Source organism: Aplidium turbinatum, chromosome 1 (assembly GCF_918807975.1).
Source record: "Aplidium turbinatum chromosome 1, kaAplTurb1.1, whole genome shotgun sequence".
Taxonomy (NCBI): domain Eukaryota; kingdom Metazoa; phylum Chordata; class Ascidiacea; order Aplousobranchia; family Polyclinidae; genus Aplidium; species Aplidium turbinatum.
Genome location: NC_137472.1, coordinates 7,451,250 through 7,523,338, shown reverse-complemented (window position 1 = coordinate 7,523,338; position 72,089 = coordinate 7,451,250). Strand labels below are relative to the sequence as shown.

The 72,089-nt window shown below is 39.4% G+C and overlaps 1 protein-coding gene across 2 annotated transcripts; it reads left to right on the top strand.

The window, feature by feature from the left end:
• Positions 1 to 45,971: 45,971 nt before the first annotated feature.
• On the top strand, positions 45,972 to 69,210 carry LOC145784435 (SCO-spondin-like). 2 transcript variants are annotated; one of them, XM_082596251.1, is made up of 28 exons: positions 45,972 to 46,099; positions 46,585 to 46,665; positions 48,061 to 48,191; positions 48,827 to 48,918; positions 49,726 to 49,801; positions 50,677 to 50,768; positions 51,562 to 51,633; positions 52,615 to 52,684; positions 52,986 to 53,062; positions 53,270 to 53,342; positions 53,644 to 53,723; positions 54,239 to 54,314; positions 54,570 to 54,652; positions 55,198 to 55,221; positions 55,965 to 56,043; positions 56,317 to 56,441; positions 56,930 to 57,265; positions 57,594 to 57,691; positions 59,385 to 59,542; positions 59,856 to 59,941; positions 60,128 to 60,220; positions 60,600 to 60,706; positions 60,893 to 61,053; positions 64,141 to 64,226; positions 64,592 to 64,768; positions 65,552 to 65,687; positions 65,923 to 66,069; positions 66,157 to 69,210. In XM_082596251.1, exons 1-28 carry the CDS (start codon positions 46,097 to 46,099, stop codon positions 66,341 to 66,343), a joined length of 3,006 nt encoding a protein of 1,001 aa, XP_082452377.1. In that variant the 5' UTR covers positions 45,972 to 46,096; the 3' UTR covers positions 66,344 to 69,210. The 2 variants fall into 2 exon arrangements, with proteins under 2 accessions (XP_082452377.1, XP_082452386.1); XM_082596260.1 differs by lacking the exons at positions 45,972 to 46,099; positions 46,585 to 46,665; positions 48,061 to 48,191; positions 48,827 to 48,918; positions 49,726 to 49,801 and having other exon boundaries at positions 50,675 to 50,768; positions 51,562 to 51,643; positions 66,157 to 69,209.
• The last annotated feature ends 2,879 nt before the right edge of the window (positions 69,211 to 72,089 follow it).

Genomic DNA, 72,089 nt, shown 5'->3' with positions numbered 1-72,089 from the left:
CTTCAACAATCGGAAACTTCACTCTGTCAATCTCAGTGACCGGGCCTGCGTCAGGGATTCAAAGCCACTACAAGTAGTATGCGAAACTGCCAAGATTAAGCTCTGCAAGAAGCTTTCCGAGTCCGAGGATAAAGATTCAATCAATCAATCAATATTCAAAAATGCATAATTTCACAGCGTAAAGGTGGATTCACACTGGTGTCGCTTTTACGTCGTAAACTACTTTTTGACGTCACCACGAAGCCAGACACAGTGCATCGACTTTTCACTCTGTGCCTTTTTTCTCGTTCTGCCTGTGTGCTGCTTCGAAGACAGCACATCCAAGGATGCCAGAGCTTGTTTTTTCCACCTAGATCTGGGTTTTTTTGACCACATCTGGGTTTTAAGTTTTTTTATTTCAAATTGAGGTAAATCTAGGTTTTTTTGGTTTTTAACTTTGTACAGAGCTTGCACAGTATTAACCCTTTGCTTTTCAACGTTTTTTTGGAAGTTAACTGCTCAAGGGGGGGCCGTTTTTGGATCAAATTCAATCAGCTGTTACGTGTTATCCGCTGATGCTATTTGAACAGAAGTTGCACTGGTGTGAAAGCAAATCATTTGTATATAAGTTTGAAAAGTCATTATTTTAAAATTTTATATGTTAAACTTGATATTTCAATTTTTGCAAAGGTACCCAAAAACGACAATTTTGATTTAACTTGCCGCTATTTAATTACCGTGCTAATCCGATTTCATGCAAACTTCTGAATAACAAAGAGCTCGATCGAACGCACGAAGTGTGTGTGCGGTGTGCCGAATCATTGCATTGATTAGAATTTACGACTTGCGAGCAAATCTTATTGTAAGCTACTCACTGATTCTAAAATAGTTACAATCAAAGTAACATTGTTACACGAATTTGAAAAAAAAACAAAACTGCGTTTGTTGTCTTACATTTTTATCCTAAACTAATGCATTCCCAAACTCATGGCTAGCTTCTAGTTTTATGGAACCAAATTTCTCATAAGTAACACCTTAGCCTGCTTGAATAGCTGTTTACATCTTCGTTTGTGTATTTAGGTCTACAATTGAGTTTGTAGTATGAATATTTTTAGTAGAGAGAAGACAGTTGAACAAGTTGTTGAAATTATCTGAAATTTCTAAGTTCAAATTAGGTGCTTTTGAAATTGTGGATTTGTGTCAAGTCGCATCACAAATATCATGCAGGCCACATCATAAGTCATTTCGCTTACGGGTGTTTATAAACATGACTCATAAATTACATCCACAAAAAATACAGCATTTATATCAACAAAGCTAAGTTCGAAGCTCACTTTTTATTGAAGATTGTGTCAATCAATTCGAAATAATGCAACAGCGAATTGCCGCCAGCGTCGAAATAATGCAACAGCGAATTGAGGAACGTGCGTAAACAAAGGAAATGTGAAATAACCCACAGTCAGCAAATCTACATAAATTTAACGTTTACAAATGTTGAATCAATGTAAAAGGACTGGATTGCTGACTGGGTCCTTATTGTTTGAAGCACTAAAAATACGCGTAATATCGACAACATCAGCAAGGCAGTGATTATGTTTCTGGCCAAAAAAAAAAAAATAACTTTTGACTTCAAAGATAAAAATGATTATAACGAAGCTTCAAAGTTTGTCGTAAAACATTTTACAGAGATACAATAAACATAATCATTTTGTGCCAGATTGTGAGAAGACTTCCTAGATTCTTTCCAACCATTTGCATGATTGCAAATTATTTTCTATAACTCTATATTGCTAAAAAATGGCTTCTTTGTTGAAACAACGTGGCTACAATTCTATAAGAAATTCTTAGGCCTACTACATTGAAGTAATGAAATTTTTTTTGTGATTTTGCTGATGACGTTTTACAATATCCGAGAAGTAAAAAATAATAATGATGAATTATTTTATAAAACCGTGGTTTGCAAGTGCTTCACAAAAAATTGTTGAGGGAAAATTTACTATTAGACGTAAAACGTTTGTAAAAGAAAATTGTCGGTTTACGTATTTATAATGTTTATTGCGCTGTTATCGAATTATAAACTGCCTGTATTGTCTACCTTTGTGGTTGCCGGCCAGCTTAGAGCAGCATGCAAACCATGCGTTTTTGGTATTTGCATCGTGTTATGATTCTCGAAAATCTCCCACAAGGTCTTTATTTTTATCGTGATATTTTTGTGCCTTGTCTGTCCTGAACTTGAAGTCATTGTGCAGCACAATCCACATCGGTTTTTAGACTCAGTCTTCATTGAAAATCTTTTGTGTGGTGCATCATTTCAAGTAGTGTCTTCCCCTAAACTGTTACACAAATCGCCCAGAACCAGAACCATCGTGTTATCTTACAGCAGTTGAGAGCCCGTTATTGTATGTGTGGAATTATTACTGTAGATGTCTGACTAAATTCATGCCAAAGTTGAGCAAATTCTGCTTTCGGGATCCTTGCCGTTATTTACGGTATTTTTTGTTGATAAGTTTGGGCAGCATTTTTCCAAGATAAATGAAGACATCGGTATTGTTCGTCACTTAGATTTAGTTTTCTCAGCATTGTTTATTCATTCTTTGATCCACTAGTTTGTCCCACTTTTGGTATAATCGGATCGTTTATAGCCTAAATGGCGGGTCTTCACAATAGCCGGCCTCTTATACATTGGCGCAACGTATTCAGATGTTGAATCAATGATGAAGAAAGCTGATTTGTTGTTTGTCTTATGTGACGCCTAACTTTATGCCTCGTCTACAGTACAAAATATTTTGTAATGTACATTGTGTACATTGTACATTTTGTTTGTAGGCCTACATTACAAAATATTTTGTAATGTAGATGAAGCATTATCATCTTTATTTTGCGCTCTTTGGAACAAAACACAGTGCACTGTGAAACAAAAATACAGGACATAACAACAAGTAGGCGACATAAATCAATGAAGGGACGCCATCGAGTTAGCTGCTACGTGTAAATGAAGCCTATCTCATAATTTTGAGTATCTCACAATTACTGTTTGCAAAAACGCTATTTCTCCGGCTTCTCCCAAAAGCATTTGCAGTGATACATTTCCTCAATTGCAAGTTTTGTCAATGAGAGCATTTCCATAGAACGTTTATTTCGAAACCAAGTTTTCGTGTCTTTATCCAAGAGAAGATTTCTTATTGTAACGTTTTTTATTCGTCAATGAATATTATCTGCTTGAAACAACTGTTTTGAATAGTTTGTGGCCTCCATAGTCTACTATTTTGATCGTGGATTGCTATTCTTCTTTGTAGAGCTGATAACGCAAAAAACGTTTGCTATTATTGTTTCTAATTAACAGCTTTGCGATCACTGGCTTTTCTTTGTAGCATAAGAAATAACGCGCTTTGTATTATTGAGGTCAAACCAAACAAAAGAAAGCAAGAGAATGCTTCTCTCTGCTCGCGCATATCGATGCACGAAGCAATTATGAGCTTATGGCTTGTCATCGCAATGTAATCCATTTCACGCTTTGCTGGAAGTTAGCTAGAAATAGCAAAAATTCACCAAAATCTTGAATTTACAAGAAAACTACACAACTTTTAGCATCAAATTTAATATCATCAGATCCGCCTGGCAATTTTAGGAAAAGTCAAGAAAAACCAAGTGCATGGCGTTACTGTGCTTCAAATAATTAAAGGAAATATGAGGGGGGGGGCCAAATCCGGCCTCCCTTTGAGGAGCAAAGTGTTAAAGCACTGGGATCTTCGATAAATGGTCCACACTGCAACACAAAAATGATAAGGTACACCGGTAATGTTTTTTTGCATCAGCTACTGCAGTCAGTGAGGTACAGAATGCTGAAAAAATGATCCAACTTTATGAAAATGTGGATGACTAAAAATTGGAGTAGGCCTAGTAGCCTACAACTATTTGTGTTACTGAACATTTATTTATTGTGAATTTGAGTTAGTCTTTTCAACAGTATGTTCAAATGAAAAAGGCAAAGCAGGGTTTGTTGCTAAGAACCAAGTTACCGTAGTTGTACACCAAACTGTAAGCAGTAAGCAGGCATGATGATTCTCCTCAGCCGCAGTCTACAACTCACACAGCAAAAAGTTTAGTTCAAAAGTCAAAACTAACCTTAATGGCTAGCCTATACACTCATACATCTAGTCAGTTTTAGAAATTTTGGTTAAACACAGACTAAACCTTGCTAGCTAGACGCTTTTTTGAGTACTTTCGTCCTAGTAAGGAAACTCATAACTATAATACCAGAGGTGCTAAGAAAGATATGCTTTTCAAACCAAGAATGCGTACAAAGCTTGGTCAACGCTCAATTAAATTTCTTGGAACAAACACTTGGAACAAATTACCGGAACAGCTAAGAAAATTTCAAACAATTAGTATGTTTTCTAAAAAATTAAAACTGCACTTAATGTCTGAGTATAAGTAACTGATAGCCTATAGTACCATCAAACTGCTTCTACTTATGCTCACCGTATCTCGCTAATTACTGTATATTTGCTTTTGTCTTACCAGTATGCTGTGTTGTATGTATATTGTATATGCCATTTTGTATTTTTGCATCATTTCTAGTAGTTCTGTTTTTTTTTTGTTTTTTTTGTATATCGCACTGCTAAATTTCGTATGTGTATTGTTTTTTTATGTTGTATATAATATATATCTATCAATCAAATCAATCAATATATCAATCAATCAATATTTGCGTTCAACTTCGACACCGTTCCATTTTAAATAAGCCATGACACCACTCGGGTGAGGCAGACTCGATGACCAGTTCGGTCCTTCTGTCACTCCCATCGTCATCAGCAAACAACCTAGCTCACATTGTAATCTTGTATTGTTTTGTTTTTTCGCATGTGCTGATGATGCAAAATAAAAGAACTTCTTCTTACCATAAAGGTAATTTTGAACCAAAATCTTTGCCGTGAGCCCATATAGGCCTACCAAGCTCTTGTTTTTGTATATAGTTATATTACACATATAGTAACTGGTCATATTGACTGATTGATTGAATCTTTATCCTCGGACTGGGAAAGCTTCTTGCAGAGCTTAATCCTGGCAGTTTCGCATACTTGTGGAGGCTTTGAATCACTGACGCAGGCCCGGTCGCGAATTTTTTTTCCCACGAGATTTCTGTCTCATTTGCATATTTTGGTAAAAGTTTGTATTAAAACCGTGTGAATGCAACGTTTTCTCGTTGGCACGGTTGGTTCAGTGGTTTCATCCTCTGCCTAGTGATCGTGAGAACGAGGGTTCGACGCCCGTCGAAATCAAACTTTTTTTTTTCTTTAAATTAATTTCTGCGGTGCACAAGAGCTTTTCAAAAAAGTAGGGTTAGGGAAAGCTTATATTTTATTATCATTGCAGAATTTCATTGGCAAATAGTTATTTCGCAATCTGAATCAACCAATCTCTCAAAACACTTTCGGAAAATCTTACTTTTAGAGTGACTAGAATCAATGAGACAGAAATCTCTTGGGAAAAAAATTTTCGCGGCCCGGTCACCGAGATTGACAGAGTGAAGTTTCCGATTGTTGAAGTGTTGTTGCCAGGGAATTATTCCATCCAATAGATGCCGCTGAATGGAGAGCAGTCCTTAACGTGTGTTGCTCAAGCGCACACCCCGAGAGTCGAACCAGCGCCGCTATTGATCTTGAAGTTTCTTCGTTCCAGAAGTCACGCGCTAACCAATTGAGCTATTGTATACCGTCAATTATTTAACATGTTACTATTTGTAGCTTTCTGAGGCTTCTGTGTAATGCTTTAAAATGGTACTGAAAGCACACGCAGGTTTTTTTAACAGCTTTACTACATATTTTCTGGACCTGGGTTTTTTTTGCCTCATCTGGGTTTTTTTTAGCACACAATCTAAGTTTATTGGAAATTTGTCGCTGGCATCCCTGAGCACATCGCTTTGCAATTCATTTGCACAGGCAATTCAAGAAACATGCGGATCTACGACGTCACACTCGACGCCTCTACGACGTTCTGCTTGTGTGCTGTTTCGAAACGGTAGGCACTTTAACAAGCAGATTTCTAATACAATTTTGGATTTCTAATAAACCACGAACCAATCAGAAACTACGCTGTTCATGACGTCATCAAGGTTGCGTTTAGAAAGAATAAAGGAAAAACGTAAATTCTAACTAAATTAAATCATCGCAATGTCATCGGTTGACTAGGCGCATTAGGCTAGGGCGGTGATAGTCATTACATTGACGTGGGTTTGATTCCCACCTCTGCTATAGCTCTTTTTTCTTCTGTAATTACCAAACAAAGTTCAAAGTAATAGTTAATTCTCTGGCAGAATGCTGGAATGTTTCACAATAACAGATAACGTAGCATCTCATTGGTTTGTGGTTTAGTAGAAATCTGTTTATTAGAAATTTCTTATTAGAGTTTCCAAATATAATTTACACTTATAACAGTAAGCAATTCTGTGAACAGAGAACATAAAATACATTTTGGGCAGAAGAAACGCTAAGATATTGAGAAATTTTTGTGAAAACTTTTATGGGAGTGCTGCAGCACCGCAGCACACACTAGCGAGCCGCCCCTGGTGTAAGCTACAAGTGACAAATCACTGTGTAGTGGGTAGCCTACCGAGTCCTGCTGCAATAACTACAAAATACTCACAGGCACATGGCGGTACGACGTAATCCAGCGCACGTGACTCTCTGTACCTAGGCTACAATGCACTGGCACTAAGGCAATAACCATAACGCAAAACTAACGTTACGGTACTGAACTGTATCAATTTTAAAAAGCGATCACTAAACATAGAGTCTAACTAGTATATTTCGAGGGAAGGTGCGAGATGGTGCTCACACTGGCCTGAATTTCACCTTGCTATTAAAACATTTTCTAACTAACCCCATTTACCATTTTGGAACTAACCCCGTTAGCATATGCCAGCATATGCCCTTCTGCCCAAACCCTAAATATCTAGGGGTAGTCCTGGACAGGTCGCTCACTTACCGTTGTTCCAGACAATTGTTCACCTAATCAAACGTCATATAAAAACCGTCAGGTCTACTGAATCTTACGTCATGGAAATTCCTAAAACATGAGCCAAAATTGCACCATCGTTCGTAAGACTTGTGTCAAACCTGTTTAAACCTGTTTGGGCCTGTTTCAGTTTGAAACCTGTTTAAACATGAAATATTGCGTCACACGAACTGCTGACGTGCCTTTGAGTTATCACAAATTTTTCTGATTCATTCGTAAAATTGTTTGTTGGAAGTCAGTCGCAAGTTTAACTGTTTGCTTGGTGCTTGCTAGCTGGACAAATTCTCCGTCTTTTATCTAAGTAATCTGTTCTGTAGTGACAAGTTTTAGTGGTGTACGGCGTTGCATCTAATTTCGACAGCCAGGTGGCTAATTTTACAGGAATACACTTTGAATAGACGTTTCGAGGAGTGTTTCTATTTCGGTCATTACATGCAGACGAAAGGATCCGGGAACTTTGTTACAATTTTCCCACGAAGAGATTATGGTTTACCGCTGTGACCAACCGTCAACATTTGGAGTCACTACGCAAAAAGATCTCAACACGCACAGCTTTGCTAAGGCGCCTGGCCGGCTCAGGCTGGGGAGCCGGAGTTGATACCTTGCGCATTGCCACCATCGCGCTAGTTCATGCTCCAGCAGAATACTGTGCACCTGTCTGGAGCCGCAGTGCCCACTGCCATCTAATCGACACTGCCATAAACGACGCCCTGCGTATCGTGACAGGATGCCTGCGACCTACACCATCGGAAAATCTCCCTGTCTTTGCAGGCATCCAACCAGCTGAGCTTCGTCGCGAAGAAGCCATCCTGTCTCTATCTCGTCGCGCTACGAACCCCAACCACTTGCTCTATTCAAGTCTCTATGAGTCTGTGAACGAGAAACCTCGGCGACTGAAATCGAGACACCCATTTGTACGTGCCGCACAACTCCTGATGAAAACTGCTGAAGACCAATCCATCAGTGCGGCTACCCGGGCGGACCACCAATGGAGCTCGGAGTGGAAGAAGAACTCCTCAAGACTCCAAAGTTTCATCTCCGACACCAGCCACCACCCAGCCGGATTGCATTTGCCAAGGAAAGCCTGGGTGCGGCTCAACCGCCTGCGTACTGGCGTCGGACTATTCCGCTTTAACATGCACAAATGGGGGGTGGCTCCATCCGCGATCTGTGGGTGTGGCATGGAGGAACAAACCGTAGACCGCACCATCTGTAACTGCGCCATCTGCCATGCGCCAAATGGTGTGTGTGGTCTGCGCGAATTGGATGACGAATCAATTCAATGGCTGCTCGACACCTGCCCAAATATCTAGACCGCGTCGCCGCCACTGCCCATGGGTGGTAAAAGGCAGAGCCCCTTGACCCCTGGAGTAGCGAAGAAGGTTCAAACGAAGAAGAAGAAGAAGCATATGGTAAACAATTTTCCTAAAGTATTGAAGCATATTGGCGATTTGACTAAAATTTGTTTATTTTTAGTGTTGATAGAACACCTTACATCTAACACACACCAAAAAATTTCTGCCTATCTTTAACGACATCGACGGATAAAATGTTTCCCAAAATACCAAAGGTTTTAGCCTACTTCTAAAATTAGACGTAGCCTATACAATTTGGATGACTGCTAAAACGTAATAATTGGTAATCTCTTATTGTTTTTTATTCTATAATGTTTAAATTCATCTTTGTTATAGACCTGCCGTAGCCTATTATACGAACACCTTCTGATAACTTAAATCTAATTGTATGGAGATAGGCTAGTTTAATGGAGTTGGATAGTCAAATTATAGTTAGAATATCCATCAGGCAGACAGAATTTCATTAGACAGCCAATTAACATTTAAAATCTCAACAAAACTACCACTAAGACCTAAAATAAATAAAACCACAACACAACAGACAACAGGAAGCAGCAAAGTGACATATTAGTTTTTGAGCTGATCCCCTTATTTTTGACATGCCATTAAGTGTGTTTGCCGAGATGCAGCCGCGTGCTATGTAGGGGGTCGAACCCACGTCCTTTCCAACGTAGCGCAGACATTCTCAACACTCAACCGAAGAAAGGATAGACTAACGAAAGTGGGTCGCGGTATACAAAGGATTGGAAACCACTTTAAAAAAAACTGGTCTGCAGCTACGCCTCGAGAACTAGCTGATTTTTTTATTTTTGTTTTTTACTTTTTACCACTTTTGATCGTTTTTTACTTTTTCGTATTTAAACTTTCGTTGTAGATTTGCTCAAGCGTGTGAAAAACTGTGCTGTCTGCTTGTTGCCAAATCGAAATCGGACATGCAAACCGATGTTGCCAGATAGTGAATATTTCATCGGGAAATTTCAGGGTTGCGTGGGCCAAAATTTAAATTTGGGAACTTCCAGAGTTCAAAAACATGGAAAAAGTTAAAAGACTTGTTTGAAATTAAAAAGTTAAATTTGTTTTATAAATTAATTTAAAATTCGCGAAAACACTGATTAAAAATGAAGGTAAGAATTATTTTTAAAATTTTTATTTTACTGACCCTGGAAACACTGAAGCAGAAAGTCCCTCCACAGTCCACTCCTGACCTCTAGCACCATTGCGAAAAAACAGCTGATGTTAACTATGGTACTTTTCACTGCTGGTTTACAACATTGTCGTTTTTAATTGCAAAATTTATGAAATTTGGCGTTTTTTAGTGCGTTTGGCATGTTGGCATTTTTTAGAAGTTGATTTTTAGCATTTTAAATTGAAATTAACTCGTTTCATCTATTTGCAGTATGGTACTGGTAGGTCTAAACCACCACCGTCATTCTGGCAGAATAATTTTTCCGCTTTCCGCCTAAAAAAGTCATCCGTGAATAAGTGCGAGGTATACAATGCGACACGAGGTAGGCTACTTTCGACAAATCTCAAATAAAACTATAATCCGCAACATATGCCACTTAAATTTTACATGCATCGGATTCAGTATTGAATTACCTTTCCAGGGGTGTGCACCAATAGGTGGGCATTTGGTAGGAACTGCCAGCAGAACGGTTCAAAGATTGAGGATATATTTACGATAGACATAAAATAATACGATTTTTGCATAATTGACACCTCTCCAATAAACCTCAAATAAAACTATAATCCGCAACATATGCCACTTAAATTTTACATGCATCGGATTCAGTATTGAATTACCTTTCCAGGGGTGTGCACCAATAGGTGGGCATTTGGTAGGAACTCCCAGCAGAACGGTTCAAAGATGGAAGATATATTGACGATAATCAAGAGAATAATGCAATTTTTGCATAATTGACACCTGTCTAATAAAGCTCAAATAAAACTATAATCCGCAACATATGCCACTTACATTTTACATGCATCGGATTCAGTATTGAATTACCTTTCCAGGGGTGTGCACCAATAGGCGGGCATTTGGTAGGAACTCCCAGCAGAACGGTTCAAAGATGGAGGATATATTGACGATAATCAAGAGAATAATGCAATTTTTGCATAATTGACACCTCTCTAATAAAGCTCAAATAAAACTATAATCCGCAACATATGCCACTTAAATTTTACATGCATCGGATTCAGTATTGAATTACCTTTCCAGGGGTGTGCACCAATAGGTGGGCATTTGGTAGGAACTCCCAGCAGAACGGTTCAAAGATGGAGGATATATTGACGATAATCAAGAGAATAATGCAATTTTTGCATAATTGACACCTGTCTAATAAAGCTCAAATAAAACTATAATCCGCAACATATGCCACTTAAATTTTACATGCATCGGATTCAGTATTGAATTACCTTTCCAGGGGTGTGCACCAATAGGTGGGCATTTGGTAGGAACTCCCAGCAGAACGGTTCAAAGATTGAAAATATACTTACGATAGACATTAAAATAATGCGATTTTTGCATAATTGACACCTCTCTAATAAAGCTCAAATAAAACTATAATCCGCAACATATGCCACTTAAATTTTACATGCATCGGATTCAGTATTGAATTACCTTTCCAGGGGTGTGCACCAATAGGTGGGCATTTGGTAGGAACTCCCAGCAGAACGGTTCAAAGATGGAGGATATATTGACGATAATCAAGAGAATAATGCAATTTTTGCACAATTGACACCTCTCTAATAAAGCTCAAATAAAACTATAATCCGCAACATATGCCACTTAAATTTTACATGCATCGGATTCAGTATTGAATTACCTTTCCAGGGGTGTGCACCAATAGGTGGGCATTTGGTAGGAACTCCCAGCAGAACGGTTCAAAGATTGAGAATATATTTACGATAGACATTAAAATAATACGATTTTTGCACAATTGACACCTCTCCAATAAAGCTCAAATAAAACTATAATCCGCAACATATGCCACGTAAATTTTACATGCATCGGATTCAGTATTGAATTTCCTTTCCAGGGGTGTGCACCAATAGGTGGGCATTTGGTAGGAACTTCCAGCAGAACGGTTCAAAGATTGAGAATATATTTACGATAGACATTAAAGTAATACAATTTTTGCACAATTGACAACTCTCCAATAAAGCTCAAATAAAACTATAATCCGCAACATATGCCACTTAAATTTTACATGCATCGGATTCAGTATTGAATTACCTTTCCAGGGGTGTGCACCAATAGGTGGGCATTTGGTAGGAACTCCCAACAGAACGGTTCAAAGATGGAGGATATATTGACGATAATCAAGAGAATAATGCAATTTTTGCATAATTGACACCTCTCTAATAAAGCTCAAATAAAACTATAATCCGCAACATATGCCACTTAAATTTTACATGCATCGGATTCAGTATTGAATTACCTTTCCAGGGGTGTTCACCAATAGGTGGGCATTTGGTAGGAACTCCCAGCAGAACGGTTCAAAGATGGAGGATATATTGACGATAATCAAGAGAATTATGCAATTTTTGCATAATTGACACCTATCTAATAAAGCTCAAATAAAACTATAATCCGCAACATATGCCACTTAAATTTTACATGCATCGGATTCAGTATTGAATTACCTTTCCAGGGGTGTGCACCAATAGGTGGGCATTTGGTAGGAACTCCCAGCAGAACGGTTCAAAGATGGAGGATATATTGACGATAATCAAGAGAATAATGCAATTTTTGCATAATTGACACCTCTCTAATAAAGCTCAAATAAAACTATAATCCGCAACATATGCCACTTAAATTTTACATGCATCGGATTCAGTATTGAATTACCTTTCCAGGGGTGTGCACCAATAGGTGGGCATTTGGTAGGAACTTTCAGCAGAACGGTTCAAAGATGGAGGATATATTGACGATAATCAAGACAATAATGCAATTTTTGCATAATTGACACCTCTCCAATAAAGCTCAAATAAAACTATAATCCGCAACATATGCCACTTAAATTTTACTTGCATCGGATTCAGTATTGAATTACCTTTCCAGGGGTGTGCACCAATAGGTGGGCATTTGGTAGGAACTCCCAGCAGAACGGTTCAAAGATGGAGGATATATTGACGATAATCAAGAGAATAATGCAATTTTTGCATAATTGACACCTGTCTAATAAAGCTCAAATAAAACTATAATCCGCAACATATGCCACTTAAATTTTACATGCATCGGATTCAGTATTGAATTACCTTTCCAAGGGTGTGCACCAATAGGTGGGCATTTGGTAGAAACTCCCAGCAGAACGGTTGAAAGATTGAGAATATACTTACGATAGACATTAAAATAATGCGATTTTTGCATAATTGACACCTCTCTAATAAAGCTCAAATAAAACTATAATCCGCAACATATGCCACTTAAATTTTACATGCATCGGATTCAGTATTGAATTACCTTTCCAGGGGTGTGCACCAATAGGTGGGCATTTGGTAGGAACTCCCAGCAGAACGGTTCAAAGATGGAGGATATATTGACGATAATCAAGAGAATAATGCAATTTTTGCACAATTGACACCTCTCTAATAAAGCTCAAATAAAACTATAATCCGCAACATATGCCACTTAAATTTTACATGCATCGGATTCAGTATTGAATTACCTTTCCAGGGGTGTGCACCAATAGGTGGGCATTTGGTAGGAACTCCCAGCAGAACGGTTCAAAGATTGAGAATATATTTACGATAGACATTAAAATAATACGATTTTTGCATAATTGACACCTCTCCAATAAAGCTCAAATAAAACTATAATCCGCAACATATGCCACTTAAATTTTACATGCATCGGATTCAGTATTGAATTGCCTTTCCAGGGGTGTGCACCAATAGGTGGGCATTTGGTAGGAACTCCCAGCAGAACGGTTCAAAGATTGAGAATATATTTACGATAGACATTAAAGTAATACAATTTTTGCACAATTGACAACTCTCCAATAAAGCTCAAATAAAACTATAATCCGCAACATATGCCACTTAAATTTTACATGCATCGGATTCAGTATTGAATTACCTTTCCAGGGGTGTGCACCAATAGGTGGGCATTTGGTAGGAACTTTCAGCAGAACGGTTCAAAGATGGAAGATATATTGACGATAATCAAGAGAATAATGCAATTTTTGCATAATTGACACCTCTCCAATAAACCTCAAATAAAACTATAATCCGCAACATATGCCACTTAAATTTTACATGCATCGGATTCAGTATTGAATTACCTTTCCAGGGGTGTTCACCAATAGGTGGGCATTTGGTAGGAACTCTCAGCAGAACGGTTCAAAGATGGAGGACATATTGACGATAATCAAGAAAATTATGCAATTTTTGCATAATTGACACCTATCTAATAAAGCTCAAATAAAACTATAATCCGCAACATATGCCACTTAAATTTTACATGCATCGGATTCAGTATTGAATTACCTTTCCAGGGGTGTGCACCAATAGGTGGGCATTTGGTAGGAACTCCCAGCAGAACGGTTCAAAAATGGAGGATATATTGACGATAATCAAGAGAATAATGCAATTTTTGCACAATTGACACCTCTCTAATAAAGCTCAAATAAAACTATAATCCGCAACATATGCCACTTAAATTTTACATGCATCGGATTCAGTATTGAATTACCTTTCCAGGGGTGTGCACCAATAGGTGGGCATTTGGTAGGAACTTTCAGCAGAACGGTTCAAAGATGGAAGATATATTGACGATAATCAAGAGAATAATGCAATTTTTGCATAATTGACACCTCTCCAATAAACCTCAAATAAAACTATAATCCGCAACATATGCCACTTAAATTTTACTTGCATCGGATTCAGTATTGAATTACCTTTCCAGGGGTGTGCACCAATAGGTGGGCATTTGGTAGGAACTCCCAGCAGAACGGTTCAAAGATGGAGGATATATTGACGATAATCAAGAGAATAATGCAATTTTTGCATAATTGACACCTGTCTAATAAAGCTCAAATAAAACTATAATCCGCAACATATGCCACTTAAATTTTACATGCATCGGATTCAGTATTGAATTACCTTTCCAGGGGTGTGCACCAATAGGTGGGCATTTGGTAGGAACTCCCAGCAGAACGGTTCAAAGATTGAGAATATATTTACGATAGACATTAAAATAATACGATTTTTGCACAATTGACACCTCTCCAATAAAGCTCAAATAAAACTATAATCCGCAACATATGCCACGTAAATTTTACATGCATCGGATTCAGTATTGAATTTCCTTTCCAGGGGTGTGCACCAATAGGTGGGCATTTGGGAGGAACTTCCAGCAGAACGATTCAAAGATTGAGAATATATTTACGATAGACATTAAAGTAATACAATTTTTGCACAATTGACACCTCTCCAATAAAGCTCAAATAAAACTATAATCCGCAACATATGCCACTTAAATTTTACATGCATCGGATTCAGTATTGAATTCCCTTTCCAGGGGTGTGCACCAATAGGTGGGCATTTGGTAGGAACTCCCAACAGAACGGTTCAAAGATGGAGGATATATTGACGATAATCAAGAGAATAATGCAATTTTTGCATAATTGACACCTCTCTAATAAAGCTCAAATAAAACTATAATCCGCAACATATGCCACTTAAATTTTACATGCATCGAATTCAGTATTGAATTACCTTTCCAGGGGTGTTCACCAATAGGTGGGCATTTGGTAGGAACTCCCAGCAGAACGGTTCAAAGATGGAGGATATATTGACGATAATCAAGAGAATTATGCAATTTTTGCATAATTGACACCTATCTAATAAAGCTCAAATAAAACTATAATCCGCAACATATGCCACTTAAATTTTACATGCATCGGATTCAGTATTGAATTACCTTTCCAGGGGTGTGCACCAATAGGTGGGCATTTGGTAGGAACTCCCAGCAGAACGGTTCAAAGATGGAGGATATATTGACGATAATCAAGAGAATAATGCAATTTTTGCATAATTGACACCTCTCTAATAAAGCTCAAATAAAACTATAATCCGCAACATATGCCACTTAAATTTTACTTGCATCGGATTCAGTATTGAATTACCTTTCCAGGGGTGTGCACCAATAGGTGGGCATTTGGTAGGAACTCCCAGCAGAACGGTTCAAAGATGGAGGATATATTGACGATAATCAAGAGAATAATGCAATTTTTGCATAATTGACACCTGTCTAATAAAGCTCAAATAAAACTATAATCCGCAACATATGCCACTTAAATTTTACATGCATCGGATTCAGTATTGAATTACCTTTCCAGGGGTGTGCACCAATAGGTGGGCATTTGGTAGGAACTCCCAGCAGAACGGTTGAAAGATTGAAAATATACTTACGATAGACATTAAAATAATGCGATTTTTGCATAATTGACACCTCTCTAATAAAGCTCAAATAAAACTATAATCCGCAACATATGCCACTTAAATTTTACATGCATCGGATTCAGTATTGAATTACCTTTCCAGGGGTGTGCACCAATAGGTGGGCATTTGGTAGGAACTCCCAGCAGAACGGTTCAAAGATGGAGGATATATTGACGATAATCAAGAGAATAATGCAATTTTTGCATAATTGACACCTGTCTAATAAAGCTCAAATAAAACTATAATCCGCAACATATGCCACTTAAATTTTACATGCATCGGATTCAGTATTGAATTACCTTTCCAGGGGTGTGCACCAATAGGTGGGCATTTGGTAGGAACTCCCAGCAGAACGGTTCAAAGATTGAGAATATATTTACGATAGACATTAAAATAATACGATTTTTGCATAATTGACACCTCTCCAATAAAGCTCAAATAAAACTATAATCCGCAACATATGCCACTTAAATTTTACATGCATCGGATTCAGTATTGAATTGCCTTTCCAGGGGTGTGCACCAATAGGTGGGCATTTGGTAGGAACTCCCAGCAGAACGGTTCAAAGATTGAGAATATATTTACGATAGACATTAAAGTAATACAATTTTTGCACAATTGACAACTCTCCAATAAAGCTCAAATAAAACTATAATCCGCAACATATGCCACTTAAATTTTACATGCATCGGATTCAGTATTGAATTACCTTTCCAGGGGTGTGCACCAATAGGTGGGCATTTGGTAGGAACTTTCAGCAGAACGGTTCAAAGATGGAAGATATATTGACGATAATCAAGAGAATAATGCAATTTTTGCATAATTGACACCTCTCCAATAAACCTCAAATAAAACTATAATCCGCAACATATGCCACTTAAATTTTACTTGCATCGGATTCAGTATTGAATTACCTTTCCAGGGGTGTGCACCAATAGGTGGGCATTTGGTAGGAACTCCCAACAGAACGGTTCAAAGATGGAGGATATATTGACGATAATCAAGAGAATAATGCAATTTTTGCATAATTGACACCTCTCTAATAAAGCTCAAATAAAACTATAATCCGCAACATATGCCACTTAAATTTTACATGCATCGGATTCAGTATTGAATTACCTTTCCAGGGGTGTTCACCAATAGGTGGGCATTTGGTAGGAACTCTCAGCAGAACGGTTCAAAGATGGAGGACATATTGACGATAATCAAGAAAATTATGCAATTTTTGCATAATTGACACCTATCTAATAAAGCTCAAATAAAACTATAATCCGCAACATATGCCACTTAAATTTTACATGCATCGGATTCAGTATTGAATTACCTTTCCAGGGGTGTGCACCAATAGGTGGGCATTTGGTAGGAACTCCCAGCAGAACGGTTCAAAAATGGAGGATATATTGACGATAATCAAGAGAATAATGCAATTTTTGCACAATTGACACCTCTCTAATAAAGCTCAAATAAAACTATAATCCGCAACATATGCCACTTAAATTTTACATGCATCGGATTCAGTATTGAATTACCTTTCCAGGGGTGTGCACCAATAGGTGGGCATTTGGTAGGAACTTTCAGCAGAACGGTTCAAAGATGGAAGATATATTGACGATAATCAAGAGAATAATGCAATTTTTGCATAATTGACACCTCTCCAATAAACCTCAAATAAAACTATAATCCGCAACATATGCCACTTAAATTTTACTTGCATCGGATTCAGTATTGAATTACCTTTCCAGGGGTGTGCACCAATAGGTGGGCATTTGGTAGGAACTCCCAGCAGAACGGTTCAAAGATGGAGGATATATTGACGATAATCAAGAGAATAATGCAATTTTTGCATAATTGACACCTGTCTAATAAAGCTCAAATAAAACTATAATCCGCAACATATGCCACTTAAATTTTACATGCATCGGATTCAGTATTGAATTACCTTTCCAGGGGTGTGCACCAATAGGTGGGTATTTGGTAGGAACTCCCAGCAGAACGGTTCAAAGATTGAGAATATATTTACGATAGACATTAAAATAATACGATTTTTGCACAATTGACACCTCTCCAATAAAGCTCAAATAAAACTATAATCCGCAACATATGCCACGTAAATTTTACATGCATCGGATTCAGTATTGAATTTCCTTTCCAGGGGTGTGCACCAATAGGTGGGCATTTGGGAGGAACTTCCAGCAGAACGATTCAAAGATTGAGAATATATTTACGATAGACATTAAAGTAATACAATTTTTGCACAATTGACACCTCTCCAATAAAGCTCAAATAAAACTATAATCCGCAACATATGCCACTTAAATTTTACATGCATCGGATTCAGTATTGAATTACCTTTCCAGGGGTGTGCACCAATAGGTGGGCATTTGGTAGGAACTCCCAACAGAACGGTTCAAAGATGGAGGATATATTGACGATAATCAAGAGAATAATGCAATTTTTGCATAATTGACACCTCTCTAATAAAGCTCAAATAAAACTATAATCCGCAACATATGCCACTTAAATTTTACATGCATCGGATTCAGTATTGAATTACCTTTCCAGGGGTGTGCATCAATAGGTGGGCATTTGGTAGGAACTCCCAGCAGAACGGTTCAAAGATTGAGAATATATTTACGATAGACATTAAAATAATACGAATTTTGCATAATTGACACCTCTCCAATAAACCTCAAATAAAACTATAATCCGCAACATATGCCATTTAAATTTTACATGGATCGGATTCAGTATTGAATTACCTTTCCAGGGGTGTGCACCAATAGGTGGGCATTTGGTAGGAACTCCCAGCAGAACGGTTCAAAGATGGAGGATATATTGACGATTGACGATAAACTGACATTGATGACGCAAAAAACGAACTTCATGCCGCAATAACTGATATTGATGACGCAGAAACTGACAATGGTGATGCAAAAACTAAAAATGACGAAACAGATGGTGTTCATAGACATTATGACCAGATACCTTCAATTTCCGATGAAAGATTGAATGAGTTAGGAAACTTTACAGAACCAATGTCACAAAAGCGTGAACGACGTTGTGAATGGGTTGATGTGACTAATAAGTCGTTTTTCCTTACGTTGGATGAATGGAAAGAGATGACCCTCAATCGCACCAAGCATCGATTTTCCTCCAGTCTGTATCGCGATGTTATATGCAAACAACTTAGAAAAATTTATGACAGTTGCGTTTTTTGTTTTAGAAATAATTATTTGGTAGAACCAGCAGCGGTTGAATCCTTAAGTAACGGCGATTCAAAATTTTACAATGGTCATGCTAATGTGTATTGCAAGCACTCGGGTTGTTGTGGATGCTCTGTAAAAGGGAATGTACGTATTTTTTCGTATGTTGATAAAGTTGAAGTTGTCGTAAATGTGATGGGGGAACGTAATCATGAAATGCATTGCGTAAAACGTAGGCCGGTTGCTGGAAAACAGCGTAAATTACTTATGGAGAAATTACAATGCAAACATCCTAGCGAAGTGGGCAGAAAGTTAGTAGATGATTTAACTGAATGAACTATATCACGGTGCATGTAATTTTGCTCCTGCCTCATCTGTTTTGAGAAATATAAAAAGTGAAGGTAAGCTTTGCAATAGATATTCCAAAAATTGGATGTATAACATCAATCGCTTGAAGAATGAGTTTGAAAAAAAAAACGAATCTTTATAAGACAAATAACTACATATCCCCCTGGCGTTATATTGTATTCCAATACACAAGTGAAACTTTATCGAGATTTATGCCCTTTAGATATAATATATTTTGATGCGACAGGAAGTATAGTTAAAAGGCAGGAAGGTGAAAAAGATTTTCAAATTTATTCGCTTTTAGTCAGAAGCCCCTACGTAGGCGGTCCGGCGCTCCCAGTGGCAACAAGCATTGCAACTAATCACGATTCTGAAAGCATACGGAGTTTTTTAGGTAAATTTCTGATGGACACTGTGAAAATTTGTGGAAAGGTAAAAAAACCAGCTTTAATGATGATTGACGGATCGATGGCTATGTGGAATGCTGTATTAAGTGCTATGTGTAATGAAACAAGGTTAGGTTATTACAACAGATGCTATGGCGTGTAGTTTCAGGAGAGGCGACAAAATACGACTTGGAAAAAACTTTCGTTCATAATTGTTTGAGTCACGCCATGCGTGCAGCTAAAATTATGGTTAAAAAAGATTACAAACCTAAGAAACACACTTTAACAGTTATGCATTGGATTTCTTTGTTATTTGCATGCACAACCCTGTCTGAACTAGATGAAATAATGGAAAGTATTATTTGGGTAACCAACTGCGAGAGAACGTCTTTCAAAGTTGACTATCATTTTAACAGATTGCATCAAGGCTTTAAATTTTCAGAACTTTTGTCAAACGTAACAAACGAAATAACAGAAAACAAAAAGACCAACTCAACGACTATTTTCATACCAGCATGCGTGACGACCAAAAACAAGAATTAAATTCCCCATTTTACTTACGCTGCCACAACCGACTTATGGCGTTTCTACATTCTGGTGACTTTTTGGATCACCTCAATGATCCTTCTAATTCAAAATTAAAGCACGAAAATGTTTACATGGATAAGAACTTTTGTTTAAAACTTATTCTAATTATTCTGAGTAGAATTTGTACCACTTCGCAGCTAATTCTTGGAAATTTATCCCGGCATTCGTCACCTAAACGGCCAAATGATAACTTAACTTAACACAAGGTATCGAGCAGCATTTTTGGGATTTGAAACAAATTTATTTAAAAGGAAAACGTGTTGTAGGTATCGATCATTTTGTAGAAGAGTACGAAAACCAAATGAGAATGAGTGAAAAAATATTTTCCGCTCATTATATTCACCAGGGTTACGGAAAAAGTTACACTTCGGCAAAAACGTATCCTGACCAAACTTCAAGTGAACATTCCAAACAGCGCACTAACTTGGTAGTTTCAAAATTTAGAAAGCCCAAAAAGCGCCGTTCAGATGGATTTTATACTACAAATGAATCTAAAAAACATATTCGATATGTCAATGTTGTTAGCGAGTCCGCACCCACAGTTTCTACGTGCAATGCGACTGCTTTTGTCTATCCAAAATGCAATTATGCACAGATACGTGACTTTTGGACAGCTACAGCTGAAGATTTTGAACACATGGCTGAATTTGCAACTTGGATATGGAACGGTTTGGCAATAAATCGCAACTGTTTGTCAGATACCGCCGTTGCAATCGATAAAAACCACGAAGTATCTTGGCTAGATTTACTCACAGCATGTAACAATCCTTGCAGTAAAATTACGAACGAACTTGCCAAGCATTACCAAAATTCTTCTGCAGTTGGTTGGTTAAGCAAACGTCTCGTAGACGCCTACTTTTTACTGAAAGCCAGTGAACCAAAAAACCGAAACGCCATAGGGGTTTTAGATTGCAACTCCACAGGGAAGATTTTGCAAAAATCACCAATAAAGTCCGTAAAAATTTTCAAAACAGCGATGACAGAAACTGAGGAAAAATTGCGACCGGTCGTTCTCCTTCCTTTCTTGTGCAATGGCCACTTTCGTTTGTTACACTTTTCTACCCAAAATAAATTCATACATTGTTATGATTCTTTGAATAAAGAAATGAGTACAGCTTTTTCAAAGTTTCTACATGATGGTGCAGATTTCCTAGTAGATTTCTTGGTAAATAATCGGTTATACACAGGAAATTACAATTTAACTTCTAAACATATCGTGATGCAACCGGACAGTAATACTTGCGGGGTGGCAGTTTGTATAACTGCTGATATTCTTTGCAGCGACAAGGATCTGAAATCTCAACATTCAAAAATGGATCTTAATTTTTTCACATCCTATCGACATTGGATGATTTATTATATTGTTTCAAATGCTATAAAGGTTCATTCTGATTTAATAAATGCATTTAAAACTAATGCCAATTTACCACTCGGCTTGATGAACGTAGGAAACTCTTGCTGGTTTAATGCTGTATTGCAAGCACTTAAATGTGTAATAGCAGCATGTGATGTTCCAATGTTGCATTATGAAAACGACAAACATATTGAAACACTGGACAAAAATATGTTTCTGTTATTACGTAATCTTGTTGGTAATGCGACAGAAGAGGAAAAACTAATTAAAAATGCTTTGAATGACATTAAAAATAAATTTCCGTTGGGAAGTCAACATGATCCAGCAGAGTTTTTTGCCGAGTCATCATTCCCATTGCTATTGAAGCACTGTGACGTGGCATCGATATCCAAATACGTCACATTTCATCAGTGCAATTCTTGTGGAACAAAAAGTAAGCTTGACCAAAAAAGAAGCGAAGAAGTCTTACTGATGTTACCAATGTACGATTCTATTCAGGAGAATAATTTTTTATCGCTTTATGTTCAAACGTTTCTCAATAAAAAAGAACTCTTACTTTGTTATAATTGTAGCATGGTGATTCATACCATAAATACAAAATTTATCAGTTTACCCAAAGCACTAGTTTTGTGTTTAGCTAGAAATACTGGTCTGTGCAAATCCAAAAGACAAGTCAAAGCAGACAAAAATTTAACTCTTAAAGATGCACAAGGGCTTGAATATAACTATAAACTCGTGAGTGTCATTGCACATTTAGGTGAGGAAAAGGAGAATGGACATTATGTCTGCTTTTGCATCGAAAAATACAATGCGGTTTGGAAAATTGATGACAAATTAGTTCGATCCATTTCATACAGTGACATGGTAAAAGCAGTACAAGATTGCGGATACATGTATTTTTACGTACAAACTAAAAGCCTAAACGATACAAAACTTGAATAGACACAAACACATTTATAGAAATTTCAAAGTGCTGATTAACTAACTTATTTCGAGAATTACTATTTTTGCAACAAATTTAACCCACTGTTATGAATAGCTTACAGATCTACCAAAAAACTTCGCTCCAACTAATTCTCCATTGTCTAATTTAGTGGTTCTCAACCTGGGTGCCATTTACAACAGCCTACTCTGGGATGCCGCGAGCTATTTCTCATATTCATTTTTATCTGTTTTCACATAATTAATTAGCTAGAATCATTGTTGCTGATAAGAATTTGGAAGCACATTTGCTTTTGTTACAGCATTAATCAAGGGCGATTTTTCATCATACCGTGTATGATGTTTCGTGGTCACAAATCTTGTATTGTTGTCGTGGTCACAAATCTGTGGCTCCCTTGTATTGTTGTGGCTTTGTGATGTCACATAAGCAGTGTTTGTACAAGTTGCACTAATTGTCGATTGTAGTTTAGCAGGTGAATGCTGTGCAAATGAGAGCGATGTGGGATCATTAGTAGAAAGTACATCACTTGCATACCACCTCGCAAACATCAAGTTTAATGTAAATCCTAATTGAACTATAAAGTAATTGTCACATCGTGATTGTTCCATCATAGATTCACTCCAGGCAGGTAGAATATGGCTACTGGCGATAGGTCTTGCTTAAACAAAAAACCTAGCGACCGCATGAGGTTGCCTCAAAGGCGCGGTTGGAAAACCTTGTAAATTACACAGAATATAGTTTTATTGGAGAGGTGTCAATCATGCAAAAATCGTATTATGATAATGTTTATCGTCAATATATCATCCATCTTTGAACCGTACTGCTGGGAGTTCCTACCAAATGCCCACCTATTGGTGCACACCCCTGGAAAAGTAATTCAATACTGAATCCGATGCATGTAAAATTTAAGTGGCATATGTTGCGGCGTTTATAAACTTATGGCGTTTCTAAATTCTTCTGACTTTTTGGATCACCTCAATGATCCTTCTCATTCAAAGTTGCAGCACGAAAATGTTTACATGGATAAGAACTTTTGTTTAAAACTTATTGTAATTATTCTGAGTAGAATATGTACCACTTCGCAGCTAATTCTTGGAAATTTGTCCCGGTATTCGTCACATGAACGGCCAAATTACCAGGCTTACTCCCAGTATTCTTTTTGGTTTAAGCAAGTCATCTCATCCAAACATAAAAATATTTCTCGGGATAATTTAACACAAGGTATCATCGAGCAGCATTTTTGGGATTTGAAACAAATTTATTTAAAAGGAAAACGTGTTGTAGGTATCGATCATTTTGTAGAAGAGTAAGAAAACCAAATGAGAATGAGTGAAAAAATATTTTCTGCTCATTATATTCACCAGGGTTACGAAAAAAGTTACATTTCGGCCAAAACGTATGCTGATCAAGCTTCAAGTAAACATTCGAAACATCGCACTAACTTGGTAGTTTCAAAATTTAGAAAGCCAAAAAAACGACGTTCAGATGGATTTTATACTACAAATGAATCTAAAAAACATATTCGATATGTCAATGCTGTTAGCGAGTCCGCACCCACAATTTCTATGTGCAATGCGACTGCTTTTGCCCACTCGAAATGCAATTATGCAAAGATTCGTGACTTTTGGACAGCAACAGCCAAAGATTTTGAATACATGGCTGAATTTTCAACTTGGGTATGGAACGGTTTGGCAATAAATCGTAACTGTTTGTCGGATACCGCCGTTGTAATCGATAAAAACCACGAAGTGTCTTGGCTAGATTTACTCACAGCATGTAACAATCCTTGCAGTAAAATTACGAACGAACTTGCCAAGCATTACCAAAATTCTTCTGCAGTTGGTTGGTTAAGCAAACGTCTCGTAGACGCCTACTTTTTACTAAAAGCCAGTGAACCAAGAAACCGAAACGCCATAGGGGTTTTAGATTGCGACTCCACAGGGAAGATTTTGCAAAAATCCCCAATAAAGTCCGTGAAATTTTTCAAAACAGCGATGACAAAAACTGAGGAAAAATTGCTACCGGTCGTTCTCCTTCCTTTCTTGTGCAATGGCCACTTTCGTTTGTTACACTTTTCCACCCAAAATAAATTCATACATTGTTACGATTCTTCGAATAAAGAAATGAGTACAGCCTTTTCAAAGTTTCTACATGATGGTGCAGATTTCCTAGTAGATTTCTTGGTAACTAATCAGTTATACACAGGGAATTACAGTGTAAGTTCTAAACATATCGTGATGCAACCGGACAGTAATACTTGTGGGGTGGCAGTTTGCATAACTGCTGATATTCTTTGCAGCGACATGGATCTGAAATCTCAACATTCAAAAATGGATCTTAATTTTTTCACATCTTATCGACATTGGATGATTTAATATATTGTTTCAAATGCTATAAATGTTCATTCTGATTTAATAAATGCATTCAAATGTAATGCCAATTTACCACTGGGCTTGATGAACGTAGGAAACTCTTGCTGGTTTAATGCTGTATTGCAAGCACTTAAATGTGTAATAGCAGCATGTGATGTTCCAATGTTGCATTATGAAAACGACAAACATATTGAAACACTGGACAAAAATATGTTTCTGTTATTACGTAATCTTGTTGGTAATGCGACTGTAGAGGAAAAACTAATTAAAAATGCTTTGAATGACATTAAAAATAAATTTCCGTTGGGAAGTCAACATGATCCAGCAGAGTTTTTTGCCGAGTCATCATTCCCATTGCTATTGAAGCACTGTGACGTGGCATCGATATCCAAATACGTCACATTTCATCAGTGCAATTCTTGTGGAACAAAAAGTAAGCTTGACCAAAAAAGAAGCGAAGAAGTCTTACTGATGTTACCAATGTACGATTCTATTCAGGAGAATAATTTTTTATCGCTTTATGTTCTAACGTTTCTCAATAAAAAAGAACTCTTACTTTGTTATAATTGTAGCATGGTGATTCATACCATAAATACAAAATTTATCAGTTTACCCAAAGCACTAGTTTTGTGTTTAGCTAGAAATACTGGTCTGTGCAAATCCAAAAGACAAGTCAAAGCAGACAAAAATTTAACTCTTAAAGATGCACAAGGGCTTGAATATAACTATAAACTCGTGAGTGTCATTGCACATTTAGGTGAGGAAAAGGAGAATGGACATTATGTCTGCTTTTGCATCGAAAAATACAATGCGGTTTGGAAAATTGATGACAAATTAGTTCGATCCATTTCATACAGTGACATGGTAAAAGCAGTACAAGATTGCGGATACATGTATTTTTACGTACAAACTAAAAGCCTAAACGATACAAAACTTGAATAGACACAAACACATTTATAGAAATTTCAAAGTGCTGATTAACTAACTTATTTCGAGAATTACTATTTTTGCAACAAATTTAACCCACTGTTATGAATAGCTTACAGATCTACCAAAAAACTTCGCTCCAACTAATTCTCCATTGTCTAATTTAGTGGTTCTCAACCTGGGTGCCATTTACAACAGCCTACTCTGGGATGCCGCGAGCTATTTCTCATATTCATTTTTATCTGTTTTCACATAATTAATTAGCTAGAATCATTGTTGCTGATAAGAATTTGGAAGCACATTTGCTTTTGTTACAGCATTAATCAAGGGCGATTTTTCATCATACCGTGTATGATGTTTCGTGGTCACAAATCTTGTATTGTTGTCGTGGTCACAAATCTGTGGCTCCCTTGTATTGTTGTGGCTTTGTGATGTCACATAAGCAGTGTTTGTACAAGTTGCACTAATTGTCGATTGTAGTTTAGCAGGTGAATGCTGTGCAAATGAGAGCGATGTGGGATCATTAGTAGAAAGTACATCACTTGCATACCACCTCGCAAACATCAAGTTTAATGTAAATCCTAATTGAACTATAAAGTAATTGTCACATCGTGATTGTTCCATCATAGATTCACTCCAGGCAGGTAGAATATGGCTACTGGCGATAGGTCTTGCTTAAACAAAAAACCTAGCGACCGCATGAGGTTGCCTCAAAGGCGCGGTTGGAAAACCTTGTAAATTACACAGAATATAGTTTTATTGGAGAGGTGTCAATCATGCAAAAATCGTATTATGATAATGTTTATCGTCAATATATCATCCATCTTTGAACCGTACTGCTGGGAGTTCCTACCAAATGCCCACCTATTGGTGCACACCCCTGGAAAAGTAATTCAATACTGAATCCGATGCATGTAAAATTTAAGTGGCATATGTTGCGGATTATAGTTTTATTTGAGCTTTATTGGAGAGGTGTCAATTATGCAAAAATTGCATTATTCTCTTGATTATCGTAAATATATCCTCCATCTTTGAACCGTTCTGCTGGGAGTTCCTACCAAATGCCCACCTATTGGTGCACACCCCTGGAAAGGAAATTCAATACTGAATCCGATCCATGTAAAATTTAAGTGCCATATATTGCGGAATATAGTTTTATTTGAGCTTTATTGGAGAGGTGTCAATTATGCAAAAATTGCATTATTCTCTTGATTATCGTCAATATATCCTCCATCTTTGAACCGTTCTGCTGGGAGTTCCTACCAAATGCCCACTTATTGGTGCACACCCCTGGAAAGGGAATTTAATACTGAATCCGATGCATGTAAAATTTAAGTGGCATATGTTGCGGATTATAGTTTTATTTGAGCTTTATTGGAGAGGTGTCAATTATGCAAAAATCGTATTATTTTAATGTCTATCGTAAATATATTCTCAATCTTTGAACCGTTCTGCTGGGAGTTCCTACCAAATGCCCACCTATTGCTGCACACCCCTGGAAAGGTAATTCAATACTGAATCCGATGCATGTAAAATTTAAGTGGCATGTGTTGCGGATTATAGTTTTATTCGAAGATGTTTGGAGAGGTGTCAATTATGCAAAAATTGCATTGCTTTAATGTCTATCGTAAATATATCCTCCATTTTTGGACCGTTCTGCTGGGAGTTCCTACCAAATGCCCACCTATTGCTGCCCACCCCTGGAAAGGTAATTCAATACTGAATCCGATGCATGTAAAATTTAAGTGGCATATGTTGCGGATTATAGTTTTATTTGAGCTTTATTAGAGAGGTATCAATTATGCAAAAATTGCATTATTCTCTTGATTATCGTCAATGTATCCTCCATCTTTGAACCGTTCTGCTGGGAGTTCCTACCAAATGCCCACCTATTGGTGCACACCCCTGGAAAGGTAATTCAATACTGAATCCGATGCATGTAAAATTTAAGTGGCATATGTTGCGGATTATAGTTTTATTTGAGCTTTATTAGAGAGGTGTCAATTATGCAAAAATTGCATAATTCTCTTGATTATCGTCAATATATCCTCCATCTTTGAACCGTTCTGCTGGGAGTTCCTACCAAATTCCCACCTATTGGTGCACACCCCTGGAAAGGTAATTCAATACTGAATCCGATGCATGTAAAATTTAAGTGGCATATGTTGCGGATTATAGTTTTATTTGAGCTTTATTAGAGAGGTATCAATTATGCAAAAATTGCATTATTCTCTTGATTATCGTCAATGTATCCTCCATCTTTGAACCGTTCTGCTGGGAGTTCCTACCAAATGCCCACCTATTGGTGCACACCCCTGGAAAGGGAATTCAATACTGAATCCGATGCATGTAAAATTTAAGTGGCATATGTTGCGGATTATAGTTTTATTTGAGCTTTATTGGAGAGGTGTCAATTATGCAAAAATCGTATTATTTTAATGTCTATCGTAAATATGTCCTCAATCTTCGAACCGTTCTGCTGGGAGTTCCTACCAAATGCCCACCTATTGGTGCACACCCCTGGAAAGGTAATTCAATACTGAATCCGATCCATGTAAAATTTAAGTGGCATATGTTGCGGAATATAGTTTTATTTGAGCTTTATTAGAGAGGTGTCAATTATGCAAAAATTGCATTATTCTCTTGATTATCGTCAATATATCCTCCATCTTTGAACCGTTCTGCTGAGAGTTCCTACCAAATGCCCACCTATTGCTGCCCACCCCTGGAAAGGTAATTCAATACTGAATCCGATGCATGTAAAATTTAAGTGGCATGTGTTGCGGATTATAGTTTTATTCGAAGATGTTTGGAGAGGTGTCAATTATGCAAAAATTGCATTGCTTTAATGTCTATCGTAAATATATCCTCCATTTTTGGACCGTTCTGCTGGGAGTTCCTACCAAATGCCCACCTATTGCTGCCCACCCCTGGAAAGGGAATTCAATACTGAATCCGATGCATGTAAAATTTAAGTGGCATATGTTGCGGATTATAGTTTTATTTGAGCTTTATTAGAGAGGTATCAATTATGCAAAAATTGCATTATTCTCTTGATTATCGTCAATGTATCCTCCATCTTTGAACCGTTCTGCTGGGAGTTCCTACCAAATGCCCACCTATTGGTGCACACCCCTGGAAAGGGAATTCAATACTGAATCCGATGCATGTAAAATTTAAGTGGCATATGTTGCGGATTATAGTTTTATTTGAGCTTTATTGGAGAGGTGTCAATTATGCAAAAATCGTATTATTTTAATGTCTATCGTAAATATATCCTCAATCTTCGAACCGTTCTGCTGGGAGTTCCTACCAAATGCCCACCTATTGGTGCACACCCCTGGAAAGGTAATTCAATACTGAATCCGATCCATGTAAAATTTAAGTGGCATATGTTGCGGATTATAGTTTTATTTGAGCTTTATTAGATAGGTGTCAATTATGCAAAAATTGCATTATTCTCTTGATTATCGTCAATATATCCTCCATCTTTGAACCGTTCTGCTGGGAGTTCCTACCAAATGCCCACCTATTGGTGCACACCCCTGGAAAGGTAATTCAATACTGAATCCGATGCATGTAAAATTTAAGTGGCATATGTTGCGGATTATAGTTTTATTTGAGCTTTATTGGAGAGGTATCAATTATGCAAAAATTGCATTATTCTCTTGACTATCGTAAATATATCCTCCATCTTTGAACCGTTCTGCTGGGAGTTCCTACCAAATGCCCACCTATTGGTGCACACCCCTGGAAAGGGAATATTCAATACTAAATCCGATGCATGTAAAATTTAAGTGGCATATGTTGCGGAATATAGTTTTATTTGAGCTTTATTAGAGAGGTGTCAATTATGCAAAAATTGCATTATTCTCTTGATTATCGTCAATATATCCTCCATCTTTGAACCGTTCTGCTGGAAGTTCCTACCAAATGCCCACTTATTGGTGCACACCCCTGGAAAGGGAATTTAATACTGAATCCGATGCATGTAAAATTTAAGTGGCATATGTTGCGGATTATAGTTTTATTTGAGCTTTATTGGAGAGGTGTCAATTATGCAAAAATCGTATTATTTTAATGTCTATCGTAAATATATTCTCAATCTTTGAACCGTTCTGGTGGGAGTTCCTACCAAATGCCCACCTATTGCTGCACACCCCTGGAAAGGTAATTCAATACTGAATCCGATGCATGTAAAATTTAAGTGGCATGTGTTGCGGATTATAGTTTTATTCGAAGATGTTTGGAGAGGTGTCAATTATGCAAAATTTGCATTGCTTTATTGTCTATCGTAAATATATCCTCCATTTTTGGACCGTTCTGCTGGGAGTTCCTACCAAATGCCCACCTATTGCTGCCCACCCCTGGAAAGGTAATTCAATACTGAATCCGATGCATGTAAAATTTAAGTGGCATATGTTGCGGATTATAGTTTTATTTGAGCTTTATTAGAGAGGTATCAATTATGCAAAAATTGCATTATTCTCTTGATTATCGTCAATGTATCCTCCATCTTTGAACCGTTCTGCTGGGAGTTCCTACCAAATGCCCACCTATTGGTGCACACCCCTGGAAAGGGAATTCAATACTGAATCCGATGCATGTAAAATTTAAGTGGCATATGTTGCGGATTATAGTTTTATTTGAGCTTTATTGGAGAGGTGTCAATTATGCAAAAATCGTATTATTTTAATGTCTATCGTAAATATATCCTCAATCTTCGAACCGTTCTGCTGGGAGTTCCTACCAAATGCCCACCTATTGGTGCACACCCCTGGAAAGGGAATTTAATACTGAATCCGATCCATGTAAAATTTAAGTGGCATATGTTGCGGATTATAGTTTTATTTGAGCTTTATTGGAGAGGTGTCAATTATGCAAAAATCGTATTATTTTAATGTCTATCGTAAATATATTCTCAATCTTTGAACCGTTCTGCTGGGAGTTCCTACCAAATGCCCACCTATTGGTGCACACCCCTGGAAAGGTAATTCAATACTGAATCCGATGCATGTAAAATTTAAGTGGCATATGTTGCGGATTATAGTTTTATTTGAGGTTTATTGGAGAGGTGTCAATTATGCAAAAATTGCATTATTCTCTTGATTATCGTCAATATATCCTCCATCTTTGAACCGTTCTGCTGGGAGTTCCTATCAAATGCCCACCTATTGGTGCACACCCCTGGAAAGGTAATTCAATACTGAATCCGATGCATGTAAAATTTAAGTGGCATATGTTGCGGATTATAGTTTTATTTGAGGTTTATTAGAGAGGTGTCAATTATGCAAAAATCGTATTATTTTATGTTCATCGTAAATATATCCTCAATCTTTGAACCGTTCTGCTGGGAGTTCCTACCTAATGCCCACCTATTGGTGCACACCCCTGGAAAGGTAATTCAATACTGAATCCGATGCATGTAAAATTTAAGTGGCATATGTTGCGGATTATAGTTTTATTTGAGATTTGTCGAAAGTACCTAATGTCGCATTGTATGCCTCGCACTTATTCACGGATGACTTTTTTAGGCGGAAAGCGGAAAAATTATTCTGCCAGAATGACGGTGGTGTCTAAACCTCTGTAGGCTATAAAAATCCGTTGAAATTGCAATGTCTCTTCTCTAATCCTGATAATGCTTTGGATGGTAGGAGGACAATTTCCAGTAAGGTCCTAATTGCAATAATCACACCGCAAACCAATCAGAACATGTCTACATGGCGACCGTCCAATCATAACCCCTCTCGCACTCAACCAGAGAGTTGATTCTTGCTTTAAACTTCCAGAAAATGAAATACCGTATCTTCTGACGGGTGTCAAACCCACAACAATGCTTGATATGAACGACTCAATTACATGTCTTGTAATACAAAACAAATTATTTTTACACTAGCCAGTTTAAGCATAAACAAATAAAAAATCGATTTCAATCAGCTAGCAGCTTGATCATCTTTAGTAAAGCTTATTCAAATAAAATCATTTTAATTCTATTCATTATATTTTTTGAATTAGCTTAATTGAAGATGATCTATAGCTCTGCTAGCTGATTGAAATCAAATTTCTGCTGTTTATGATTGAACTGACTCTTGTGAAAATAAATTCATTTGCATTGCGTTGAACTTTGTTTGGTAATGGCAAAAAAAAGAGTTATGGCAGGAGTGCGATTGAACCCATGATTGATAAATATAATTAGGCATGGCCATTGGCCACCAAACCTGATAGTTGAAAAAAATAACCCAGATGGTTGATAGGTTATTTCTGGTAGTTTTGCATATTTGTAGAAGCTTCAGTTCAAACAAGCAGTTGTATCCTCATTCCTAAAACAAGTGAAGAGTGACAGTTCTTGAAGCAATGCGGGACCGTCTGAACTTAACCATCACAATAAAGCAAATTTAACTACAACATACACATATGTTGAAGTTAAAGAAACGGACTTATAATACAATACAAGGACTATGTAGCTTACACATTTTATACAGAAATAAAGTGTTTTCAGCAACGACAGCGAGTAGCATGTAGATTACAGAGGATAAATACGGTACTTAGCATGGCAACTGGTTAGCCTACCAAGTTTGACCCTGGCTGGCATTTTATTTTTTGGTTTGGCGAGTGGCAGTTTTTTAGGCTCCATGTGAATATGATATTTTTTAAGTATTTATGTTATATTTCATCCATAACAAGCTTTAAAAATATCTGCTTTGTTAGTTGTGGCTAATCTTGATTTAAATGCAGTTGAAACGTAATGCTTTTAGAGCCAACCTGTGTGAAATATTGAGTATTGAGCGTTACACACTTACACAGTGTACGATAACAATCTGAAACTGATCCGCAGATAACAAATATGAATGAAACTTGATTTTCCAAGCGTTTTGGTTATTTGTGCACAATGCACATAAAATACCTACAGCTACATCGATAGGCTATGGGTGCCATTGGCATTGATTCTTTACTTCTGCAGACAATGTGCTATATTATGTTGGAGAAATTTACGTCTTTTAGTGGTGCCCTGTATTATGTCAAGTAGATTTCTCTCACAAGTCTTTTTGCATCGAAAAAAATGTCCAACAACATTATCTGACAATAACACATTTTTTTATAACCACTTGGCTCAAAATGACATTTGGCAGTTTTTTGTGGTGCACTTGTCATTTTTTGAAATTTTGTTTTGGCAACTTTGGACAGATAGACTGCCCAGTGTGGTTGAGCTTTTCATTCATTCGTTTGTTTTTTGTTATTAACGTGTCCGAGATGACAGAGATACTACTAACTACGATAGTCGATATAGGCCTACCAGCGCGTTAATGAGATGGGAAAGGGTGGCAAAACCTTACAAGGTTTAAAACATGCCTGAATAGTAAATCATGTAGTAGGCTATATGTCTGTTCTGTAGTTAGCACAGCCACAAAACCCAAAGAGGGATGAGTGTTTTTTTGTTGTAGTTGTGTGGTGCAGTAGTAGGATATATATGTATTATGTAGTCTACTAATATCTACGATAGCTTAATTGAGGCACTGTCAAACAAGTTTGATTTTATTGTGACAGGCATTATGTTGCAAAATTTTAACTGAGGCCTTGTGCCAGGTGAATATGCTGATCAAGCTTTTCTTAATCTTTATAGAGAAATTATATATCATGCAATTTAGTTCCATTTCTGCGGATGTCATCTACATTGTTGTCGGCTGTTTGGCCGAATGGTGATAATGTCTTGAGATGCTCAAAACGCATTGTGGGGCTTGTAGGTTTTAAGCCACCCACAATTTCATGGCTTTTCGCTAATGTAGGAACATCTGACTCACTGATTACATTGGTGTAGCCGTATTAACCATTGTTTTTACCAAGTGCTGTTTGGCAATCGAGTTTAGCAAGAAATGACCACGATAGACATATTTTTTTGCTCATAAGCCTCAACTCAACAGCATTTGAAAGCTCTGTGCCATGAATTAGCGATACTGAATATGTGATATATACTGAAAGCATATATGTGTCTTTTGCTCTTCATTCTTGGGACACTTCACTGCCAAGAAACATTTGTTGATTGGAAAAGTCTTCTTGATGGATGGGTATTGTGAAGGTAACACCAGTATGGTTAGCAAAACACAATTTTTGCTGTATTGTAGTGAGTATGAAGTATGACACACAGCCTCGGACATTATGTGAGATCGATTGCTCCTCCTACATAATTATGTTATTTTTACATCGGAAAAAAAGCATCTAACAATAACAGTTTTTGGCATTGGCATTTTTTCCTGATTTGGCATTTTTTTAAGGTACATTTGGCATTTTTATAATTTGGATCTGGCAACCTTGTTTACAGTGCTAAGTTGCTGTGTTGAGTGTGCGTTGGCTGCCAGTACATGTTTTGATTGGGCGATTGGTTGCTTTTGTGGATAATTTCAAAAGAGATGTGCTGGCTGCTGGGCTATGATGAAATAACTTAGTGTTACAAGCTTAATTGGTATATATATCACTTGTAACAACATCTTTGTTATAGTTTGCGAAGAGAGGTTACTTTTTTTAACCATAAACTTTGTTACAGCTTTGTAATCTTTTTTTAGTTTTTAAACATCAATTATATTTTCTTTATGAAATGGAATTTATTAACTTATCACCATCAGCCGGTCCAAAACCTAAACCAAAAAAGAAAGTGGATGTTTCAAAAAGTAAGTTTATTGTCTTCCCGGTCTTTTAGACTGAAGCTTCAACTGTAAATCTATAAATAATTTCTTTCACTTGATGGTTCCAAATGGAAAGCTGTACTTAAAATGCATTGCTCAAGCACACATCCTGAAATTTTACCATCACTTTCTGGTCTTTCGTTCTTCATTCACAAAGTAAAACAGTTGGTAAAACTGAGCTGAGGTTAATCTTCTTCTTGCATTCGAGGCACTACCCAGTACCCACTGCAGGTCAAGTTGTTATATCCAGGCACAGCAGCCAATGAATTGTGTGTTTATCGAGTGTTGCAAGGTCTACATATTAGGGTCAGGTATATTGGGCATTTATAGATAAACTGGTGTGCAGTCTCAGCACCATGCACAAGAAGCAAGGCCCCAATGAAACAGGTTACTACTGAGCTATCATAATCAAGTGAAATATATTGATCGTAAACCAAGACAAAGTTAACCACATGGCTCCCCTAGCTGCTAATTCATAAGTTAAAATTTTCATTTGAAATGCATTTCTTCATTTAATATAACTTGCATTCGACCATTCCTCGTCTGCACATGGTTTATTTGTTTATGATGCATCTTTGTAACATTTATAAAAGTTAAAATCTTAACAAACCGTTGTTACAATTTTTATGTGTCAATTCTCACTGCTGTTGAATTGAGATTTGAAATTGTCTGCTTTGCACAGTGCTGGACGCAATGCAAACTATTCTACAAACTTTATTAAGCTTGTATCATTGTGTTGTGTTTTCAGATGCACGAAAGCCTGGCCAGAAAGTGACTGGAAGTAATAATTTAGGAAAAATCATTGTTCTCGTTACTGTTTTGATCGTTCTTACTGGCATTGCGGCGTTGATTGGAGGTGAGCTCCAGCAGGTTTTGATCTATTGCAACATTTGTTTGTCTATATTATAACCTTTTGGGAATGGGAAATGGCAACTTCTTGTGGACACACCATCAGACAACACAAACAAAAACCACAAACCGCAGACCACACTATCAGTGATTGTACTTATATTCATTATTCAAGCCACTTAATACAGCATAAGGCCTGTGGGTCTTGGATGATGAAATGCACAAATGGAAGCACCGTAAACCTGGGGTGGTAAAAGACTAGACCTTCGGCCCTGGAGGTTCACACGATGATGACTGTTAATAAATACAAGTTTATCGTATCAAATAATTAAGTAATTGAATGCGATTGCTGATCAAACTTGCTGTGGGCTCTTTACATTCACCAGCCAGTGTGCAATTCCGCAAGCTAAACCGCAGTAGCTTTGTATGGTTGATTGTTAAAATTATTAGAATTTTGTTCAATCTGCGGCGGCTTGTGATCATTTTTAATGGAAAAGCTGCAATATTGGTTGAAGTGATGATAAGCTAAGATTGCTGATTGCTGCATAGATAATGTCATAGAAATGGTTGGTCTATGGCAAGATCAAGTTAAAATATTTCCATCAAAATGTATGGCCTTTTCCATGCAATTGTTGTATCTGCGTTGTAGTATGTTGGAAATTTATGTACTGTGCTATGAATTTCCATCAAAACGTAGATAGCCTTTTCCTTAGAATTGTTGTATCTGCGTTGTAGTACGTTGGAAGTTTATGGACTGTGCTAATATACTACGATCAAGTCTGAACAATGCTTGTGAGAAAATTTGTATAAAGTAGTTACATGTAGGCTTGCCAAGTGTAGGGTGAAATGGTGGTGGAACAATAAAGTAGATGCGGCAGTGAATCAAAACGCAAACTATGGAAAGAATGGCAGAAAGGTGGCAGAAAGGTTGAGGCAAAAACATTATTTTTAGCAACATTATGGCATGGAGAAATGCCATCAAATAGAGGAGACATTTACTGGTGTCCAACCCTCGCAATACCGGAAGCAGGAGACGTTAATCGTAGAGACAGAGAGCACAAAAACTTATTAGAATTTCAAAAGATATGCAAAGATTATGTCTAAAAACCTTTCATGAACCTAGGTTTTGTTATTAAATTACTTAGCAAGTTCATTTCAGCTACTGCCCTAGTCAGCAAATAAAATTTCCATCTAGCATCGCACTTGCTTGGTCATCGCTTTCTAAACTGAATTGTCTCCAGCAGGACATACTGAGTTCACAACTGATGAGTTGCAGGAAACTCAGTGGTCTATATTCATAATATTTTCAAAGTTGTTAAATTTAGGCTAGTTTTAGTCCCCAAAATACGATGAAAGCGTAAGGATGCACTCAAAAATCTTCAGTTTAACCAAACTAAAAAGTTGAAGAAACACTATAACATGCTACTTTTTCTAATATCATTGACAGAGGAGGGGCAGATTGAATTTTAGTTCATCGAGTACACAATTTTAGTGCTTTGTACCTTCTTTAACTACAGGCCTGGAAGCGAATTCAAACTAGTGGTGCTGAGAGGCTGGCACAAACTTGTAATACGTTCAGTGGCGTATCAAATGCTTGTATCTTTCACGTTGAAATTAACTGCCAGTACAAAAAGTATATAAATTCTCTTATATAATACCGAATGTACTTTTATTTAAATGTTTAATTCAATGAAAATGTGCAAGTGGGTCAAATTTTCAGTTAAATCCACTTAAATAAAAAAAGTAAATCAATTGGTTCATATACTTTGTGCTTATCTCATTTATTCGAAATAGAGACTCTAGAGCAGTGGTTCTTAAACTTTTTGAGACACGCCTCCCTTTTACAATTCTAACGAAATTCGCGCCCCACCTTGTTTCAAAATCAAAAAACATTAAGCTGAACAGAAATTCGTTTCCAAGTAAGTTGCGTTAATCCAAGGATGTAACTGTTTTTTGGATACTAAATGTTTAATTCGAGGATTAGTAGCTGAAAATGCACATCTCAGATCGGCTTCGCAGTCAAGTTTGTATCTAGATTTTGTCTTTATGTTCATGAGAGTAGAAAAAACATTTCCGCACAAGTACGTGGATGAAAATGGAAGAAGTGTGCGTATAGCCACAGCATCCACACTCTTGTAAATGTCTGTACATGTTTCAACCAGAACTCAGTTAGTGGCATTGCTTCAAAGATGTCCCTTTCAGTGGAATTTTATGTTAGCTCCAAGAATTCCTCTTGTAAATTGTCTGCGTGGTTTCTTCTCTCGAGCTATCATGTGAACAATTCCGAAATACGCTTCTACAACTTCCGCCGACGACGATTGGAGAAAGCACTCGCTACTTGCAAGGTTCATTTTTTTAAAAGAGTCTTTCTTGCATTGGAAAAAAGCTAAAGTTTTACTTTGGTTGTCACAGTGTTTTTTTTTTTTTTCAAGATGACGCTGCGAACGAGTTGGTCTCAAACCGTCGTTGCTCAGATTTTAAAAACGTATGATGCATTGTGATACAACTTGGTCATTTATTTATTTACTATAGGCCTATGGCATCTATAAAGTCAAAATTCAGATAATCTTAGCTATATACCGGTACTGTCGCTTTTTTCTGTTCATTTTATGTCAATAGAATTGATTAACTATAATTAAACCCAATTAAATCAATGTAAAAAAAAGTTAAAGAATGGTACTGTTGTAGAGTTAGGGATACTGCTGCACTTCTAGCCGCTGTTACTTGTCAGTCAGTTGTTGCCATTGTTATATATATACTACAATTAGAGCTCAAGTTTGCTGTGCCAGAAAACCGTTGTGCTACGAGAGTTAAGGTGCCGCAGAAACATTTAGCAACGTCTAAAACATTACAAAGAATGCGAGATGTGACAACACGCTCTACAAACACTGGTACTATTGTAACATAAAGTTTCATCTTCAACAATCAACTGTCCAGCGTAGTTGTGAAGACATGTTTAGTCATAATTTATGCAGATTTTTTCAATTTCTTGCGCCCCCCTTGTGAGCCTCACACGCCCCCCAAGGGGGATGCGCCCCCAGTTTAAGAACCACCGCTCTAAAGATTCATTTTGATTTCAGTTCTTGCACAACCAGCTTCAAGTTACTGCCAGGTCCTCTTGGAGGATCCTACCCAGGACCCATACACTGCACAGATCTGCCAATGTAAGTAACATGTAAAAATGCTTTAAGATTGAATTCTTCGTTGGCTTCACTTGGATATGAACAACGTGGATTGTTGCAATTAAGGAGAACTGTCGGCTCCATAGCCAAATGGTGAGAACGTTTGTGCAACGTTCGAAAGGACGTGGGTTCGACACCGTTCCAGAGTGGTACGTGGCTGTGTCTTGGCAAAGACACTTAATGGCAAGCCAGAAATAAGGCAAGCAGCTCACTCGAAAACATTAAGTCCCTTTGCTGCTTTCTGTCGTCTGTTGTATCGCATATGTGATCGCAGTGTACTGTATGTTGTCGCAATGGGTGCAAAATAAAACAAAATAGTTGTATTTACTTTTCCGCTAGAGTACTTCCACTCAAAACATTTAATACGTAACGAAAACTATACACTTATCTATCTTATACCTTTAGTATTCACACCCGGAAGGCAAGATTTGATGCTTATACATGTAACTTGCAATGTAATAGGCTAACTTGTTTTTCTTAGTAATAAAGTTGAGTTTTTGTTTCAGTGTCTGATTGCTCATTTGATGTTTCACGGTGTGACCTTCCCTGTCCTTTTGGTTACACCGCAGGGGCAGATGGGTGTCCTGATGGATGTACATGTGCAGCTAGCAGCAGGACATACCAAGGAGACGTGCAGTTTGATGAAAGTGAACTATCCACTTATTTAGCGGTAAGCAGATATTTTTTATATTTTTAGCACTAAGATACATGTGTTGTCAGGTGAATTAGTCGGAATATGTGGGCCCGACATCAGACCAGTAAGGGCTACCCGGTAATGACCCACGTAATTTTTGCCACTAGAATAACATGGGTTCTTTGCCTCTTTCAAAAAAGTAAAAGAATACTGGGATAACTTGATCAATTGTTGAAAGCCACTTAATGGATTCTACCGGGCTACTGAAATATAAATGCTGATAGGACTATGCACTAAGACACAATGTAAAAACGTGAAGAGCATTGAAAACCTTGCAGTTTGTTTAGAAATGTGCGAATGCCATCGTATATACCTCAGCTCTGATATTTATAGCAATAATCAGTATGCAAAGTTTAATATGTTTTTGTGAAAAAACCAGAGATGTAGGAAGTCAGATTTTTTGAACTCCTCCTCGAAGTATATGACTCCGAACTCAAATCATAAATCACAACCCAGGTTTTTTACGCTGTCAAACTTTTATCCTTTTTCAGCCTTTCATGAAAAGAAAAGCATATTTTTAAATGAAAAAAATACTGCTTGGAAAATAAAGCCATAAAAGTACACAACGATAACAACTATGCCAGCGGTTCTCAACCAGTGGGCCATGGCTCATTGGTGGGCCATAAAAGCATTTTGAGGTGGGCCACAGACATATTTAAAAAATTGAAAGATGTATTGAAACATTTTGTTTCATTTTTGTCACTATAGTCAATTTTACACTTGTGTGTTTGTTTAGTTACAATGAATGATGCTGCTGTTTTTAGCTACAAAGTGGCAATCATCATTCTATTTATTGCAACATACAGTTTTACTGTACATCAACTCAGTTTTTACAACACTTATGATGTAATAGACTAGTTTGTGGTTACAATTAAGCCATCTTTATAAGCCGGAATGGCCCGTTTCGGCGAGTCCGATTCGGCGAGACCGATTCGACTAGTCCGATTCGGCGAGTTCCCTATTCGGCGAGAGCCTTTTTCGGCGAGTGCCCTATTCGGCGAGTTTTTGAAATTTTTAAAAGGAAATTATCGGGTACCGTAGCCTAATTACAATTGCCGTTTTCACATCGTTTTAACGACGCTAAACGTTGAAATTGTGCAGAAAGGAATAAAAATAAAATGTTTGAACTATTAAATTAAAATTCGTCATGTCAGTTCGGTTACTTTTATTTTTGACCATCATATCAAAAACAATACACGTCAACATAGCAAAGGTAGAAGCGACAAAACGCGAACGTTAAAACGTGCTTGAATTCGTCATGTCAGTTCAGTTATTTTTATTTTTGACCATCATATCAAAAACAATACCCGTCAACATAGCAGAGGTAGAAGCGACAAAACGCGAACGTTAAAACGTGTTTGAATTCGTCATGTCAGTTCAGTTGTTTTTATTTCTGATCATGATATCAAAAACAATTCACGTCAACATAGCAAAGGTGTAGAAAAAGGTAGAAGCGACAAAACGCGAACGTTAAAACGTGCTTGTGACCGAAGTAAGTTATTGAGTTGAAAGAAATTTGACAAGGTTGCATCACCTTCAGAAAAATTTAAGGTATGAAGGAAAAATAAAACAAAGAAAATGTTAAAAAAAAGATAATGTTTATGTCTATAAGTTAGTACTTTTGAATAGTTAAAATCATGGGCGCCTAACTATTTTTTTGGCCGTGGGGGCGAAAGCGTGTTTCATCAGCAGCAACGTAAATTCAGCGAAATGTCACGCAGATGGATGACGTAATTATGTCGTCACACTAGGATTGCTTTTATTGCCACACTCGGAGTTATCGCTACGTTCGACCTGCCGTTAATTATTATAAACAAAGCTCGACCAAAACATCTGCGTTGGCTAGCGGTTGATGGACTGCGACTCTTTAAGCTAAGCACAACATAAAATTTAGCAACGAACAAGAGACGAAAAGGTTTACTAAAAGGTGTACTGTAAATGGAATGAAAATACTAACTTGATCATATGCTTGAAAATATATTATACCTGTTGAAAGCAAAATCATTCATGTTTACATCAATTCAACAGCACGTCACCTTTAATAAATTGAAAAGTTGCTGACATCCGTAAACAGCCCTTGAAAAATATTTACAGAGAGACGTTTGATTAAGTTTTTGACTTGACATTGCTCCCTTTTCACTACAATATCGCAACTTATGGCTGACCAGGTTTCAAGTTCTTTCTTCCAATTCGCTGTAATACGCCCGTTTTCGCGTTGCAGATGAAACAAAAGATGTGCATATTCCCCGCCTTTGATCGGGTTTCTATGGCAACGGACGTGTGTGCGCCATGCAGTTTGCGCGAGTCCGTTGTTGTGTTGATTATGCCGCTTGTGCGACTGTGGGCAGTGCGGTTTGTACCAGCCCTTGTTGCGTTGGTTAGTGGTAACCTCGTGCCGAGACTTCAAGTTCATTTTCACAGCAACCGATTCACTGCCGCAACAATTCTCTGCAGAGGTTTCGACTTTCGAAAGCGACAGCGAGACTGTTTGCAAGCGTCTGCAGACGTTAAATCAACGTAAATATGACATATTTTTTTGTCTGGGGTGGGATTGTAGCATCGCTACTCGTTCTACTGATTATTTACTGCAAAGCTGTTGCGGTTTGCATTTAAAAATGTTTTCCTGCTGCCGATCGCTAGTTCATCTATTGTTTTATGTATCAATGCCGCATAAAAAGTTGCTCCCACGCGGAAAGATGCGTGGGGGCCTGGTCCCCACGGCTTAGGCGCCTATGGTTAAAATGATTAGTTGGGATCAACAAATGTGTGACCTACACTCCTACAGCTTAGATTGAAAGGAAATTATCGGGTAGGCTACCGTAGCCTAGTTATCCCGACCAGCAAAAATTTGTTCCAAGAACCCAGTTAGCTTAACAGTTCATTTTTACATTGTAGTAACAGAATGAAAAGGCTAACCAAGTGTGTGGCCTATCGTTTTAACGTCGCTAAACGTTGAAATCGTGTAGAAAAGGGTGCTTTTGCTGACTAGGATACGTTGAAACTGAGAAACATCCAAGCACGTTTTAACGTTCGCGTTTTGTCGCTTCTACCTTTGCTATGTTGACGTGTATTGTTTTTCATATGATGGTCAGAAATAAAAACAACTGAACTGACATGACGAATTTTAATTTAATAGTTCAAACATTTTCTTTTTATTCCTTTCTGCACGATTTCAACGTTTAGCGACGTTAAAACGATGTAAAAACGGCAATTATAATTAAGCTACGGTACCCGATAATTTCCTTTTAAAAATTTCAAAAACTCGCCGAATAGGGCACTCGCCGAAAAGGGCTTTCGCCGAATAAGGAACTCGCCGAATCGGACTAGTCGAATCGGACTCGCCGAATAGTAGCAGACCCTTTATAAGCGGTAGCCTTTTGAACTTCTGCAGATCCGCTTTTTAGTATGTGCAGCATTTTATTTTGTGGATTACTTTGGCGAGGAATTGACAATAGTTGAAGCTTTAAGTTTGATGAAACTTACATTCAGTATGTACATCAATTTTTGATAACAGAGAAGAAAAAGGACAATGTGTATTATGTTGTAAAGTTCTTAGTCATCATTCATTGAGGCCATCAAAACTGAAACTTCACTTGGAAAAAGTTTATCCAAATTACAAGGATGAAGATGTGAACTTTTTTTAACGAAAAGAAGATAGTGTGAAGCGTCAGCGCCTGGATTCAACAAGAGGATTTAAGCAACATTCCAAAGGCAATGTTCTGCTGCTTTTTGTTTATAAACCTTTTTTGTAATTTTTTTCTTACAAAAAAACTGAATGGGCCACAGAACTTTTATGCAAACAAAAATGGGCCACGAAAGAAAAAAGGTTGAGAACTACTGAACTATGCCAAGTAGCCTACAGCGTAAATAATTGTAACCTACGCTTAAAAGAGAAACTGTCTAAAAAATCAGGTTTCGGCTGCTGTTTTTTAAAACAGTTTAGACTTCCCCTCTGGTCCGACTCCGGCTCCCAAATACTCCGTAGCTCCGACTCGTAATTTAAGTGCTTTGGTCCATGGGCTCTATCCAAGGGGGGGTGAGGGGGGTGATCACCCCCCCACTAAGTGGAGTGGGGGGGTGATCAATGCAAAATCACCCCCCCACTCATTTGGCTTTGAAAAGGTTTTGTGATATTTTATTGATCAAATTTTGAAAAATATATTTTCGCTGTAGGCACATTTTGAATTTTTTATCAATATGAATATATATTTCATTTCAATATGATTTTTTGGTTTGGCAACCCTGAACTACAAGCCAGGCGTTTACACTGTGTTTTAACTTAGCTCGCTTGGTAGCCACTTTAACAAGAAAAAATTCTGCCACTGCAAATGACTAGAATGACACCGCCAACCAATCAGAACATGTTATAAGAGGCTACCGTCCAATTGTGACTTTCTCGCACTTAGCCAGAGAGTTAATCTTTGCTTTGAACTTTATTTGGTAATTACGGAAGAAAAAAGAGCAATAGCAGTCGAACCCACGTCAATGAAATGACTATTTTCTAACCCTAACCCCTAAAAAGCCAACCAGCTGCCAACTTAGTCGGCAGCAGTGGCCGAGTGGTTAGCGCGTTGGGCTCGCAGTCGAGAGCCTGCATGTTTGACTCCACCCCCCCGCACTTGCTGTTGTTTCTCTGGGGAAGAAACTTCACTATGAGTATAGTTGCCTCTACCCAGTGATCGATTTCGAGTAATGGGTAGTACCAAATTTAAGTCATAAGTTGAGTAGACAACCGGAAACAGACATTGCCGTCGGCTGCAGCGTGGGTCAGGTGTACGTCAGAAGGCGTACACCGATGCATAGCGCTCAAGTCCGCTTTCTCGCAATGCAGGGTAAAAATATGAAAAACAAATAAACAAACAAACAAACAGCTGATAGAAAATCCAGCACTTGATTTGCTTTGTATCATCTTCTTTTCGCCCTTTTTCACGTCACGAAAACGTAGTTTATGATTGGTTCAAGTTTTCATTTGCAGTGCCAGAAATATTTCTTGTTAAGTGACTACCAGTTTGCTTACCCAAAAATGCCCTTTCCGAAACATACTTTGTGAAACGACTTGGAAACCCTATGCTTCGATCAGAAAGAAGCTGATGCTGCAATGGGGGGTCTGGGGGGCACAGCCCCCCAGAAGTTGAAATGACTATGACGATTTTAGCCCACTGTCCAAAAATCACCCCCCCGAATTCTAAAAGTGGATAGAGCCCCTGGTCTAACAACCCAAGATGACATACCCGTGAATTACATTGCCAATTGCCAAAATTTGCCGTGAATTGCCAAAATTTGTTAGTTAAAAACATGGTACATGTTACAGAGATGTGGGGCAAGTGCACAGGTATGTGCTATGGAGATGTGGGGATTTCATTAAGTCATTAAGGTCCCGATCGAAACGAAAATGGAAGGCTTTTGTTTGGGAGAATCGGTGTTGCACAAGCTACCCATGTATGAGATAAAAGTGGTTGTTCTGAGCGGCACCGCGTGCCTTTTATCTGTTTTCCTATTTTCTGATCAAATCTTTTCAGAACCATGGACTCGACGAAGCGAGCGGGGAGGGATTCACAGTACAATCCAGTTCGTATAAAAATCAGAAGATATGGAATTTCAATTTAGTAGAAGGACGTTACAAGATCCCCTACGCCATTACTGATGACAGTTATTGTATGTATGATATATTGTTCCATCGCACGTCATAATCGGAAGCGTCACCCTCTGATCTGGCGGTTACATCTTCAATCAGTCTTTTAATATCTTTTATCATGGACTGTAATGTGCCGACCAATATTATGGGGTTATGGGGTGCAATATTACATCGCAACATTATATCTGGTGGTTGTGTTTCAGCGCAACGTTTCATCGACCTGATACAGGAAGCCCACTCCATGATCAGCTTGAAGACTTGCCTGGATTGGGTGCCACGGACCACTGAGACTTGGGAGAAGTTTATGGATTACAACAGTGACGCAGGAGGCTTCGGCTGCAGGTTTGAATCCTCAATAAATCACTGGTAACTAGGTTGAAACGGTTGTAATCGCACTCACCATGTTTCTTTTCCGGTTCTAATGGTGTTTTTTTTAATCAATTTTGGTGAGCTACTGGTCAACAGGCTTCACCTATCGACAGCCTCCAAGTCCAAGCTTCCATCACTTCAAGATCGCTCATGACTTTGTTTTATTTATTTTGTGCCATTTTCGTCATTGTGACGTGGTTGCCTTTAACAAGTCGTCTGTGACGTCATCAACAGTGCTAGGGTGGGGCGCGGGGAAGGCAAGAACGGGAACAACGAGGTCTATTTAAACGAGAAAAACTGCCCGGATGCGACCATCATCGCCCACGAACTGATCCATCTCCTTGGATTCATCCACGAACACGCGCGATCCGACCGCGATAACTACATCGTGATACACTACGAAAACCTTGAGCCGGGTGCGTGTCCAGTGTTTTGGCGTTTGTTTACAGTGTTTGTTAAATATCTATTGCAAGCTTGTAATTAGTGATTTATTTTGCAAACTTGACTAAACTTTAATTGGCGAGTTGATTAATTTCGTCACGTGTTCGTAGTTTATCAAGAACCGAAGTAAACTATAGTGTGCATTTGTGCAAGAATGCCGATTGTTTTGTGACAATCACCTTTGTGCGTCAGCGGCGCGAGGCCAGTACTTCCGCGCGAGCACCGATTCCACGAACGACCTGGGTACCGAGTACGACTTCGACTCCATCATGCACTATCCGGGATACGTGGAGAGGCTGCAACTGACTCTCATGTCGCGACTAGACAATGGTAGGTCCATGAATGTTGACAATCATCTTATTATGACGTTTGGTGCACCAGTAGGTGGGGTGGTAGCTTGTCAGTGAGATACAAAGCGGAATTAAACTCAGGTTCTTATATTAGTTACCACAACGACACATCGAATGCGCGCATCACACATGCTATGGTGAGATGCGGAATATGGTGGTGGAACCATGATTATAAAAGTCGGCAGTGTAAACTCTTTACAGGCCAACGCAGTAGCCCATTTCATCATCACATCCGTTCACAATCAAATACAATTGTCAAGTCACAATTAATTAATTCAAGGTAACAAGTTGGTAACAAGAGAGATGACTTGTCTACAGTATTGAATAAATATTGCGACTTGTCTGAGAAGCCCAATCTTCTGTTTGTAGTTATGTCTTATGGCCACCACCGCGTGTCAAGCTAGCAGATTATTACTATCCACCGATGGCCCTAGTAAGCTGAGCGTTTCTCGTTTGTGTTACCAGGGGAACCGGTCAAACAGATCAACAACAAGCTCTCGGACACCGATTACCTCGATCTCAACCGACTCTACGCGTGTGGTAACGGTGAGTGATTAAAACGTCGTGGGAATAGAAGATTCATAATAGTTTGAGACGCCTGAGACAATGATAATGATCCACATTCCTAGCACGTGCATTGAGCCACACCAAGTGGAAATGAGGTTCATTATGACAACAATGAAGGACAGATGGACTTGCGAGCGCTCATCACAATATGAATTTCTTCACCAAAACGCGATAAATAATTGATTCTAATCATTGGTGTCATTCTAATCATTCTCATTCTAATCATTCTAATCACCAGAGGCCAGTTCGTTTTGGAGCTCATGGGGGGCGTGGAGTGGGTGTGTCAGCTGCACAAGCGGAACAGGGAGAAGATTGAGGAAGTGCCTGAAAGGGAACTTGCAGGCGAGTCGGTAGCATAACCATAGACAGGATTAGATGTGGAGGTATGGATAAGGTCAGGTTAGCATCAACAGGTAGGCTTCATTGCTTGTGCATTAGGGAACGTTGTGCACTGAGGGATTGCTACACTCTTGTTTAGAGACCATCGCAGGCAACATAATTATACACCTCAGGGACCGTCATTAAGTTGTTCAGTTTATTTTATTGGTATTCTATTGAGCTGTAGTGGTGGGTAGACAGTGTAAATAGACGTAATGAGTGAGATGTAGCGGAAGCTTTAATTACGTATATATGCCACGTTATTAGATCCACTAAGCAACTGGTGATAATCATTTTGATGTGAAGATTGGTATAGTTCAACAGGCCATAGCACTAGGGCTGTAGGAATTTCCATCTAGTGCAGCGTACTGTTCATAATCATGAGAGAAATCAAGGGATGTAGTCGAAGGGGCGCCACTCCGCAATCAACGGCATGCTTTTAGGTGTCTTGCCGACACACATGCACATTGCACATGCAGTTGAGAGGTGTTGAACCAGGGCACTCACCACTCGGCTATATGGCCAAAAATTGGTACAGGTCCATCACACATTTTTCGTTTTCGACTTTTTTGGTATATTTTTTGTGTTCATCTCGAGTGGTTCAGGGGAATGACAAAGTTAGACAAAAGTATTTGAAGATAATTCGAAAATTGATTGATCTTTGCCTTATCAGCTTAATCCGAATCTTCAACCACCGTGTTCGACAAATATCATGAATTTGTCTTTAGTGGCTAATTTATATAAACTTTTTCTCGTCTGTGGAAATCTCAATATACCTTGGATCTGATAAAATATCATCATCTTCGCTTTTTGATCATCCTCACCGCCTCCTTACCACCCTCTCCTCCTCTTGACCATCCTCCTCTTGACCATTCTCCTCCTCTTGACCATCTTCCTCCTCTTGACCATCCTCTCTTCCTTCTAACCACCCTTTCCTCGACCGTTATCTCCGCTTCTGACCATCTTCTCTTAACCATCCTATTTTCTTCCTGACAGGCATGCAAGGAGAGACACAAAAGTCCTGAGTGGGAGGAGCGACCTTGTTCTGAACTCACTTGCATCAGCACCTTCTGCGCATGGTCGGAGTGGGGGGAGTGCTTTGGATGCGGACTCGGGAGACAGAACAGGTGACGCTCATCAACTCTGCAACTAGCTGTGTTGTGAACATCAATTCGCTACTGAACCGGTTCTAAATCAGATTTTTCAACACAAAATGCTGATTATCTTGTGTTTCGCTAATGTGTAGACATCTATGTAGTAGTACTGTAGACAGCTATATATGATTGAACTGACTCGTGTGAAAATAAATTTCTTTGCATTGTGTAGACATTGTGCTTTAAATTTATATAATTATATTAATTGCATACCTTGTTTATTAGAAGTTGTTGTTCTGAAATAACAAATGATTTGAGAATGACTATCTGTTGGTCAGGGTTTGCCGTACATAGTTCAAGGCAATGCGAATTGTTAACAAGATCTCTAGCTATCAGCACAGCTGAATTTTTATGCAATGATTAACCAGAGCTACACTATCAATCTTTTGAATGACAATGTTTTTAAACAGATTTTCTACCAATTATAAAATGGGTTCACTTTGATCAGTGACTCATATAACCAAGATGTCTAAGCCGACATACGGAACATTTCTTGAAGCCAGGATAAAACTTCGCGTTGCGTTTCTGTACAAAAAATCAAGCCAGCTGTATATACTTTGCTTTGGTACCACCTAGCGGCGATATATTGTCATGCAACTTATCTCTAGGACCCGTCAATGCAATATGCTCAATGGCGACACATGCGGCGACGGGCCAACCATCCAACACAAACAATGTTCGCAACGGAGAGAGTGTTCAGGTACGTTGCTTCAACGTTGCTTTCAGTTGATTTCGAATATCCAGTTAAGCCAAGATACTTAGCTGCTGTCGCAAGGATACATTTTTTGCTGACAACGAGTTTCTACCAAATGGTGACGTCACAGTCGGTACGTAACAAGTAAAAGTCTCAAAACTTGATATTATGGTATTTGTTGTTCAGTTTCGAATTCTGTTGTGGAGCTTCAACTTTTGCGGCTCGCATAATTATTTGGTTCTTGTTTTTTATGAGAACGCGTCGGGTTTCCATTCAGAGCGCAGTCTGTGTCGTCATAAGGTGAATCATGCAAGTAATAGTGATAGAACGACCTCCGCTCAGGCCTAACCCGGTCAACTCCTGCTCCTGGCTGATAGTGGCTGCGGTCTAGAGCCGGAGGTGTGTGCAGGCATACCATACATTGCTACTATATAGAAAATACTAGAGAAACACAGTATAACATCAAAATATTGTTTGATCTAAAGTCTAAACATTGAAAGACTTCCTGTCCTGCTCACATACAAAATGATTACACAACACAACGGATCAAGCAGAGAATTAAGTTCTTTTTTTACGGCCCAAAATTGTTCCTCAAACCTCAATACGGCCCTTCATGGTCCCACTCTTGGACCACTTTCAAGGAGATATTACCAAGGCCGGAAGCTCCTATCGGAATAGCAATTTTCTACACGGAACCTCTGGCCTCGGTTAAGATGTTGCCTCCGTTGCATCACTAGAGAGCAACTTTATCAAGCTAATGACGCATTCATCTACTCCTCCTATTTCAACTTAAACCCGGTTGTTTTGTTTCAGCTCCCCCACAAAGCACCCCCTGGAGTGAGTGGTCCTCGTGTACAAAGACATGCTCAGACTGGGGAAAGCACATCAGGTGGGTAAGGGAAGCACATGGGGTGGGTAAGGAAAGCACATTGTGTGAGTAAGGAAAGCACATCGGGTGGGTAAGAAAAGCACATCGTGTGGGTAAGGAAAGCACATCGGATGGGTAAGGAAAGCACATCAGGTGGGTAAGGAAAGCACATCGGATGGGTAAGGAAAGCACATCGGGTGGGTAAGGAAAGCACATCGGGTGTGTAAGGAAAGCACATCAGGTGGGTAAGGAAAGCACATGGGGTGGGTAAGGAAAGCACATCAGGTGGGTAAGGAAAGCACATCGGGTGGGTAAGGAAAGCACATCAGGTGGGTAAGGAAAGCACATCAGGTGGGTAAGGAAAGCACATCGGGTTGGTAAGGAAAGCACATCGGGTGGGTAAGGAAAGCACATCAGGTGGGTAAGGAAAGCACATCGGGTAGGTAAGCAAATCACATCAGGTGGGTAAGGAAAGCACATCGGGTGGGTAAGGAAAGCACATCAGGTGGGTAAGGAAAGCACATCGGGTGGGTAAGGAAAGCACATCGGGTGGGTAAGGAAAGCACATCAGGTGGGTTAGGAAAGCACATCAGGTTGGTAAGGAAAGCACATCAGGTGTGTAAGGAAAGCACATCGGGTGGGTAAGGAAAGCACATCGGGTGGGTAAGAAAAAAACACCAGTGTCGGTGCAGCCGTGTAGAGGCGCTGAGGAGTACATTATTATCTTGAATCTATTGCAAGCAGCAACAAGATAACCATACTTTAAAAAGTCTTTGGTATGATCCGACAGGGCATCGAACCTACCGATTCAGAGGTGGACGCACTGAACTATCGAACGGGTTTGTGTCAGGTGTCAGCTACTTTGAAATTGATGCTGCTGTTCATATCTTATTTAGAATCCGTTTCTGTGAGTCGTCCCAGCTGATATCGCAAACTTGTAAGAGTCATGAGCTGAAGGATTGCCCGAAGCTGGAGACGCAATGCATAGGTGACGTAGGCGACGACTGCGTGATTAGTAATAATAATGTTATTGGTTTATTTAATATCGCTCCACAACAGTTAAGGTCTTTAACGACCGTGACGCGACAGTTTATCGAACGACAATTTATCGAACGACAATTCATGGAAACGACAGTTCATCGAACGACTGTTTATCGAAACGACAGTTCATCGAACGACAGTTTATCGAAACGACAGTTTATCGAAACGACAGTTTATCGAACGACGAAGCACATATGCAATGGAATACTCAGGGGTTAAGGGTTAGGGTTAAGAGTCAGGGGTTAGGTTAGGGGTTAGGTTTTCGATAAACTGTCGTTCGATAAATTGTCGTTCGGTGAACAGTCGTTTCGATAAACTGTCGTTCGATTAACTGTCGTTTCGATAAACTGTCGTTCGATCAATAGTCGTTTCCATAAACTGTCGTTCGATTAATTGTCTTTCGATAAACCGTCGTTTTGATAAACTGTCGTTCGATCAATGGTCGTTCGATGAACTGTCGTTCGATAAACTGTCGTAGTACCTTTAGCGACAGAGCTCATTTTTAATTTTATATCAGGTTTATGATGTCATCACATTATTACCAGACTTGTTCTCTCCGCTCCGTTATGCAAGAAAGAACACAATCGGCCCCTTTTTAAAGTCTTCGGTTGGGCTTGATCTGGAATCGATCTTAGATATACCATAGCCGAAGGCGGTAACTACTCGGCCACTGAGCTGGTCTGAGATCTGTTAGCTGGTGTGGATAACTTTTCGTATTCAAATTGATTATGTGTCTTCAGAACGACTTCCCAGTAAGTCCGGAAGTTGTGCAGATGGCAATTTGCTTGGAGGAAGTTCCATACCACAGGGAGGTGCGCGCCGGTTGGTAGTAAAATGTTTGTGGTTTATCGCTGACCTTTGAACTCGTTAGCGCAGTGAATATTTCCATCCAACTCTTGCAAGAACAATCGCTGACCTAATTTGTGTTCTTTAGTTAACACATCTCTTCTTCAGTTATACACAGTCTATATCACATATCATCTCAACACATCTCATTTCAACCGCTATTTTTACTTACTTACTCCGGTTACGGTTGATCAACCATGCGTGTCCACTTGATCAATTGCATTCCTATGTCACCGTCCTCTGGAATTCTTTGAAGTTTTATCCCGTTTTTACATACCTCTATTGAAAAGACGTTAGTGCCGTGCTCATAGCGACTTCTTTCTGGCGTAATAATGGCCAACTCCGCAAGCTGGCTCTTGGTCTGATGCAGGGTTGTTGGTATTTTACCCAACCCCCCCAAAAAACAGGTGTTTTTTTAAATCGCTCTTAAAAAACCTAAGTTTTTCAAAAAAGCCCAACCCGCCTGGTTTTTTTTTAAAAAAGATGCAAAAAATGTAGATTCATGCTTATTTCACATCAAAACTACTTTTTACCAATGAAGTGCCTCTCACTCACAGTACATGGTGGCATAACTCAATAAAATAATGCACTAGGGCTGTTTAACTATGAGGCTTTCTTGCATAAATGAGTTTTAGTGTAGTACAAAGTGGCATTACTTGATTTTTGTGTACAGAAATATCCACTGTGTTTTCAATTTATCCTTGGAAATTTACTTCACTATTACATCCTGAAGTCATAATTTGAAGTTTGTTTTAAGTGCTTTGTAGTGTGTTTTTTTTTCGTTTTTTTAATAAAAACTGGACAAATTTGATGCTCTGGTTTTTTTAGGTTGGGTTTTTATGGGCTTTTCTCAACCCTGGTCTGCTGTTATCAAACTTTTGTTGTGGCAGCTTTGTACCATCTGTATGATGACGTCACAGTGCACATTTAATGCCTCGTTGTTCCAGGTTCGTTTTGGGCGGAGTGGACCCAGTGGACCCAATGCACGGCTCAATGCGGTGGAGGGGTGATTGAGAGGTTGGTGGTTTGTGGGCATTACGTTTGTTCTCTAACTATTATTATTTATTTGCCAACAATGGACATAAACCTCGTGGATGAAATAGTTGAAAGCGACAAACAGAAGCTTCACTCTGTGACTCACTGTCTCAAAGTCCATACGATAAATAAAAGGAAAACTTTATTATCATAATGAAAAAGCTTCTGGAAAAATCTTTCACTGTAGCATACTCGACCCAAGCAACCTTTTAACGAGTTGCCCTTGCAATACGTAGATTCAACGTCATATTACGACTTGACTAACCTTGCAAGGTTCCCACAGGGTCCGGTCATGCGTTGGGAAGGGATGCACAGGGAAAGCCAAGGAAACGAATCCATGTAACCAACAATCCTGCCAAAGTGAGGTTTATATGATGAGCCAACCTCTTAGACATCTGATTCAACGAGATTCTATTAAGCTCTTGTGGAAACCAAGCGGGCAGAACGATGTTTTCTTGCGCTTTTGTCGTAGACTCGTATTTTGTTGCACAATTAATTTTTATCCGTGTTTTTGTAATGTGATGTTTTGCTTGTGACGTCATCAGTGACGCATGGTTTTGTATTTAGCCGTCAGCGCTTGGAGTGGTTGGGGGAAGTTTGGGCCTTGCTCGGCCTCCTGTGGGGGAGGGAAGAGAGAGAGGTAGGTTCCTTAGAAAGGGGGATGGCTACAAACCAATTCAAACCCATAAAGTTGAAATTCATGGGTTTAACATTATTCAGACCGTACATTTCTTTTTATTTCAATGTTGCCATTTTTATGAATTGTTTTATTTTCCACTTTTTTACTTGCACATGGAAATGCGATATTTTTTTTAATTAAACGAAATCGGTCTCCAGGACAGAATTTCGAGTCATGAAGCAGTTCGCCCAGCGACCAACCTTTCAATCGGAAGGCGGGTTATCTGCCATTGTGACGTCACTTATTGATGGTTGCATTGCAGGACGCGAACATGCACTGCGGGAGGCAGTTGCGTTGGAAGGAACAGCGATGAACAGAACTGCGCAGAGCATTCCTGTCCCGGTGGGTTGCTTGTAACTGGTTTGTGTTTGCTAGGAATGGAGGGAAGAAATAATAATGTAAATATGAATAATATAAGAAATGTGAATATAAGAAATGATAATAATAAATAATACTCTATTGGAGTAATAATAATGTGTGTTGCTATATAGCGCTGTATCCATCGCATATATGCGTTGCTCCTTAGCGCTTTACAAAGCAGACAGGGCTCTGCCTACAGTTTTATCTCTATGATATAAGTTATCGATTAATGCGGCTTCTATTCCTTCTAATATTCACTTCTTTTTGTGTACCATGCCTGTTCCAGGGTTAGGCGTTCATGTATAGTTCTTTGCCTCTATCCCGGTATTTAACTGCATTAAAAATTGTTGAGGTTGTATCGTGAAGATGATCCTTGAGGTTATTGAGGAACCTCTTCACTCAGCCTCATTAAATCTAAACTCCTAAAGTTCTTTGAATCGATTGTAGTTGGTGCAGTGACGTCATCGCCGATTGTTGACCGAACAATGTTGTTGCAGTTGTTTCAGGTACGTGGTCCCAATGGAATCAATGGGGGGCCTGTTCTGCGTCATGTGGTGGGGGGAAAAGACAGAGGTAATCATGAATATACTTCCCTCGTTGTGTGCTTGAGCTTGCTTCTTCGTGAGGTAATAAAAGAAGTCTTTACTTTTTAGTTTTTTTTTTTTTTCTTAAATTGAATGTCAGATTGCTTTCAGAAACAATGCCCTTTCACGCTCTTCACTGGAAAATCGAAAGCAGATCTATAAAGTTTCGCGTGTTGTGAGCTTAGATTAGTGCTCGATGTTACTGCTTGCTTATTCAAATAGAAATCGTTTCTTTGTTTGTCAGGACAAGAAGTTGCAGCGGACCGACTTGCCCAGGCCAGTTCAAGGAGTCAGGTCAATGCAGTCCACAAGCCTGCCCTGGTGCAGGTATGTTGTCGCGATGTGAGCGCGCGTCGAGTGAGAGAACGGGTGACTTGTACCGGGAGTGGTGGACCAATAAGAACGTGGGACCAGAGCCTCGGAGATTTGGTGAATTTGTGGAAAGAAGTCCCATTGAAACTCGAAACGGGTTGGGGAGACTGATACGGCCCCGACTTTTTAAGATAGACGGTTGTTCTTTTGCAGTCATAATGCCAGGCAGGCAGAACCATTTACACCCGTAGTGGAAAATAACCTACGGAAAGTGTTTGCTTCCGCCACCCTCTTGTTGTCATCCTACATACACCTATTCACATTGTATTGCCTGTGATCTCCTGACCGACTGCTTTAATAAGCGATTAGGATAGAAACCGTGTCTCTCGCAACACGAAGATTGGTTTGATGGCAATTTTGGGCCGATTTGCAAAGCTTCAGAAAGGTTATCAACTAAAAATTTGTTTAAGGTGTGGTTAATTACAAAATGACGGGGCTATAACCTGTGAAGAACGGAGAGTTATGCATTGAATTGTGATTCTAAAGCATTTTTATTTCAGGTGGAGGAAATCAAGTTACTGCAGGTGAGCTGGTAATAGCCTTGCCTTTGTCGGTCATAACTAGCTCAGGGACTAGTTGCACGAATGACCCATTGTCACAATGTTAAGCTGCAGTGATGATTAATTATCACTTAATGAAAAGCACGATGCTAATAATAAAATGATAATCACATTTTCGTCGGGCTTTTCCGCTCAACCATGCACCAATTGGGAATGGCCTCTTCCTCCTCCTGTGAATGTGGTGCCGAGGAACAGACTGCAGACCACATCATCAATGACTGTAACATCTTCCAGCCACCTAACGGAGTGGAAGGTCTGCGTGTCATGGATGATGAAACCAAAGACTGGCTGCTCTCTAATAGCTTTCCAGTGTAGTCCGGGAACATCGTGAATCTGGGGTGGTAAAAGGACACACCCTCGGCCCCAGAGGCTCACACGACGACGACATTTTCATATTTGATTGAGCTTATTTCAATTATCTCCTACGAAATAGAAATGAATATGTTGTAATAGTGAGCAGTTGATTAACGTTTGGTTTGATTTAAAAAGACGTATATAAAATGTTTCCCTTGATACTATTTATGTGCAACATTTCATTTTTAATAGTATGTTTGTTTATGTCTTGTGCGTAACAATGCAAACTGTCTTGTGTGTATAGTTGGACATTACATCACTCGCATAACCTCAACATTGTTTTTGTTTTATTCGTGGGCAAGATTATCAAATTTAGCGATAGATGTGAAATGTTGACTTGTTTTGTTGCACAGCACCTGGTGTTCCCGCGTGGGGGCCGTGGGGACCATGGGCAAGGTGCTCGACCAGTTGTGGGCCAGGGTATCAATTCAGGTGAGGTAGCTAATGTAAATCGTTGACTATGAAGGGAGAGATTTCTTCCCACAAATTTATGTTCCCTCAAAGCTTCCACTTTATAATGTCTTTATAATGTCAACCCGGACTATAATGTCAACCCGGATTATAATGTCAACCCGGCCCGGACACTTCGCTGGTCTGGTGACCATATTTCAACGATCACTACTTTTTGACAACAAGAATGAGAAACAGACTTCGTGTGGTTGTCAGTCGGACTCTTGAGATTATGTGTTTATGTGCAATGTGCAGGGATAGACTATGTCTGGGTGGACAGGTTGGAAAGATCTTATGCCCTGCGAGATTCCTTCCCAAAGCTCCTCCAGTTTATGAAAAAGAAGGAGAGCCCAGAGCATGCTATGTCGCCTCTTGCCAAGGTAATTGATCGTTGTATCAGCTTTATGGTTTAAAGGTAAAGGTGATGATCCCATACTCGATTCTAAGTGTCGGGAATGAGGCTTCTTGAAGTTAGGCTTCTTTGAAGCAAAATGGATGATGATGTGATCCCGTATTTGAATTAAGCATCGCTTATGAGAAGATAAGGTTCTCATTGTACGAAGCTTTCGGCACTAAGGAGAGTAGGGTGGCCAGTTCCTTTCTCTCTGCCGCCTTTTTTCAGCAATGCCCACCCAATGTACTTTATTACCTTTGAGTAGAGGTGAGCGGTGTTTTCAACAACCAGCTTAAGCTGGGAATCGAACCAAGTTTGTATTATTGGAAAACCAACGCCTTATCCACTGCCCCATCTCATTTTTGGTTTATTAGAGACTGAGTGTAATACGAATGAGTTTGTTGTCAAATGAATGAGTGTGGTACATTGCACTGTCTATTGTTTTACTGTTTTTTTGTTTTCCCTTTTTTGCAGCTCCACCGTCTGTTAGGACCACTCGACCAACTACCACCCCAACAACCACTCTAGCTCCCACTACCACCACTACAACGACAACCACTCCAGCTCCAACTACCACCACCACCACAACAACAACCACTCAAGCTCCAACTACCACAACCACCCCTGCCACCACTACTAAAAAGATCACTACTCCTACACCAACTACAACGACTACCCCTACCACCACTACCACTACCACAACCACTACTACGACCACTACAACTACAACTACTACTACTAGAGCCCCAACACCTCCCGCGCCTCCTGCTGACAATGCAGGTTTTAAGCCCCCCGATATTGGCCATCGAGGTAATGTTTATGGTTGTTGGTACTTTAGAGCTTTGTATTATTGATGACTTCACTAAAGCAGCGCGGCGGAGTAACATCTTCCCATCGGTCACTTTGTTCATTGCGTTTGCAGCTTGAAGAGAACAAAGACTTCAATCTTCTGATTACTTTATTATACACCATTTTATAAGTTGATTCGTTTAATACCATTTAAGCGTTAAAATTACGTTGCAGACACCATTCAAGTCATGTTTTTTTTTATATACCATAAAAAATGATTTGCTTGTTGATTATTACCATTCAAATGAATGCTTTATGAAACATAATGGTTCCATTGTTCTGGTTCCAGCCATATATTGGTTCCACTGGTCCGATTGGAGTGGATGTGGTTGCGATCCATCTGAGACCAACACGAGAAGTAGAGAATGCAGTACGCTGTTTATCGATGTAAGTGCCGCCTTGTAGATATCGCTGTGGCCGCCATGATGGTGAACCACCACTTTGGGAAGCAAAGTGCACAAACTTGTCGTTATGTTCAACGTTGCAGTTGTTAGAAGTAGCAGGAGCGGACCCAGTGAGTAACTTTAGGGGGGCGATATTAATAAAACAAAAAGATGTGAAGGTCTTTATTTATCCGATCTTTCAAATACATCATGAATGAAGGTACAGTTCTGTATTTTTGGGTGAGCGACCCCCTCCCTTTGATCCGCCACTGACAAATGGTGAATGTGAACTGGTTAATTCAAATCTCGCCGTGTGAGGTTGAAATTAACTACCTTACCATTCACCATCACGTAATGGGCAGCAACATCTGAAAGGAGTAGTATGTACAATTGTACATGGGTTCCACTCGGCATAACATCATAAAAAATCATAAAATTTATCATTTTTTGAAAAAACCATAAAATAGTCATAAAATTTTACCTCAGTCATAAAAAATCATAAAAATTCCAGCTCATTTGATTTGGTGGTTTAAAAAAGTTAATTTTTTATGTGGACAGTTTTCAAAAGCAGAAGTGGTCTTGGATACCTACTGGTACCTAAAAGTAAAACTTGTTCATCTAGGATCGAATCCACCGTGCTTCACCGGGACAGAATAGTGAAGCCGCCCATCCAGCGAGTCGTAAGAGGCGACTGATGGTACTCCGCAATAGTGGCCGCCTGTGCGGTGCTGGGGTACCCACTCATGAGTTGTATGGAAATGGTCACTGCTCTTCCCGGGCTCTCTAGAACATTGCTGGAGTTCCGTGGCATAACATAATAATATGTGACGCTTTTCTTTATTGTAATTTATAAATCCATTATATTTGTTAATATTTGTTTATTGTAACTGCTAGTACAAATAGAAGTAATTTAAAACACTTAGGAACAATCTCAAAGAATGAGAATAACAATCTTTTCTGAATCCGACACTAAAATTCACAAAGCCCTGCTTACCAAATCTTTCAATCCAACACTTAACAGTCAGCTTTTTGCCGCAGGATCCTCCTATCTGTTAAACGTCTTTAATTAAATATCACATGTTGTGCCGTTATCAATTTTGTTGCGTAATCAATTCTCTAGCAGTTCTTACTTCATTGTAGTACAAATCATTTCTCAAAATGCTTGACAAGGGCTAGATGTTTAGCCGAAAACGTTTGCAATTTTTAGTTATTTTTCCTGTGTATCATGATAAACGCCGTGTTGTTGCTTGGTTTCGTTTGCTTATGCTTGAAATCCCTCCCTTAAGTCGCTGGTATCTCGTCAGTAGTGTGGATTGCTTCCAAACTTTTTTGGCGGATGTAACTTCAGTTAAGCAATATAATGTAGCCGCTGCAAAAGCATAAAAATAGCATAAAATAAGCAAAAAGATCATAAAAAAAGCATAAAAAAAGCCAATTTTTGTCATAAAATCATAACAAAAATTAAGATTTGTGAAGTGGGACACCTGTATGTAGTACATGTTGTATGACACTTAGAAGAAACTTCTTCACCTGGTTCGGTTTCTAAGGTCCAGTTCTAACAACTTGGTAGCAGGCTTTCTTAGTTCGAAAACAAATATTTTTGAATCACTTGACTCAGGCTGACCTCGGTTGTGTCATCCAACAATGACAAGCTTGTTACGTCATAGAGGATGGAGATGCAGTTGATGTTGTTTCAGGACTGTGAGGTTTATTACCAATCGTTCGAGCCCGAGAACGCGCATCCCGTGGAGGAGGCGTCCTGCGCGGAGGTGGACTGCACTGCTGAGAGTCAATGGGGAGAGTGGTCTCAGTGGAGCGAGTGTTCTGACACTTGTGGTGGTGGATACCGGGCCAGGTCAGTGAGTGGTCACTTCACTTTCCATCATATGAGGTAATAATACGTTGTGACAACGTCAGAAACTGCTCAAATAACATAATATGACGTCATATGTGTGCTCTATAATGTCTGTTGTCCTTCTGTATCTTGCCTAACATGACGTATTTTACTAGCTGGCTGGTATGATTTCGACGTTTGTGAGACGTATGATGTTTAAAGACGCTCTCTTGTTTAACCGATACAAGTGGCACGTGAGTGAAATCGCGCCTTTTGTGTTGATGAAATGAGTTACAACTTCGTTGAAGTCACGACCGCGACTTTGACTTTGTAGGTCGAGGGATTGCGGGGGTGGCTCCCAGGCTTGTACGGGGGAGAAGTCGGAAGGTACCGAATCTTGTAACGAGAATTCCTGCCCAGGTAAGCTCCAACACTTTTGTGACGTCTCATTAGTGTTTAACGTTATTCGTGACGTCATCGGTTGCGATGCTGTGTTGTTGCGTCATGAAATATCGCGCTTCCCTGCTTCCTTTGTGGTTGCGACTATGTTATGAAGATGGTAGCTTTAACGCGAGATCTTGCATCGTTAACATGGAATGCTTTCAGAGGGAGATGGGGAGGATTACGAATACGATTACAGTTACGATTATATATGGTCGTCGGTGACTGGCGATTGGACAAAGCGCAACTTCGGCCAATGTAAGTGAAAGATAATGACTTTTCTCTTGCCACCGATATTAGCACGAGACCGAGAGTTGAGAGTCTAGTAAGCATGCACATTGCACATACTTTTAAATATGACATTCTTTATCGTTACTATATACATTATAGGCCTACACCTACATGTATCATTTCTGGCAAATAAACCCTTCACTGATTGATACTATGCGTATGAGCAATCAATAGTACGTGGAGTCTCAACTCTCTGTCTCAACGTTATTGCACGAGGGTGCTTCTCCAGGTTAAGCTTTGTTAAGCTATACACAATCTTGCGCATCGGACAAATGCAAACAAGATCTTTCTGCTGAAGGTACCTTCTGGTGACGTCACCCGTAATGACGTGATATTGTCGTTGCAGCGTCAGTGCTGAAGTGGTCGCAGTGGGGAGTGTGGACTGGTTGTGATAATTGCGTCAAAACTGGGTTTGCAGTGAGGGAGAGAAAGTGCATCGGCGGGTCAAACTGGGTGAGTTTGTGACAGTGATTGCGCTGACATGAGGCATAGATCGTGTGGTGCGGCGAGGCTGGCAATTTCCATTTTCTTTGTATCAGCCCAAGTTCTACGCCTTTGAGTGTAGAGTGATCTTGCCACTGGATCGACTTAAAGCGTTACTCTCTATGTCGTCATCAATGAACAAGTTGATCTGTTCAGAAATGCGCAAGCAAGTTACGTGAACAAGACGACAACAATGACCCCCACTTGGGGTACATGAAGTGTGCTGATATCACCACCTGCGCTGGGACCAACGAGTGGGGGCCTTGGAAGGAATGGGGGCAGTGCTCCCAATCGTGCGACGGAGGCTTTCAGATAAGGTTTGAAATCACAAATATAACTGTGGAAACGATAACATTGATAGATATCTTATGTTCTTTTGAATCTGGTATTGCTTTTTTCAAATACAGTTGTCTCTGCGTATATTTATTATTTACTGTTTTTTAATTAATGCCAAGCGTAAAATTTCGTGTAATGAAATGGATAGTTAAACTAGTCCAGGTTTTCTCACTACAGGATTTTAACCCATTAAAAGCCGCCACAAGTTCCCTTTGCTCTTTTTAGGAAATATTTCCGCCACAAAGTTGTATTGTCATAACTTTTTAATTAGTTTAAAAAAATTTGATGATTTTTGCTTTTTTGATGCATTTTTTTGTTTGCCTTTTAAAAGGACACCGGCCACATAGTCAAATGTAAATCTCGCGATACCTTAACATAAAAAGGTGTTTGTTTGGGTAGAAATTTGTCAGATCTTTCTTGAAGGACGTTTCAAAGTTATTGTATAAACATATTATATTCACGGGAGCCATCGGCGTAGCTAGTGGGAGGGTGTCCCCCCAGTAGGCAGTCCCCCCTCCGGTCGGAAGCTTGTTGCGGCAGAATATTTTTAAACGTAAACGACAAAGCATAGAAAGAATCTTTTTTGAAACGGATTTGGCTCGAATTCTATTTGCTGGTTCTTACTTCAGGCGTTCAGGGGTGCAAAATCATTTTCTGCCGCGGGCGGCACAAACCATAGCTATACGCCACTGACAGTCGTCGGCTCCAGCTCGTATCCGAGCATTGGTTTTATCTTCAAATCGAAATTGGCTTTGGATGGTGATGTCATATATGGCTTTGGAGGCCAGTCTATGATGGAAAAACGTGGGCAAAAGTCACATTGTATGGAGGGTATGGATTGTATGGAGGAGGACGTGGTAGTTTTAGCTTTTTTAGCGTTCCTTTTTCTTAGGCTTCTTGCGTCCTTTTTTTATAAAGTTTCCGTGCCTTCCCTAGATCTTTTTCTCCCGAGTGATTTGTCACTAGCAAGGTTTTCCCATGAATCCAGATCAATGTTTGCATGGTTGAGGGAGACTTTCAGCTGATCTTTGTATCTCATATTTGTCTTCTGGGGGGCTTTTTCCTGTCTCTAGTTGTCCCTTCTCATGACATGTCCTGTCCAGCGAAGACAGTGCGAGTTCACCATAAAGCATTATTCGTGGAAGCCTCGTTGGGTCCATTCACATGACATGTCCTGGCCAGCGAAGGCAGTGTTGCAATATGGTGGCTTCTGAACTGGGCAACCTAGCGCGATCAAGGATTGCATTGTTGGTGAGACAATCTTCCCAACGAGTGCCTAGCATTTGACCCAGTTTCCTCTGCTGGAAATTTTCAAGACGTGTGATGTAACGGTGGTATCATGTCCACTGTCCAGGCTTCACAAGCATAGAGAAGGGTGGATAGAACGACTGCCCGGAGGACCATAATTTTTGTGCGGATATATATAGCATGGTTGTTGAAAACACAATGTTTAAGTCTTCCATAGGCACAATGTGCTGCTTTTACACGATGTTCAATATTCTTTGACAGTTTAAGTTATTTTGGCAGCCGATTGTAGCATCGAATAGACAGCGATAGACACGTGTTTCGCCCATGAGGCTGGGCTCATCAGTATCGCACCGTATTCTTGCCACTTGAGTAATCGACCGCCGCTTTACCAGTCAGTTTAACTCTTATCTTTGTGGAAAGAAAGAGCCAACAAAACCAGCAGGTGCCAGGGGTAGGTCAATGTGAAGAAAGGCGTTCTTCCCGGCTATCAGCACAAGGCTGATTACTCACTAGCACAGCGAGCTGCAGTGACGCTTCGCTAACCAGAACGGTGTAGCTTCCACGCCAGCCATTGAGACCTCCAATTAAACGTTTAAGTTATTTTGGCAGCCGATTGTAGCATCGAATAGACAGCGATAGACACGTGTTTCGCCCATGAGGCTGGGCTCATCAGTATCGCACCGTATTCTTGCCACTTGAGTAATCGACCGCCGCTTTACCAGTCAGTTTAACTCTTATCTTTGTGGAAAGAAAGAGCCAACAAAACCAGCAGGTGCCAGGGGTAGGTCAATGTCCTAGGGGTAGGTCATTGACCTACCCCTGGCACCTGCTGGTTTTGTTGGCTCTTTCTTTCCACAAAGATAAGAGTTAAACTGACTGGTAAAGCGGCGGTCGATTACTCAAGTGGCAAGAATACGGTGCGATACTGATGAGCCCAGCCTCATGGGCGAAACACGTGTCTATCGCTGTCTATTCGATGCTACAATCGGCTGCCAAAATAACTTAAACGTTTAATTGGAGGTCTCAATGGCTGGCGTGGAAGCTACACCGTTCTGGTTAGCGAAGCGTCACTGCAGCTCGCTGTGCTAGTGAGTAATCAGCCTTGTGCTGATAGCCGGGAAGAACGCCTTTCTTCACATTCTTTGACAGTGTTACAAACAGCCAAAAAATGTGGCCATGTGGCCGGTGTCCTTTTAAAAGGCACCAATAAATATAAAGCAAAATAAACAAACAAAAGAAGCAAAACCTTACACAAATTAGAGTGTAGTAGGAAGCACAATATTATAGAGTGTCAAACTATGAAGAGACATAATTCATATATATTACTAATAGGCAATAAAACTTGCATGTTCCTCCTCACTTCACCTCTTCCGGCTCTTTTCATTTTTCAACAATCTTCAAATTTTCACAAAATCCAGAAAAAGTACGTTGTTCTCAAACATTTATCAACACCTTCCAAAATAGACCCTAAACAACTACTAGCAAGTCCAAAATGATTCAATCAAAACAAGATGATGCAATACTGATGCATTCAAAACGATGTCCTTTTAAAAGGACAACGGCCGTAAATGGGTTAATAAGTTGATCCAAGCATCTGGGGATATATTGTGTCACAATCGTATAAATATTTCCATGGATACGTGGCCACAATAGCGTCGATGCTATCTGTGATGGCCAAGCAATCCCAGAATGTTATTGCGCAGCAGCATCGAGCGTTTGAACATTCACATTCACAAATGCTGTGTCTTTTAGTTTAAGTGGTTTGTAGTGCACTGTGGCGTAACAACCACCGCTGACGACTTTGCATTGTGCTCCTTCAGATACCGGGATTGCAGCGCGGAGGATTATTTCTTGTGCGGGGAAGTGAACTTTGATACGAAGCCGTGTGAAACGGACGATTGCATCAGTAAGAAGGAAATATAATTTGGGGTTGCGTTGGTGGTTGTATGGGGCTGCTTATCACATACCGCGGACGCAAGAGGGTCTGTCGCTTGAGATATACAGTATAATAATTACATAATTGTCGTCGGCTCTAACTCGTGTCCAAACATTTGCTTTTGTCTTCAAGTTGTCGGATGTGGTTTGGAAAACACGTCTGGTGAAAAAGACGTGGAAAAAGTCATATTGTATGGAATACATTGGAATATAGGCTTTTGCCCACGTCCCACTTGTTTATTCAGCTTTTCTTATGTTTGTGAAGTAAGAATTTTGTTGTACACTAAATTTATTGATTGTTGCATCTTTGTTCGATGTGGCTGCATTTGCTTTCAGGGGAACCTGAGTGGACAGCGTGGGCCCAGACCCTCCCTTGTAGCCTCCCATGTGGTGACGAGGGGCTGAGGGTCATGACGCGACAATGCCCAGAATCGAACTGTCCGGGGCAGTCGTTCAAGTTGGACGAGTGCAATAGGATTCCCTGTGAAAGCGATGACGAAGGAGCGGAAGATTGTGAGTCGATGTTTGTTATCGTAGCGATGTGGCCGAACTTTCCTTTGTTGCGTCACTCATTTAGCATTTGCTGTCTTTTATGTCGGGGAAACATTTGTCGCGTTTTCCAGTTTGAAGTTTCTTTTACAGTTGACATGTTGTCAAAAAACAACGAATGTCCTCAAGTTTCATATAATTGTGTATCAACGTGGGAAGACACCGTGAAAAATGACATGACAAAAAAACGTGAACCTCGAAGGTGGCAACAATGGAGAGAGGTAGAGAATCACTGCAGACAAGTGGTCGACCGTAACGTTTCAGGATTAAGATCAGGCTTCTTTGAAGCAAAATGGATGATGGTGATGATGATTGTGTATCATATTCGCATTGACCCCTCTTTGCCGTGTCCGCTGTCCATGCTTGTGCTTAGTTGTTTACCACATTGACTTGCAATAATAAGATACTAGATAGTGATATAGTCAATGATATGCATGACCACTACATCGGACCATACAACAGACCACACCATGTGGCTACAGCGAACGGATTGATAAGGTGGTGCTTCCTGTTCACACTGATCCCAAAATGCATTTGAAACCAAACCGAGTCCAAAAGTTAAACAAATGGGCTGCAGCTACCAAAATTGAGAACCACTACATGTAGACTGTAGAGTCGGTTAGCGAATGCCTACAATCATCTCCAACAGTAACGCGACTCCTTCACTGGGGCAACATATTGGTCTACGTGATGACCTCAGAGCATTGTGTCGTCACGCCACATCAATTTAATCATACTTACGTACAGCTGGCATCTTCAACCCTGAACGCGTCGCAGTCTCCAACCCTCTTTGTGACGTCGCCTCTAGAAGCAGGTGGCTGTTCGGCGACTTCAACGGTGACGACAGAGTCGACTCTTTGTGCGGTAACGACGTGGGACAGTTGTAAGTTGGCATCGATATTCATTCTGACGACATTACCTCCACGCTGCTGTTTGGTTTCCCTGTGTATTGTTTGGTTTAACTTTTCGGGTATTTGAGGCGACACCATACGCTACATCAAGAATACTCACCCGCGATCCATCTTTGTCTCTATTGTCGTCTTTCAGTGATGTGCGTCATCAAGCTGGTAGCTTGTGGTGTTGCCATGGTAACTTACGTCTGTTGTGACGTCACACAGCCAAGTGGGACTGTCCGATGCTTCGGGGAAGATATCCACAGTCGCATGGAGCGGATCGATCAGAACGTGTGGAAGAGGACTCCGTTTGTCCGCTGACTTCAACGGAGACGGAAAAGAAGACCTGCTTTGTCAAAATAAAGAAGCGAGGTTTGTTGATTGTTCTGTCACTGACGACTGTTGTCGCGTCACAGTCAAGTGATGTCATTGATATTTGTGACGTGATTGTTTGTTTAGCTCTCTGTCTATCAGAGCATCGAATGACGGCGATTTCTCGTCCACCCCGCTCTACCAGGGAAGGTTCTGCGTGGACCGTCAAGACGTCGTGGATGCGTTTGACGCGGACGGCGATGAAAGGATGGATGTCCTCTGTTACCATGGCAACACCGGCTTACATGAAGTCATGCTGAGCACTTTCACGTGATCAGTTTCAGCCAATCACCGCTCGTTATTGAGCCAACTTTGACAGCAATCATTTCGACGACAGGACAATAGCAGCGCGTCCACCTGCCCATCACGGCGAACTATCTATTGTGGAAGAGGGGCTGGATTCATTTCAAAGTTTTCGTTTATATTTTTCCTATATTTGATTATTCTTATGCGTTGTTTTTTTCTTTCTTGTAGTCACGTAATATATTTAGTAGGGTGTTTCATTTTTTCACCATTTTTGAAATTCAAAATGCCTGGGGTCCCATCTGGTGGTATTTGGGGTAAAAAGTTTATACCTCAAATTTTTTCAAATTATGACGTCATATTGAGATGGTCCACGAGGTTTGAAATTTTTGGGCCTCAAAATATCGAAATTTGGCCGTATCTCCGGAACCGCTCATCATAGATCGACAAAATTAGTATCAAAATGCGCAGAAGGGTCGGTTTTCTATACCTGATGTAGAGAATATTAAGGTCTATCTGCTTCAAAAATAAAGTTATTTCAAAAAATCTGATTTTTGGTTTATTTTCTCCTGATGAACAGAGATCAGGTGATCAATGTAACAAGTTTTTCTGTATTTTTCCATCTTGGAAGCTGCTATTGCGTGATAATAGTCCTTGTTCGTTTTGCAAGAGATGAAATGGTAATTTGAAGGTATTACTATTATAATATTAATGTAACCGTTGAGGAAGAGGTATGCTGCTCACCTGCTTTAGATTAAGTGTCATTATGGCATTAAAGTCAGATATTAGTAAGTCGATGCAAAACTTCAAGGAATTGGAGAGAAATGTGCTTCCCCTGAATTCAGATATAGTCAGTCACTATTTTTACTTGAGGAAGAAAGTAGCCGAAACTAACCCTAAGTTTTTGAAGACAATACCCCATTTAAAAGATGAACTGCTGAAAGACGTAGTTGGCATATGGAACAAACCTGGTCTTCCATTGCTTAGCAAACAGAGAAACCTAGCACTTCTGGCATACAATCTGCCAAAGCATCGGCACTACTATGTTTGAAACAGAGAAAAAGAAATGAAGTAGTTAGATGTCTACACAGCAGCGAAAGCGACTCTGATGGTGATATGAATTGGGAAGATGATAAGGAATACGAGCCTCTGAAACCAGCTGTTTGGGGAAAAGTGTACAAGAAAGTACATTCTTTTTCCATAAATGATAGAAGTTGTGTACTTGCTGATCGTAGGATGACTTCGGTACGCCAGCAGTCAGATCTTATGAGGTCGGTTCTTGGAAAAGATCAAGTAGCTGCTGCTGCATCACCTTCGACAGTATACCACCAACGACAAAAAACGAGAGAAAAATCTCTCATGGAAAGTGAGAACCTTCTCAACTCAGCTTCTGCCATGCAGTTATGTTATGATGGGCGCGTTGTCGATAAAATAGATCAATACGTTTTCTTGGGTCAACTTGTTGATGATAATAATGGTATAAAACACGAAAGTGTGCTTGCTGTTAAATCTTTTCCCAAAAGTGTGTCGGTCGCTGCAGAACTGATTTTTTGGCACCATCATCCAGTAGGCTTGCAGTTGCAGAGTTCACCTATCCCAAGTATATTCAGTCATGGCTGATACGACTGCTCTCAACACAGGAAAAAAGTCCGGAGTCAATACTCGACTGGTCAATTATTTTAATGATGAAGTTGGTCATGATATTCATACCCTTTAATGCATGCTCCACATGAACGAAATATATCTTTCCCATGTCATTTCTTTTGTGGACGGCGCCAAGAAGGGTCCCGGAGCAATGCAAGATAGGGCTTTGCTTAACCAGATAGCAAGACTAGAAAAGCCCAGTACTGAAACCTTAACACCAACTATTATTATTACGCAATCACAGCTTCCAAGAGTGGAAAAATACAAAAAAACTTTTATCTTGATCACCTGATCTCTGTTCATCAGGAGAAAATAAACCGAAAATCAGATTTTTTGAAATAACTTTTTTTCTGAAGCAGATATACCTTAATATTCTCTACATCAGGTATAGGAAACCGACCCTTCTGCGCATTTTGATACTACTTTTGTCCATCTATGATGAGCGGTTCCGGAGATACGGCCAAATTTCGATATTTTGAGGCCCAAAAATTTCAAACCTCGTGGACCACCTCAATATGACGTCATAATTGAAAAAAATTTGGTGTGTAAACTTTTTTCCCCAAATACCACCAGATGGGACCCCAGGCATTTTGAATTTCAAAAATGGTGAAAAAATGAAACACCCTAATATTTACCTTTTAATTTTACCTTTTATATATATAGCGCTTTTATATAGCGCTTGTTGTGCGGTTTAAACTTTAAATCTGTCGCTATTTTTGCAATAAATTCTATTGTTAATGTTGGCAGCTTCATTTTTTCACTGTTTTAAATGCTAAGTTTAAACTTAGACCTGGTGGGACAACGTGATCAAAGGAATTATTAGAAAAAGTCGCAAATGGTTACAATACGTTACCTATCTCAGTGTTCAATTTTTCATCGTCCACTATTTTAAAGCACTCGCTTGCATTGGCTATAAACTTGACTAAACGAACCTCGACACAAGCAAACCATCGCTTTGTTTATTTACTCAAAATAAATTGTGTCTGCAGTGCCAGCACAACCAAGTTTTGTATCTTAAAATGTAGCCAAGATTTGTTTCATTACAGATACTTTATTTTTGTGATCTTCGACTTTTTCTATTTGATCTTGCGATTTTAGCTTCGTTGAAACCTTTGGTGTCCCCAAATATTTATGTTTTAGATCCCTTCCTGGCAGTTGTGCTTCTGTTTGCAACTAGTTCGGCTGTTTTTATTTACCCAGTTATCAGTATTGCCGACTGTGTGAGGATGACGGAAAACAAGATCGATTTAAGACTGAAATCCAAGCTTCTGTTCCTACGTCACAATAATGACAGCCCAGACAGCGAAAACGTTGAATAAATGGGAAAATGACGGATTTTGCTGTCTGGGAGTAACTCTAGCCACAAGTGCTCATAGAAATGCACATCTTGGTACTGCTCATGCGTAGATAGTTCACTATGGCACAACTTGGTGTTAACCACCTCAAATAAAACGTCAGGAAAACATGCTAGATTGCTAGGTCTATGCATAATATCTTTAGACTGTCCCGGTGCCCCCCCCCACCGATAGCTCAGTTGGTTAACGCGTGATTTTGTAAATGAAAAAGCTTCAAGATCAAGCGGCGCTGGTTCGATTCTAGAGGTGTGCACTTGGGAAACGGATTCTAAGGACTGCTCTCAATTCAACGGCACCTAACGCATGGAATAATTCCCCGGTAACAACACTTCAACAATCGGAAACTTTACTTTGCCAATCTCGGTAACCGGCCTTGCGTCAAGAGCCTCTACAAGTATGCAAAACAACCAGGAATATGCTATTAGGAATAACCTATCAAGGCTTTGCCAGTCCAAGGATAAAGATTCAAAAACCACTTCAGAATTTCAAACCATTTTGACCCCGAATCCTCGTTTATTATGCTTTGCCGACTTTCGTTTAAAAAATGTTTGACTGCGTGAGTCTAAAGTTGGAGGAAAGTAGAATAGAACGACGTGTGCCTGACCTAGCCTACTGGTTCCCGGATAGCTACTTCTTGGCAATGAATTTAAACAGGCAATACAGTATTTGGTATTGAAAATTCTTTTTTGGCGATTAACTACTAACGCAGGCCATGTTAGGGAACGTTCAAATATTACGTAACGCTTTTTTTCCGAATTTTTGACCCCCCCATCCCCCATGTAACGCCAACCTAACGCTTTTTTCAATCCCCCCCTCCCCCATGTAACGCTTTTTTACTACGAATTCAGCACAAAAAACTACCATTCCGTACTCGAAAGCGTTACGTAACGTTTTGCTTGAACCCCTCCCCCCGATGTGACGCTAACGTAACGCTTTGCATAACCCCCCCTCTCCCTCGAAGGCGTTACGTAATATTTGAACGTTCCCTTACTGAGATTCACACAGTGACATTTTTGCCCGCCTCCATAGTGTGGTTGTCAGTGAATTATTCATCCACTATTCGCGCTGAATGAAATCTGTCAGCACTGCTCAAGCGTGCACTCCGAATGTTAAACCAGCGCTGCTTGATCTTGCAATTTCTTCGTTCACAGAGTTCATGTTGTCTTGTTGAACATCCGGGAACACAATTTTGTTGTAACCAGCATAGTGCAACAATGTTTGCTTACAACCATATGCTGAGATAGAAAGTTGCTTATTTCTTCCCCAGCAACAAGACTTCAACAATCGGAAACTTCACTCTGTCAATCTCAGTAACCGGCCCTGGGTCAAAACTCAAAAGCCTCTACAAGTATGCGAACTACCAGGAATAACCCTATCAGTGGCTTTGTCAGTCCGAGAATAAAGATTAAAAACCAACCAACCAGTAATTTGTGGTGATATGTCTGGATTCAAAAAGCATGAGAATCAACCTTTCATTACCAAAGCAAAAATATGCTGATAGTAAATTGGCACTGAATCTCCAAATAAACATCCGACAGCTTTTCAGTTTCTTCATGATGATATTTTAAAGACGTCTGCAGACGTTGAATCAATGTAGGCTACGTCTATTTTCGATGAGAGTTGTTCTTTATGGTAGGCATAGAAAGTCATTCTATAGGCTACATTCAAATTCAATTCTTACCCTTTTTAGTCCAGTCGTTGAAGGGTTTTACCTTGACTTAATTAGTGTAAAGCTGAAATTTTGCACATTGGTTCTGTTCATTGTGTACAATGACCAAAAAAAATCCCCGTGAAAATTGTTTGGTGAAAAAAAGTTATCCGCTATTTTCGAAATTCCGCCATTTTTTTCAAAATGGCGGAAGTACAAATACTGAAATATTCAATTTTTATGAAATTATTGTTAGTGTTGGTGCTCATTTAAAAGTAAATTTCATACTGCAATTATTTCACATTGGCAAAGTTTTGGTCCACCGTGATTGCCGGAGGAAGTTTACGGATACACGGAAAAGGGTTCAGGGAAAATGCCTGCAAAGAAATTACGATCTGTGACAAGGAAATTCAAGCTTCTGAAGCCTCCAGTATACTGCATCAAAAGGGTGCTGATGGGATTAATGCTGCCAGTACTGATAGAGGGGACAACAGAGAACAAGAACAGAGAGGAAAGTGGGTCCTGCGTCACGAGGAAACGAAGTGTTTGAATTCTTGATGGCAATTTCGGCAGTAGGCTAAGACTCATTGTTTGTTTTGTGGGACTCGAGTTCTCACGGACAGACCTGGCTTTAGCTTTGTTAAAACAGATGTTTTTGCAAGGACTATATTAGAGTGTTGTGAGAGACGTTCTGACGATTGATCATTCGCCGTGAAAGGTCGTATTGAATATTACCGTGGCGATTTGCATGCTGCACTGTTTATACCATCATTCTTGTAGTGTTAATTTTATATATGGATTTAACGTAACCTTGTAATGCGGCAGAGTATTGAGGCAAAACGTCGAAAATCTGGGCGACCGAAGGATGAGGAACAGGACCAGGCATCTCTAAAGATGTGTTTACATCTTGAACAGAATGATGAAGAACAGTTAACGATATGAGACCTCAGACCTAAAATGAAGGAGTTTTTTGCAAATGATGATTGCCTTCCTTATGGATCAAAATATCTGATGACCCAATCGATGAATCTATTTATATAGCTGAAGGTCAGGGCGTTCATGACATTGTCACTATGAGAGAGAAGACATCCGAATTCCTCCGATCTCATTACCTAAAAACAAGGTATGAG

Excerpts from the sequence above, each read along its gene's own strand:
- LOC145784435 (XM_082596251.1), top strand. Across the intron at positions 53,063-53,269 it reads TAACCAACAATCCTGCCAAA|CCGTCAGCGCTTGGAGTGGT; the intron begins GTGAGGTTTATA and ends TTTTGTATTTAG. Across the intron at positions 59,543-59,855 it reads GGTGGTGGATACCGGGCCAG|GTCGAGGGATTGCGGGGGTG; the intron begins GTCAGTGAGTGG and ends TTGACTTTGTAG.